Source organism: Oncorhynchus nerka, linkage group LG4 (assembly GCF_034236695.1).
Source record: "Oncorhynchus nerka isolate Pitt River linkage group LG4, Oner_Uvic_2.0, whole genome shotgun sequence".
NCBI lineage: Eukaryota > Metazoa > Chordata > Actinopteri > Salmoniformes > Salmonidae > Oncorhynchus > Oncorhynchus nerka.
The window spans coordinates 25,356,705-25,428,793 of NC_088399.1; the positions used below are offsets into that span (position 1 = coordinate 25,356,705).

Sequence of the window (72,089 nt, forward strand, 5' to 3'; positions counted from 1 at the left end):
CGACAGATTAAAAAATAATAATAATAATAAACAAAATGGAGTACCGTGATAGCTGATGCCTGCTGGACTGTTAATTTATGTAGCCATGTGATCATATGGTCTAGTGAACAGCAATAGATGGAACAGGGAAGCCGCGGGGTAGTCGTTACTACGCTAGCACACGGGAGACACTGCGTTTAAAGTTAGCAGGCCGGGGTAAGTAGAAGCGGAGGTAGTGGGGGGGGGGGTCAATGTAAACAGTCCAGTGGTCATTTGATTAATTGTTCAGAAGTCTTATGGCTTGGGGGTAGAAGCTGTTAAGGAGCCTTTTGGTTCTAGACTTGGCGCTCCAGTACCGCTTGCCGTGCGGTAGCAGAGAAAACAGTCTATGACTTGGGTGACTGGAGGGTGGGTGATCCTTTACTCAGTTGCCGGAGAGGAAGGAAACTCCTCAGAGATTTCACCATGAGGCCAATGGTGATTTTAAAACACTTACAGAGTTTAATAGCTGTGATAGGATAACTGAAAATGGATCAACAACATTGTAGTTACTCCTCAATAGCAGAGTGAAAAGAAGGAAGCCTGTACAGGATCCAAATATTCTAAAACATGCATCCTGTTTGCAATAAGTTATACTGCAAAGAAATAAAACATTTTTCCAGAATACAAAGTGTTATATTTGGGGCAAATCCAACACATCACTGAGTACCACTCATCATATTTTCAAGCATGATGGTGGCTATATCATATGCTTGAGTATGCTTGTCATTGGCAAGGTCTAGGCTGTTTTCCAACACACTGGGAGTCAAATTCTCTATTCAGCAGGACATTAACCTAAAACATAAGGCCAAATATACACTGGAGTTGCTTACCAAGACAACATTGAATGTTCTTGAGTGGCCTAGTTACAGTTTTGACTTAAATCGTCTTGAAGATCTATGGCAAGACTTGAAAATGGCTGTCTAGCAATGATCATCAATCAACTTGACAGAGCTTGAAGAATTTTCTAAAATAATGTGCAAATATTGTACAATCCAGGTGTGCAAAGCTCTTTGAAACTCACAACTGTAGTCGCAGAGGGTTGAATATTTGGCTAATCCTGATAAATTAGTGTTATATTTTCCATTAATAAGAAATACATTAAATGTTCTTCCACTTTAAACAGAGTATTTTGTGTAGAAAAATTGCAATTAAATCCATTCTAATCTTAAGTAAAAAAATGTTTTGTATAAGGGGGTGTGAATACTTTCTGAAGGAACTGTAAACCCAGTCCTGGAATCTCCACGGAAAGTGTATTTTATTGGCCCGTATACCCTCAGCCCCAGCTTGTAGCCATGTCAGTGTGTATCCACCTGTTGTGTCATTGATGGCTGTTCCAGTCTGTTGTTATGACTGACCCATCCTGACCCAGGATTGAGCGAACACTTCAAAGGTTTCCTGCTCATTGTTGAGATGCCCTCCTGCACTTAGAAGTGTGTGTGTCCACTTGAGTGCATGAATTGAGTATGTATGGGTTTTTCAAGCTTTTTTCTTAACACCATTGACTGGATGAGATGCGAGCAGCTGGTGAAATACCCAGAAGTAGCATGGACTGTGATCTATGCCAGGCAGCTTGGTAAAGGCAGATTAGTTTCCACATGCTCATGGCTTTCACAGTAACTCTATCCTCTGAGGAGTGGAGCCACAGCCCTACCCCACATAATCTCATCTCTGGACCAACACACCAGCCCAACCCAAACATGCAGCACAGGGCTCTCTGCTGGTTCCAGTCCAACCCTACAGGGCCCCACAGCCTAACCCAACACACTAGCTCAACCATAACCCATAACCCCTACCCCAGATCAGACGCATTCTCCAGTGAATTAAAATATATGTACTGTAGTTACTTGCCATTGTCCCGGTAACTGGCATTTTAAACTTTTACAGCTTGTATAATGCTGGGGGGATAATGTCATGTACAGACAGGGATTCTCTTCATTGAATAATCCACTACAAGCACTACTGCTCTCTGTGGCCCCCCACAGAAGAGGGTAGAGAGGAGGGGGGGTTGGGAAACAGCAAGACGAGAGGAGGTCAAAAGGAAAGGAGGGCAGAGCAAAAAGAGAGGGGAAAAGAGGGGAGAGGAAAGGAGAGCCGAGGGAAAAGAGGGAAGAGGAAAGGAGGGCCGAGGGAAAAGAGGGAAGAGGAAAGGAGGGCCGAAGGAAAAGAGGGAAGAGGAAAGGAGGGCCGAGGGAAAAGAGGGAAGAGGAAAGGAGGGCCGAAGGAAAAGAGGGAAGAGGAAAGGAGGGCAGAGGGAAAAGAGAGGAGAGGAAAGGAAGGCAGATGGAAAGGAGGGCAGAGGGAAAAGAGAGGAGAGGAAAGGAAGGCATATGGAAAGGAGGGCAGAGGGAAAAGAGAGGAGAGTGATTGTTTACTCTACACTCTGCCAGTAAACCTTACTACACCACAGGTTTGTTACAACTATAGTTTGTTTGACTGGTAGATTCATAACTAAAACATGACATGGTCCAATGAAAAGCCATGCTGCTAGAGGAAGGGTTTTATATAGGAAAAGAACATGAAGTGCCATCCGGTCTGTGATGCAGGCGTAGCGATTTAAGGAGAACAACCGGAATGGGGCTTGAACCAGCAACTCTATGGGAAACAGGTCTCCAGCCAAAAGCTACTGAGAGGGTACAGGGGATAGTTCTCTACCACCGCTGTCTGACCTCTACCACCGCTGTCTGTTCTCTACCACCGCTGTCTGTTCTCTACCACCGCTGTCTGACCTCTACCACCACTGTCTGTTCTCTACCACCGCTGTCTGACCTCTACCACCGCTGTCTGTTCTCTACCACCACTGTCTGTTCTCTACCACCGCTGTCTGTTCTCTACCACCGCTGTCTGACCTCTACCACCGCTGTCTGTTCTCTACCACCGCTGTCTGTTCTCTACCACCGCTTTATGTTGTCTACCACCGCTGTCTGTTCTCTACCACCGCTGTCTGTTCTCTACCACCGCTGTCTGTTCTCTACCACCGCTGTCTGTTCTCTACCACCGCTGTCTGTTCTCTACCACCTCTGTCTGTTCTCTACCACCGCTGTCTGTTCTCTACCACCGCTGTCTGTTCTCTACCACCGCTGTCTGACCTCTACCACCGCTGTCTGTTCTCTACCACCGCTGTCTGTTCTCTACCACCGCTGTCTGTTCTCTACCACCGCTGTCTGACCTCTACCACCGCTGTCTGTTCTCTACCACCGCTGTCTGTTCTCTACCACCGCTGTCTGTTCTCTACCACCGCTGTCTGACCTCTACCACCGCTGTCTGTTCTCTACCACCGCTGTCTGTTCTCTACCACCGCTGTCTGTTCTCTACCACCGCTGTCTGACCTCTACCACCGCTGTCTGTTCTCTACCACCGCTGCCTGTTCTCTACCACCGCTGTCTGTTCTCTACCACCGCTGTCTGACCTCTACCACCGCTGTCTGACCTATACCACCGCTGTCTGTTCTCTACCACCGCTGTCTGTTCTCTACCACCGCTGTCTGTCCTCTACCACCGCTGTCTGACCTCTACCACCGCTGTCTGTTCTCTAACACCGCTGTCTGTTCTCTACCACCGCTGTCTGTTCTCTACCACCGCTGTCTGACCTCTACCACCGCTGTCTGTTCTCTAACACCGCTGTCTGTTCTCTACCACCGCTGTCTGTTCTCTACCACCGCTGTCTGACCTCTACCACCGCTGTCTGTTCTCTACCACCGCTGTCTGTTCTCTACCACCGCTGTCTGTTCTCTACCACCGTTGTCTGTCCTCTACCACCGCTGTCTGACCTCTACCACCGCTGTCTGTTCTCTAACACCGCTGTCTGTTCTCTACCACCGCTGTCTGTTCTCTACCACCGCTGTCTGTTCTCTACCACCGCTGTCTGACCTCTACCACCGCTGTCTGTTCTCTACCACCGCTGTCTGACCTCTACCACCGCTGTCTGACCTCTACCACCGCTGTCTGTTCTCTACCACCGCTGTCTGTTCTCTACCACCGCTGTCTGTTCTCTACCACCGCTGTCTGACCTCTACCACCGCTGTCTGTTCTCTACCACCGCTGTCTGTTCTCTACCACCGCTGTCTGACCTCTACCACCGCTGTCTGACCTCTACCACCGCTGTCTGTTCTCTACCACCGCTTTATGTTCTCTACCACCGCTGTCTGTTCTCTACCACCGCTGTCTGTTCTCTACCACCGCTGTCTGTTCTCTTTCTTTCTCTCTCACGTCTCTTCCTTGAGGGTGGGGGAATCAGGGGTGCCAATGGTCAGGACCATCTAGTAAGTGCGAGCGCACACACACACACACACACCTGCAAACAGCCACCGACACAAACCTGTCAACTCGTTAATGGCGTGGATGTGTTGATGTTTTCCAACAAACTGAACCTGAGCTGAACTCTTAGACAGACATACTTTAGGACTGCTTAGCTTAGGCTCAAACTAAATATTTGCAATGGCAGGACTGTACTGTATATGAGCTGTACGATATATAGTAAATTCCAGACTGTGTGTGGTGAATCTGTGGAGTCAGCAGGTCGTAGCCAAGTACAGTAAAGTAATCGGCGTGGAGAAGCCATTAAAGTTGTGAAAGTATAACTTCCCATCAGCTATAGAGTAGGTTTATACCTGAGCTGTCATGCATAAAGAGATGTCCACAGCTGTGACCAATGTGCTGCCCACTATTTGTTATCGTTGTGTGTATGTGTGTTATCCTTGGTCCTCAAGAATCAGTGTATCCTCACACTAACCCTATAGGAACTTTGTAGGTTTGTCTAGTAGCTTCCTCTCCTCAGTCGTCACCTCATCTCCTTTCCTTCATCTGCACGGATCTGAGAGAAATGGACAGGTGTAAACTAATCCTCAGCCTATTGCAGATGCGCAGTGTGTTGAAATCTAGGCAGTTCATAGGTTTGACCTCTTTCTCTCTCCGTCTCTCTCTCTGGTATGTGAAGAGTCATAGGCCTTTAGACCAATAATCCTGGGCTCTTATGCCAAAGCTTACATGTCATTTTTTTGTTTAAGTTAAGTCAGTTAAGAACCAATTCTTATTTACAATGACGGCCTACACTGATCACCCCGCACGACGCTGGGCCCATTCTGCGCTGCCCTATGGGACTCCCAATCACGGCCGGTTGTGATTCAGCCTGGATTCGAACCAGGGTGTCTGTAGTGACGCATTTAGCACTGAGATGTAGTGCCTTAGACCATTGTGCCACTTGGGAACAAAGGCCAGCGGCACACACCGCACACACCACCTACAGTATGTCGTGGTGTAGTTGGAGAAAAATAGCTAAATATACCCAGAGTGACAGAGGCTGCTGACTAGACCTCTGCCACAGACACGCACCCAACCAGCACACACTGGGGAGGTCACAGGGTGTGTGTGTGTGTGTTCCAGGGTGCTGCTGGGGCCTGGTTATGTCTCTCTTCTGTCAGTGTACAGTTAGCTCTGAGCCAAACAGTCACCCAGCTCTCTGGGTTCTCTCCTCTAAGCCAGCTGGTCTGGCTTTATAACTTCTTCTACTCCTCTTCTAATCCTTCTTTCAGTTTCATCCCTTCATTTCTGAGGTAAAAGATAGAGTGATCTGACCCTCAGCTGGAGCTGAAGGGAACCTTCCTGGAGAAGATAATACAAGCAGCACTGGTGAGTGTGTTTGTGTGTGTATATCACACAGCGAACTCTTATCGACTCATAGCTCCTCTGGAGTTTCATGTTAGTTGGAGAATTTTGGGCTCTAAGGAGTGTGCCACATAGTCATAAAGAGTTTGTGAGTGTGCGAGAGCATTTAAGAGTGTGTGGGCTAGTCTGTCAATGGGATAGTGTGTGATTGTGCTGCAAATGTCCAGTGTTAGAAAGATTGCATGACAGATTAGAGAACATGAAAACAGAGACGTCTTCTATGGTGTTTTCTCATGATATAGTCAGCTAGTAGTATAGAAACCATAGAAAGGAACATCTAAAGGACCTGTAATGCCTCCCATAGTCAAGCCTCTCTCACCTCTGTGTGTGTGGTTGGCTAAGGTCCCCTAGTCTGCTGTCCGTCTGTGTCTGCCTGTCCGACCGTAGCGAGATGCACAGCCACTGCTGCAGGTGTCAATCAGGAGTGGCACGAGACAGAGACACAAAGTGACATTCTGACCATGAAAATCAAAATAAAACAATGTCAAATTCACTGTTATAATCTTATACTGTACTTGTAGCAAGTTATATACCTACATCCCACTGGGCACACCTCGACATTTCAATGTGGATAATTGAGTAACATTTTGTTGAGACATTGATTGATGAGATCAAAACCTATATTCACACCAACGAAAAAGACAGCCAAAAGGTAGTTGAATTTCCAATGTGTTATCACTATGCTTTCAACCATCTAAAAGCACAACCAAATTCCAATGGAAAAACAATGTCTGATTTTTGGTTTAGTTGTCACTCAAATGTCGATCACTGTGCTTTCAACCATTTTAAAAGCACAGCAAAGTTCAAATGTGAATACAGTGTCAGATATTTTGTTTATTTATATAACATAATGTCTTACTGTGCTTCATCTAATTGCAGAATCAAATGACCTGTTTTGCATTATTATAATAGTATATAAACCATTTAGCAGACTCTTTTATCCGAAGTGATTTACAGTCATGCGTGCATTCATTTGACATGTGGGTGGTCTCAGGAATGGAGTCCACTACCCTGGCGTTACAAGCTCCAGGTCCTACCAACTGAGCTACAAAGGACATTGAAATACATTAAAAGTACATGGTGCAAGAGATCAATGCTGTTTGAAATTTTGCACAGATTATTACAGCAGTTGTGAAGATCGCCACAGACCTATGCATGCTATCTTAACATGCTACAAAAAACACTCGAACTGGACAGTTTTATCTCCATCTTTACATTCAAAGACTCTATCATGGACACTCTTACTGACAGTTGTGGCTGCTTAGCGTGATGTATTGCTGTCTCTACCTTCTTGCCCTTTGTGTTATTGTCTGTGCCCAATAATGTTTGTACCATGTTTTGTGCTGCTGCCATTTTGTGTTGGTACCATGTTGTCATGTTATGTTGCTACCATGCTGTGTTGTCATGTTTTGCTGCCTTGCTATGTTGTTGTCTTATAGGTCTCTCTTTATGTAGTGTTGTGGTGTCTCTCTTGTCGTGATGTGTGGTTTTGTGTTTGTTTTATTTTTATCCCAGCCCCCGTCCCCGCAGGATGCCGTTTGCCTTTTGGTAGGGCATCATTGTAAATAAAAATTTGTTCTTAACTGACTTGACTAGTTAAATAAAAAATAAAAATATATGATTACATAAAGCCATTTATAGTTACAGTAACCTCATTGTGGCCATGGTAAGATGGCGCCGGAGAAGAAGGCAGACATTTTACATGCCCCCAACCAATTGTGTTTATTTGCGTTGTTTGTAACTTAAAAAAAAAAAACGTATTTCGTACATAATGTTGCTGCTACCGTCTCTTATGACCGAAAATAACTTCTGGACATCATGACTACCATTACTCATCACGGACTGGCAGAACCCTTTTTTTCCTTTAACGAGTCTGACTAGGCCAACTCAAACGATATACTGCTTTCTCAGTAATAGGCCCAGATCCCAGTGATTTGTGTGAAGAGGAGGCCGAGAAAAAGGGTCCAGAAGGCAGGCTGCCTTCTGAGAATTCGTAGGCGATCGAATAAACCCCCACATTCTTCCATTCTGGTAGCAAACGTGCAATCTTTGGACAATAAAATAGATGACCTACGTGGAAGATTAAACTACCAACGGGACATTCAAAACTGCAATATCTTATGCTTCACGAAGACGTGGCTGAACGACGACACTATCAACATACAGCTGGCTGGTTATACGCTGCGCTGGCAGGATAGAACAGCGGCGTCTGATAAGGCGGACTATATATTTTTGTAAATAACAGCTGGTGAACGATATCTAAGGAAGTCTTGAGCTATTACTCACCTGAGGTAGAGTATCTCATGACAAACTGTAGACCACACTACCTATCTAGAGAGTTTTCATCTGTATTTTTCGTAGCTGTTTACATACCACCACAGTCAGAGGCTAGCACTGAGACCGCATTGAATGAGCTGTATTCCGCATAAGCAAACAAGAAAACGCTACCCAGAGGTGGCGCTCCTAGTAGCCGGGGTCTTTAATGTAGGGAAACTTAAATCCAGTTTACCAAATTTCTATCAGCATGTTAAATGTGCATCCAGAGGAAAAAAACTCTGGACCATCTTTACTCCACACATAGAGACGCAAACAAAGCTCTCCCTCGCCTCCATTTGGTAAATCTGACCATAATTCTATCCTCCTGATTCCATCTTACGATCAGAAATTAAAGCAGGAAGCAGCCGTAACCAGATCGATAAAAAAGTGGTCAGATGAAGAAGATGCTAAGCTACAGGACTGTTTTTCTAGCACAGACTGGAATATGTTCCGGATTCCTCCGATGGCATTGAGGAGTACACCACATCAGTCATTGGCTTCATCAATAAGTGCATCGATGATGTCGTCCCCAGAGTGACCGTACATACATACCCCAACCAGAAGCCATGGATTACAGGCAACATCCTCACTGAGCTAAAGGCTAGAGCTGCCGCTTTCAAGGAGCGGGACCCGGAAGCTTATAAGAAATCCCGCTATGCCCTCCGACGAAACATCAAACAGGCGAAGCGTCAATACAGGACTAAGATCGAATCATACGACACCAGCTCTGACGCTCGTCGGATGTAGCAGGGCTTGTAAACCATTACAGACTACAAAGGGAAGAACAGCTGAGAGCTGCCCAGTGACATGAACCTACCAGACGAGCTAAACTTATTCTATGCTCGCTTCGAGGCAAATAACACTGAAACATGCATGAGAGCACCAGCTGTTCTGGAAGGATGTGATCATGCTCTCCGCAGTCGATGTGAGTAAGACCTTTAAACAGGTCAACATTCAGACCGATTACCAGGACGTGCACTACGAGCATGCACTGACCAATAGGCAAGTGTCTTCAATGACATTTTCAACCTCTACCTGTCCGAGTCTGTAATACCAACATGTTATAAGCAGACCATAGTGCCTGTGCCCAAGAACACTAAGGTAACATGCCTAAATGACGACCGACCCATAGCACTCACATCTGTAGCCATGAAGTGCTTCGAAAGGCTGGTCAAGGCTGGTCATGGCTCACATCAACACCATTATCCCAGAAACCCTAGACCCACTCCAATTTGCATACCGCCCCAACAGATCCACAGATGATGCAATCTCTATTGCACTCCACACTGCCCTTTCCTACCTGGACAAAAGGAACACCTATGTGAGAATGCTTTTCATTGACTACAGCTCAGCGTTTAACACCATAGTGCCCTCAAAGCTCATCAATAAGCTAAGGACCCTGGGACTAAACACCTCCCTCTGCAACTGGATCCTGGACTTCCTGACGGTCTGCCCCCAGGTGGTAAGGGTAGGTAACAACACATCCGCCACATTGATCCTCAACACAGGGACCCCTGAGGGGTGCGTGCTCAGTCCCCTCCTGTACTCCCTGTTCACTCATGGCTGCATGGCCAGGCACGACTCCAACACCATCATTAAGTTTGCCAATGACACAACAGTGGTAGGCCTGATCACCGACAATGACAAGACAGCCTATATCGAGGAGGTCAGAGACCTGGCCGTGTGGTGCCAGGACAATCAATCAATCAAATGTATTTATAAAGCCCTTCTTACATCAGCTGATGTCACAAAGTCCTGTACAGAAACCCAGCCTAAAACCCCAAACAGCAAGCAATGCAGGTGTAGAAGCACGGTGGCTAGGAAAAACTCCCTAGAACGGCCAGAACCTAGGATGAAACCTAGAGAGGAACCAGGCTATGTGGGGTGGCCAGTCCTCTTCTGACTGTGCCGGGTGGAGATTATAACAGAACATGGCCAAGATGTTCAAATGTTCATAGATGACCAGCAGGGTCAAATAATAATAGAGTGGTTGTCGAGGATGCAACAACAGGTCAGCACCTCAGGAGTAAATGTCAGTTGGCTTTTCACAGCCGATCATTCAGAGTATCTCTACCACTCCTACTGTCACTAGAGAGTTGAAAACAGCAGGTCTGGGATAGGTAGCATGTCCGGTGAACAGGTCAGGGTTCCATAGCCGCAGGCAGAACAGTTGAAACTGGAGCAGCAGCACGGCCAGGTGGACTGGGGACAGCAAGCAGTCATCAGGCCAGGTAGTCCTGAGTCATGGTCCTAGGGCTCAGGTCCTCCGAGAGAGAGAGAAAGAAAGAAAGAAAGAGAGAGAATTAGAGAGAGTGTACTTAAATTCACACAGGACACTGGATAAGACAGGATAAATACACTAGATATAACAGACTGACCCTAGCCCCCCGACACATAAACTACTGCAGCATAAATACTGGAGGCTGAGACAGGAGGGTCCGACGATACCCCCGGACAGAGCCAAACAGGCAGGATATAACCACACCCACTTTGCCAAAGCACATCCCCCACACCACTAGAGGGATATCTTCAACCACCAACTTACCATTCTGAGACAAGGCAGAGAGTAGACTACAAACAACCTCTCTCAACGTGATCAAGACAAAGGAGATAATTGTGGTCTACAGGAAAAAGAGGACTGAGTACGCCCCCATTCTCATCGACGGGGCTGTAGTGGAGCAGGTTGAGAGCTTCAAGCTCCTTGGCGTCCACATCACCAACAAAATAGAATTGTCCAAGCACACCAAGACAGTCGTGAAGAGGGCACGACAAAGCCTATTCCCCCTCAGGAGACTGAAAATATTTGGCATGGGTCCTCAGATCCTCAAAAGGTTCTACAGCTGCACCATCGAGAGCATCCTGACTGGTTGCATCACTGCCTGGTATGGCAACTGCTCGGCCTCTGACCGCAAGGCACTACAGAGTGTAGTGCAAACGGCCCAGTACATCACTGGGGCCAAGCTTCCCGCCAACCAGGCGGTGTCAGAGGAAGGCCCTAAAAATGGTCAGACTCCAGCCACCCTAGTCATAGACTGTTCTCTCTACCACCGCGCGGCAAGCAGTACTGGAGTGCCAAGTCTAGGTCCAAGAAGCATCTAAACAGCTTCTACCCCCAAGCCGTAAGACTCCTGAACATATAATTAAATGGCTACCCAGACTATTTGCATTGCCCCCTCTTTTACACCGCTGCTACTCTCTGTGGTTGTCATCTATGCATATTCACTTTAATAACTCTACCTACATGTACATATTACCTCGACTAACCAGTGCCCCTGCACATTGACTCTGTACAGGTACCTCCCTGTATATTGTCTCGTGATTGTTATTTCACTGCTGCTCTTTAATTACTTGTTACTTTTATTTCTTATTCTTATCTGTATTTTTGAAACTGCATTGTTGGTTAGGGGATTGTAAGTAAACATTTCACTGTAAGGTCTACTACACCTGTTGTATTCGGGGCATGTGACTAATAAAATTTGATTTGATCTGTTACTCATTTTAAGGTTGAATGTTACATTCGTTTAGTTTAGGCTATTAACTGTATTACAAAATGTATACTGAAATGTGTTTGGTTGTCAACGCAACCAAATATCAACATTTGAAGAAGATGTCTGCTTGGATAGTTCCATCTGTGTCACTGACTTTTTTTCTACAAATAAATCATTTCTATGTTGGATTTAAGTCTCCATCTCAACCAAAAATCGAATTACAAAATAGGAATAAATCAAATCAAACTTTAAATGCACTTTAAATAAAGTTAGATTTCATGTAATTTAGTACTAGTCTTTACCTTTTGGAGGGTTGAGATGGCGACTTGAATCCAACATAGAAATGATTGTTAATGATCAATTATCATATAAATATAATTAATAATCAATAATCATATAAATGACCAATTATTCCAGACAAACTGTAAATAAAGCCAGACTAAGTCAGTGGCAGATGGAACTATCCAAGCAAGAGATACATCTCCTTCAAATGTGGATATTTAGTTATGTTGACAACACAATTCAATATCATAAAATGTTAAATCAACCAGAGCTTGAAACCCTTGGTATTGACTATTTTTTGTGAAACTATGTGTTGAATTGAAACAATAGCTGTTAATGACTTTGCAATTGCTATACTAGCCCTGAATGTTATCATTGATGATAGGCCTATATAAGTGATAAAGTATGGTCACATTCCATTTGCTCTGTTAAACCTACCCTTTGGAATGACCTTAATAACAGCAGTGCATCTATTTGTTTTTAAGAGGATATCTCTTAATAATCATTCTCACGATAGCACATTGGTAATATTCAGTGACAAATATCATAGCTAAGCAGGGCTGGGCTTGGTTAAAACCCTGGATGGGCCACTAAAGGGTAGCTGTAGACAGATCAATTCTACAGTAGAAGGTGCTGCCCAGTCTAGTTTTTTTTCTATTAGTGAATATACATTGAAGATCTGATGTTGTTTTAAAGGTACAAATGCAATATATTTTATACAAGGTTTGTTTATGTTGAAATTTGGTTACCATGATGATAATAACCACCTCTCTGACCTATGATCTTTGACCTCTGGTCAACTGTGACCTTTGATACTTTAACATTTTGTTTCTAGGTTACCTCTGGGTCGTTCCACCTCAAAAAACACAAGAAAGAGGGTTTAGACACCCACCATCTCAGATTGTACTGAAATGGTTTATGTTGTTGGAAACAGATAAGATTAGCATTCCTGCAACATAATTAAAAAAATATATAAGCAGGTTGACATTTATTGTCATGAGTCTTGTCCTGGAGGCAGAACTGGCGATATAGTAACAATTTTATGAAAACAAAAACCTTAATTTAAGGTTAGGCATTAGGGTTAGCAGTGTGGTTAAGTTTAGGGTAAGGTATAAAATCAGATTTCATGACTTTGTGGCTATGCCAGCTAGTGACCACTCTGCAGAGATCCCTCCAGAACAAGATTCATGATGATTACAAAATGACATATTGTTTACTTAAAAAGGCTCTGCATGGTTATTCCGACATCTGAAGTGGCCGTATAGCATTTACTGCGATGCAGACTTCAGGGCATTCATACTTCTTGTGCTTAGTAGAGCTATTGTGAAGTTAGCTGTCAAGGAGGTGAGTTTGTGTTTATACACAATGTACCACCCCCAGCTACCATTAACCAATTATGTCAATGCAGAGTTTTATGGAGCCCTCCGCAATTGTTACAACATTTGAGAGGCGCACGGTGATGCGGTACGGAGCCTGATTTGGTCTCTGCATGCCGCCGGAGGCTCCGCTATAGCGTCACACCCTCCATACGAAGCCTCCGACCACATGTTCAGGTCAAGCTTAAATAGTTTTTTTTTACCCTGTAAGCAGTGTATGGACAAGATATGACAGCAACCCATGCTTTTGCTGTCATACCTTGTCCATAAACTGCTAACAGGGTAAGGAAACCAATATGTCATTTTGTAATTTGTGTGAACTATCCCTTTAACATTGAGGGGTAGAGATATATATTTGTTGATCACATAGTAGCAGGATTAGCGTGCGGAGTCTGTGGGGGGCTTTTTACCATTTCCTTGGATTCCTCATGTCTTACTCATTGTTAGAAAAAGTTTGGTCCAAATCGGATGTTAGGTTCTATATTTATTGAATATTACATGAATCCTATCAATTTAAATGGCCAATTTGGGTGCAATCAATTAGCTTAATTTCTCAGAGACCAAATTATATTTAAACAAAATAATGTTGCAGGAATGCTAATCTTATCGGTTTCTAACTACAGAAATTACTTCAGAACAATCTGAGATGGTGGGTGTCATGGGTAGCTGAAATGACATGGAACAACCCCTCTTGCTTAATTCCTAATGACCATGGCTGACAGTCTACTGTGTGATACAGTACAATAGGTTGACTGTATTTATCATAAGTAGCCTTACGCCTTTAGTGTAGGCTTTACCTTGTGGTCTCTTGCGTCATTACAGTCTAGTTGGTCATGTCACATCCCTGACAGGCAGGGTTTGTGGTGTAGATTCTGGAAGACTAACTACTGTATACAATTACACTGCAACAATTCCATAGCTACTGTTAGCCACTGTCTGACTGGCTATCACTACAGTACTGTGTGATTGCGGTGTGTCCATGCTGAAATTCTCTAGTGTATCTGAGCTTAAAATATATCTGGTGGTACTGCCCTAACGCTGCCATACACTCTGGCCTCAGAACCAGGGCGCTACTTGCCACGTGTGTTTGTGTGCGTGTGTGTGTGTGTGTGAGAGAGAGTATGTGTGCCTATGAGTAAATAGATGGAGGAGAGAATAAACTTATAAACTTCCTATGGAACATGAGTTAAAAGCTTTGAAATACCCCCTCATAATATACTCAGCTTGTTGAGACATGCTTTCATTGTTGTTAAAATGCTACTGGAATTACTGTGCATTTGTTGTTAACAGGCCTGGCTCACATAAATAAGAGGTATTGTGTGTGTGTGTGTGTGTGTGAGAGAGAGAGAGAACAGTATATGTGTGTGTCAGCAAGAGTGATGGAAGTGACAGGGAACAATGACAGCAGGCTTGTCAGGTGAGATGCATACTTACGCAGCAGCATCTTTCCTCAGGGTGTATAATCCTAGCAGTTTGATGATTGTACAGCAGTTTTTCCATGCTGCCAGTCCCTCAGTGAAACAGGATCCTGTAACACAACAAAAGGAACCATATTTCTGTCTGTTTCAGGCTCATCCATTATTCATAGCAGGTGTAACGCTCTGGGTGGTCCACTAGACCACTAATGACCAAACTAGACCCCCATGGGACATACATAACAGGAACACACTTGACCCCCATGGGACATACACAACAGGAACACACTAGACCCCCATGGGACATACATAACAGGAACACACTTGACCCCCATGGGACATACACAACAGGAACACACTAGACCCCCATGGGACATACACAACAGGAACACACTAGACCCCCATGGGACATACACAACAGGAACACACTAGACCCCCATGGGACATACATAACAGGAACACACTTGACCCCCATGGGACATACATAACAGGAACACACTTGACACCCATGGGACATACACAACAGGAACACACTTGACCCCCATGGGACATACACAACAGGAACACACTAGACCCTCATGGGACATACACAACAGGAACACACTAGACCCCCATGGGACATACATAACAGGAACACACTTGACCCCCATGGGACATACACAACAGGAACACACTAGACCCCCATGGGACATACACAACAGGAACACACTAGACCCCCATGGGACATACACAACAGGAACACACTAGACCCCCATGGGACATACATAACAGGAACACACTTGACCCCCATGGGACATACACAACAGGAACACACTTGACCCCCATGGGACATACACAACAGGAACACACTAGACCCCCATGGGACATACACAACAGGAACACACTAGACCCCCATGGGACATACACAACAGGAACACACTTGACCCCCATGGGACATGCACAACAGGAACACACTCGACCCCTATGGGACATACACAACAGGAACACACTTGACTCCCATGGGACATACACAACAGGAACACACTAGACCCCCATGGGACATACACAACAGGAACACACTAGACCTCCATGGGACATACACAACAGGAACACACTAGACCCCCATGGGACATACACAACAGGAACACACTAGACCTCCATGGGACATACACAAAAGGAACATATTTGCAGTAAAAACACTCCCCAGAGATTGTCTATTTGCTTGTGTGTGTGTGGTGTGTGTGTGAGCTGCAAAGTGGGTTTGAGCAGATAGAAGTAGCCTACTGCTGTAAAGTAGTAGGACATTTTGTAAGTCCATCCACCCATCCAACACTACAGTTATAGTAAACAGGTGCAGTTCCAATAGCTTCCACTGTCAAGCTCCAGTTGGCTAAAGAACCAATACTTCATACTTTCTGTTTGCCCTGTGTATTTCAGGTCAGGGAGAGTACATTACTCACTGAAAATGTACCTTCATTTGGGTTTAATCATTCGTGTTATGATTAAAAGCAGGTGTCTCACTGTCTGAATTGGATGTGTGTGTATATAAACTACATATGAATCTATGATATTAGCATCAGACCCAGTCTCATACTGTATCTCTCCTGTATGTCTCTCCCAGGTGCGCTATAAACCTATGGACCTGGTGCCCTTAGAGACCACCCTGATAGAACACTCAGACACAGACTGACAGAAAGACTAAGACAGCGGACTGATCGGACTGAAACACACATGAGAGATTGAGATAAAGCCAAACCTAGAGACAGAAACGAATACTGAAACGCATGTAGAACGACTGAGGCTTTGATGGAACAGAGGGACATGTGCAAGTGATTGACTGGTAAGAGATCAAAGTTTTCTCAGCATGCTAAACCAGAATGGAAATGTAGCTCTACTCCGACTCGGGTGGTTTATTTATTTGGCACATGTGTTGACTGAACATACGTCAGACAGACTGGCAGCAGTGGTGAGTAGTGTGTGTGTGTGCCGCCCGCTAGAGCATTCATCATAGAAACGTGTTCAGTGATCGCGTGTGTGAGAGGGAGTAAAGAAGGAGGGAGAGACAGACAGAGAGCGGTGGAAGTGTCGCACATTACCGATGGGAAACAAACATTAACGGGATAATCCCAGTTTCCTTCTCGTCCTCCTTTCCCTAACTCACGCACTCACTCACACTGAGAACCTGCGTAGCACGGGTCGGTGGATTCTTCCTCTTCATTTCAAACCTTGAGCGGAGAATTTTACTTTTGCCAGTTGTCTGCCTGTTCCAGCGCTGTGTTTTTATTCATGATAAATAGTAAACTATTGCCGTTCCGGATTTAAAGTGAATTCCCTTTTCTGAACGGGCTCGAGGATTTTCCCCTGTACAGTTCAACTGGACAAGCCTTGTGAAAACGCCCGGCGTAACGCACGCGGATATCAGACAGAGCAGCTCGTGAGGAGAAAAGTAAGTGTGTCCACGCCTCTACGGTGTTTCATTTATTATATTCGTTTAGAAAGTTTACGCAGTTGGTACAGTTTGCGCTATTGACAGATAGCGTGCAGTGTTTGCTCCCCAAACTCGACGGTAAACGCATAACACGAGTCTGTCATTACGAGGCTGTAATAGATGCGTAATAATGGAAAACCATGTTTTTCATAGAGTATAAACCAGCCTAGTGAGATAAATGTGAATTATGTAGGCTTGTTTATTCATATCAAGTATTGTCTTCATGTAAATTTTGTCAAAGTTGATTGAGCTCACTACATGTATACATGTTAGAGAAAGTGAAACCACAGGCAGAGGCCATGCACTTACATTTTCAGTATATTCAAAGTAATTTTGAGAAAATAAACAATCTATTATATTTTTCAGTGTAGGCTACCAATGCAAGTAAGGGGCTTGTGCATCCAGGGCATTGTGATCATGATAACAGGCTAGAGCAGTGGCACAGAGGGATGTCTGCCCCTTAGGTCCACCCGGAGAGAGACAGTGTGTGTAGGCTTATGTTCCAGCCAGCACTAACACACCTGACCTGATCCTTGGCTCCTCTCCTCTGGATAAGCCTCTAGTGTCTGTGTCTTGCCCATTGAGCCAGAGAGATCAGCTCAGGTCTCTGGGGTTACAGGTGGATTAAAGACTAAAAACTAGCCTCGCCTGCCAGCCACGTCTCAGCTTTATGGACCAACACATGGCTGGGAGTGGGAACACATGTCTGGGCAGGGGTGCACAACACAGACCCTGGAGTTCCACAGTTTATCGCTAGCATTCTACTTGATCAATTGATTGTCACTCGATCAATTGTGCTGATTGGCTGGAGGTTAACGAGGTAGTAAACCAGAAAAATCTGTAGGCCTCATTCACTTCTCTCTTCACCACAGGCAGACCTGATTAAATGCCACACATGGTGTTTATTTAAAAGTACATGGCAGAGGATGTGCTGCATTGTCCCCATTATGGGCCTTAAAGGGTCAGCATTTAAGCTACATACATTTTTGGACTTATAAGTTAATAATTAGTTCAACTGTCGCATCCCATCAGAACCCAAAATATAAGCTGTTTTTACTCCAGTGGGGGGGACTGCTTTGTTATTGTTTCTACTGCTGATTGCCACTTTAACTCTGAACCCCCTGTCTCATAAAACAGTCTCTGACATGGCTGGATTTTGCCCCAACGCTTGTGTTCTAGTGAGTGCAATGTCATCTGCCACTGCCGTAAAACAATCTAGTTACTTAGTGTTGCATCCTCCATCCTCCAGTTATAGAGTCTAATACAGAGGAGTCTTTGTCTGCTTGTTGCCTGTAGCTACAGTAGTGTTAATCAGTAGTCTTGTTCAGAAACTTCCCCCCACTCTAGTCTCCTCTAGTCTGAAGTATTTATAGTGGATCATGTGGCCATAGCGGAGAATAGGGTGAAAACGGTGACCTAGAAACTTGGTAGGACTGTAGGACACCAAGTCATGTCCTTTACTTCTTATTCTCTTCCTGACAAAGTGATAGAACAACTAGATGTTTTGACATGTTTTATTTGCAGTGCTCATTGCGCAGTGTTGAAGTTGACACAGACTCTATGTCTGGGGGCTGGGAATGACTGCCAGCCTGCCACCACACAGACCCGCCGCCCCCAGCCCACTACCCCTCCCATCCTCTATCTGCCCCCTTCCCGGTACCCATCCATCTAACCCACCTACCCCCCTACCCTTGCCCCTCTGACACTGGCATGTAGATCGTCCTGCCAAGATATACAAGGGCATTGCCACTCTGTCTCTCTCTCTCTCTTTCTCTTTCTCTTTTCTCTCTCTCTCTCTCTCTCTCTCTCTCTCTCTCTCTCTCTCTCTCTCTCTCTCTTTCTCTTTCTCTTTCTCTTTCTTTCTCTTTCTCTCTCTTTCCCCCCCATCCAGCCTCAAAATACACACTTACACATTCTGTCTAGCCTGGCCGACTCCATGTCTATATGTCTGGCTGTCTGTGTTTGGTCCAGGGAGAGACTGGGATCAAAAATCCACCCAGTCATTTCTAATACCTCAGCCCATTTCTTTACTTCAGGCCCCCATTATTAGCCATAATGATCATTCTGCACAAAACCCATTATTTACACCGGCCCACTGGGATACAGATGGACCAGCCCATCTGGCATTTGCCTGAAATTCCCTACGGCCAGTCCGTTTCTGCTCTGGTCCTTCTGTCTGTCCTTCTCTTGCCCCAGAATACACACACACACACACACACACACACATGTATAGTATGGGGGTAAATGAGGACTCTGAATCATCTTCACGGCTATAGTGTGTTTATGTTTGTGACAGAGAAGGGGTACTGTGATTATTGTGAATGTGGGTGTTAAGGGGGTTAGTTAGGGTAAATGAGGACTGTGCTGTATGGCATTGGTCCATCTCTGTTCTGTACTTCTATTGTCTGTTTGTCTCTGTCTCAGTGTGAACTAAATACAGGCAGCTCCACTTTGTTTGGGGTACGAAGTTAATTATTTTATTTTTGGAGCACCGCTGGTTTACATTTAGGCTATTCATAGAGGAGGAAGTGTGTGTGTGTCTGTGTGTGTGTGTGTGTGTGTGTGTGTGCACGCACGTCGAGGGGAAGTCGGGTGGAAACCTGCTGTCATCCTGGTTTGGTTTACAGGCTCTACGTTACGTCCTCTTAGAGGGAACACACATGCTGGGAAAAGATCTAACTAACACACACATATAAACTTCCAGGTTTGATAGAATGCTGAGTTGGCTTGACAAGGAATGTTCTATATTTACTCCAAAGCAGAGAAATATGGTGTTTCCTGAAACAGCCTCACTGTCTGCATGACTGAATGACTGAATGAGAGCACAGAATTTTAAATGTATCCTGGTTGGCATGTCGGTGCTTGTTTTTATTCAATATCACGTCCTAGCTAGCTTGATTATCTGGTGCTGGCAGATATTGTGTAAAAGAGCTGTGTGTAAAATGTGCCTTTGTTGGTCAGTGGGGAGTCTGTAAAGATCTGCTCTATTCTCCTCTAGTCAGGGATGTTACGTTGTGGCACGCTGGAGCTGTCGTTACCTATCAAATTCTCTCAGATCACCGGATAGGGGTTAGGGGTTAGGGATGGTATGTTGTGATCAAATCAAATTTTATTAGTCACTTACACATGGCTAGCAGATGTTATTGCAAGTGTAGCGAAATTCTTGATGACAGCCTGGTTACAAGTCTGTTTCTGCTTTAGCTATTCAAAAACATACCTTCAAATATGTAGCTAATTACATTTGCTCTGACTCAGTACATTTATTAGCTAGCTAGCAGCAATTAGCATAAGCAATTAGCATTAGCGGCTAACAAGATTTGGGCCCAACTTGCTAACATCATTGTCATCAACTTTGTTGCATATGCTGCATTGACAATGCAGACTGAACGCAAGTGTCTCGTAGTTGAGGAACATCAACTGCGCTCCTTGAGTGTCAGGGGGCAGGGCTAGGTCTGTGTGGAACGCAGCATGGAGAGAGAGCAGAGAAAGATGACTCAAGTAGCGAAGTAAACTGTACAAATGGTCATTACACAGAACGTATCACATTTAACAAGCCAAACATTCAAATACCGTTATAGAAGATAAAGTAAAAACCCAACACCTTACTCATTGTCATGTCATTGACAAACCTGTGATCTCTCTCGCTCTCTCGCTCTCTCGCTCTCTCGCTCTCTCTTTTCTTTTCTCTCTCTCTCTCTCTCTCTCTCTCTCTCTCTCTCTCTCTCTCTCTCTTCTCTCTTTCTCCCCCCCCTTTCTCCTCACATTCCTTCAGCCATGCTTCTGCCTCTGACTGTAAGCTGGTAACTGTGTGTGTGTGTGTGTGTGTGTGTGTGTGTGTGTGTGTGTGTGTGTGTAGGTCGGACACTATAAGCCATGTTGGCTCTACTTGTGTCTAGCTACTTAAGAGGATCTTAAAGAGCCTATAGGCCAGGAAGACCGCACACACACACACTCACACGCGTACACACAAAAGTTTAACATATGAGTTATCACTTTCCCTTTGAAGTACACTGTATCTCCCTCCATTTCTTCTCTCTGTTTCCTCATGAGAGAGGCCTGATTAACACACGGAGGGATGAGGAGAGAATATAGCACACTCACTCCCTTCAGAGGATATTGGACTCGCCCCCCCCCATAGTTATTATAATGTATATGTCAATAGGTTATGATAGAGATAAGGTTAGAGGTTAGGGGTCATGGATAAGGGAAGGGGGAGGGGGTCCTGGGGGTTGCTGGTCCTGTAAAAAAAGATCAGGTGTGCTCGATTAGGTGTGTGTGTAACCCGCAGTGGCTTAGTGTTACACAATAAGCTGTGGACTGAATCCTTCAGATCCTTTGTGCCAAGTCACACAAGACACAGGTGACAACAAACAGGACTCCTCACCTGGACTTGTACTGTGGTGGATGTGTTTTGGACCGGGAAATTATGTAAATGTCAACATTCTAATAGAATATGATGTGATGTCAACATTCTAATAGAATATGATGTGAGGTCAACATTCTAATAGAATATGATGTGATGTCAACATTCTAATAGAATATAATGTGATGTCAACATTCTAATATGATGTGAGGTCAACATTCTAATAGAATATGATGTGATGTCAACATTCTAATATGATGTGAGGTCAACATTCTAATAGAATATGATGTGATGTCAACATTCTAATAGAATATGATGTGATGTCAACATTCTAATATAATATGATGTGAGGTCGACATTCTAATAGAATATGATGTGATGTCAACATTCTAATAGAATATGATGTGAGGTCAATATTCTAATAGAATATGATGTGAGGTCGACATTCTAATAGAAAATGATGTGATGTCGACATTTTAATATAATATGATGTGATGTCAACATTCTAATAGAATATGATGTGATGTCAACATTCTAATAGAATATGATGTGATGTCAACATTCTAATAGAATATGATGTGATGTCAACATTCTAATAGAATATGATGTGATGTCAACATTCTAATAGAATATGATGTGATGTCGACATTCTAATAGAATATGATGTGATGTCAACATTCTCATAGAATGTGATGTCAACATTCTTATAGAATATGATGTGATGTCAACATTCTAATAGAATATGATGTGATGTCAATATTCTTATAGAATATGATGTGATGTCAACATTCTAATATAATATGATGTGATGTCAACATTCTAATATAATATGATGTGAGGTCGACATTCTAATAGAATATGATGTGATGTCAACATTCTAATAGAATATGATGTGAGGTCAACATTCTAATAGAATATGATGTGATGTCAACATTCTAATATGATGTGAGGTCAACATTCTAATAGAATATGATGTGATGTCAACATTCTAATAGAATATGATGTGATGTCAACATTCTAATATAATATGATGTGAGGTCGACATTCTAATAGAATATGATGTGATGTCAACATTCTAATAGAATATGATGTGAGGTCAATATTCTAATAGAATATGATGTGAGGTCGACATTCTAATAGAAAATGATGTGATGTCGACATTTTAATATAATATGATGTGATGTCAACATTCTAATAGAATATGATGTGATGTCAACATTCTAATAGAATATGATGTGATGTCAACATTCTAATAGAATATGATGTGAGGTCAACATTCTAATAGAATATGATGTGATGTCAACATTCTAATAGAATATGATGTGATGTCAACATTCTAATAGAATATGATGTGATGTCGACATTCTAATAGAATATGATGTGATGTCAACATTCTCATAGAATGTGATGTCAACATTCTTATAGAATATGATGTGATGTCAACATTCTAATAGAATATGATGTGATGTCAATATTCTTATAGAATATGATGTGATGTCAACATTCTAATATAATATGATGTGATGTCAACATTCTAATAGAATGTGATGTCAACATTCTTATAGAATATGATGTGATGTCAACATTCTAATAGAATATGATATGATGTCAACATTCTAATAGAATATGATGTGAGGTCGACATTCTAATAGAATATGATGTGATGTCAACATTCTAATAGAATATGATGTGTGGTCAACATTCTAATAGAATATGATGTGATGTCAACATTCTAATAGAATATGATGTGTGGTCAACATTCTAATAGAATATGATGTGTGGTCAACATTCTAATAGAATATGATGTGATGTCAACATTCTAATAGAATATGATGTGATGTAAAATGCAAACAGGGTTTGTGGACATCATAAAGCAGACAGTAAAGTCAAGCCAACAACACTAACACATAATTTATCATAACATTCTGTAGTATGATGCAAATGTATAATTTTTTTCATGTGCCATGTTTTTCTATCTTGCATTTCTTCAGTGGGAAGCAAATGCCATCTCTCTGGTTATGAGTGAGATGTGGTGTTTTGAACTGAGTTGTGTGGTAGAGATGAGCTGTAAGTCTCAATCAGTGAGTTATTCTCCTCTCTCAGGTCAACCTGTTGAATGATCAACTATTTACTTACACACAAACATAGTTGAACCATTCTCTATGACAGCTCCACAAGGACTACTGTGTGTGTTTGATGGCATTTTAACTGATTTCTCTCTCTCTGTCTCTTTAAGGAGTGAATGCCAGAGGAATTGAGAGAAGAAGAATCGAGAGAATACTGCTGTGAGGATTTGGAAGACAAGAGAAGAAGAGCAGGACTTTTGGGATAGGAGAGAAAGAGAAGAAGAACAGGACTTTTGGGATAGGAGAGAAAGAGAAGAAGAACAGGACTTTTGGGATAGAGAAGAAGAACAGGACTTTTGGCATAGAGAAGAAGAACAGGACTTTTGGGATAGAGAAGAATAACAAGACTTTTGGGATAGGAGAGAAAGAGAAGAAGAACAGGACTTTTGGGATAGGAGAGAAAGAGAAGAAGAACAGGACTTTTGGGATAGGAGAGAAAGAGAAGGAGAGAAGATGGGGAGGAAAAAGATCCAGATAGCACGGATTATGGATGAACGTAACAGACAGGTAAATGAACACTGAGCTTTCTCCGAATAATGGTCACACACACATACAAGCCCCAACACTCCCACACCTGCACACAACTAGGTGGGAAGGAAGTAGAGACAGAGGCATTTTGAGGAGTGTGTGTGTGGGTAGTGGGGCAGTGGTTCCCCTCTTCCTGTTATGACAGGAAATGCACTAACATGTGCTTCCTGACCCCTAGAGCTGGGATGACCTCCCTGTTCTCTCTGTCCTCTGTGTGTGTTGTTGTGTGTGTTATTGTGTGTGTGTGTGTGTGTGTGTGTGTGTTAAGGGTCCTTGCTTGCGTGCACACGTGTGTGGGTGGGGGGTTGGTTATCCATACAGTGACCAGCCTCACATTTCTTCCTCAGTGTTCTGATTATGACATTGTAATAGAGACAGTGATTCTGTGCCCATATCTATGTATCCTAATGTGATAGTGACTTACAGTCAGTCTCAAGTTAAGCAGTAATGGTCAAGGGCACCAGCCTCCATAATTAGATTCTATTTAAATGTTAACATGACTGTCAGTCTGTCTGTTTGTCTCTCAGTTTAAGTATTCCCCTCAGGGGTGGTTTAGAAGGCAACATCAGAGTGCAAGAGCACACTTAACCTACATACATACACACATACATACCATACACACTTACATACATACATACATACCTTACATATGTAGATACATACATACATACATACATACATATGTACCGACCTTACAAACGTAATGTACACACATACATACGTACATACCTTACATATGTACTTACATACTTTACATACATACGCACATACCTTACATACATACGTACATACATACCTTACATACATACATACCTTACATATGTGCATACATACCTTACATACATAGATACATACATAGATACATACATACCTTACCTTACATACTTACTGGATTTTCAATATAGTCTATTGTCAACACGCAGGCCAACATACGTACATTCAACAGTTCACTTACAGTATACACTGTAAACTCTCTCTCTCTCTTTCTCTCTCTCTTCCGCTCTCTCTCTCCCCATCTCTCTCCCCATCTCTCTCTCTCTCTCTCCCTCTCTTCCCCTCTCTCTCTCTTGCTCGCTCTCGCTCCTTCTCTCTCTCTCTCTCGCTCTCTCTCTCTTACCCTCTCTCTCTCCCCCTCTCTCTCTCCCCCTCTCTCTCTCCCTCTCTTTTCCTCTCTCTCTCTCTCTCCCTCTCTTTTCCTCTCTCTCTCTTCCTCCCTCTCTTTTCCTCTCTCTCTCTCTCTCCCTCTCTTTTCCTCTCTCTCTCTTCCTCCCTCTTTTCCTCTCTCTCTCTTCTCTTTTCCTCTCTTCTTTCTCTCTCTCTCTCTCTTCCTCCATCTCTTTTCCTCTCTCTCTCCCTCACCCTCTCTCTCTCTCTCTCTCTCTCTTTCTCTCTCTCTCTTTCTCTCTCTCTCTTCCGCTCTCTCTCCCCCATCTCTCGCTCTCTCTTTCTCTCTTCCGCTCTCTCTCTCTCTCTCTCCCCATCTCTCTCCCCTCTCTCTCTCTCTCTCTCTCTCTCTCTCTCTCTCTCTCTCTCTCTTCTTCCCTCTCTCTCTCTCTCTCTCTCTCCCCCTCTCTCTCCCCTCTCTCCCCCTCTCTCCTCTCCCTCTCTTTTCCTCTCTCTCTCCCTTCTCTCTCCTCTCCCTCTCTTTTCATCTCTCTCTCTTCCTCTCCCTCTCTCCATTACCCTCTCTCTCTCCCTCTCCAGGTGACATTCACCAAGCGGAAGTTTGGCCTGATGAAGAAGGCGTATGAGCTGAGTGTTCTGTGTGACTGTGAGATCGCCCTCATCATCTTCAACAGCACCAATAAATTGTTCCAGTATGCCAGCACTGACATGGACAAGGTCCTGCTCAAATACACAGAGTACAACGAACCTCACGAGAGCAGGACTAACTCCGACATCGTGGAAGTGAGTCCCACACACTGTATTGCAGACTAGTTCACCAACATGGTTTCACTGTTGGAAATCTGATTAAAAAGCAGTAGACACTCAGTTGGTTGAATGAACAGCTAGTGTAATACAGCTAGTGTAATACAGCTAGTGTAATACATGTGTGTGTGTTTGGCTAAGGACTCAGAGATCAGGGAGGCCAACCTGGAGTTATGCAATGGTGTTAGGAGAACAAGTCTGGTGTCTCCTCACACACACATGTCCAACGTCCTCATTCAACCCTCTTCAGGGCCACCCAACGGACCGTGGTCCATGTGACCGAGGTTAGGGGTCAGGGGTTAGGGATCAGAGTTCAAAGGACAGGTGTGTTTAGTCTTTGGATCGCTGACGGGAATCTGTAGCGGCATGGAGTACAGTGGTTATGGTCTTCCAGTGAAAGGTGTGTGTTCCAACACAGGCCATGAGCCTCCCATTGGGAGTAGTGGGAAAACAGGCTGAGTTTGATAGAGTGCAGAGGCTGATGCGGATGTTTCTGTGTGGGAATGGGGAAAGTAAGATATGCAGCCCAGTATTGGGAATATTTCATTGGTTCCATTGTAAACCAGGCAAACTAAATCAATCAAGCACAGCTCAAATATTCCACATTTAAAATGAGTCTGGTGGTCAATACTGTATGTCAGAGGTCCATAAGGGGGTGGTTTTGGCCTGATAGCTGATGTCCCTCTCCACCTGTCCCACTTTTTGGTCAGTTAGCCAGCAGCAGCATATAATCTATGTTAATCTACTGTAATCCTATCACTCATTACTATAATCTCAATATGCTCTTCTTAATCCCTCTCAACAAATGTCCTCTCTTCTCCTCTCTCCTTGCTGACCCCTAGTGTGTAGGTGTCTTCTGGAAGACAGATCAATGATGATGGGTCTTTTCCTCCTCTGTCAATTTCCTTCTCCTCTCTCACATACAAGCCTTTCTATCTCTCACTCTATTTTTAATTTTTTTGAACCTTTATTTAACTAGGCAATGACAGCCTACCGGGGAACAGTGGGTTAACTGCCTTGTTCAGGGGCAGAACGACAGATTTGTACCTGTATATCTTTCAGCATCGCACACAGTTCCTGTCTCTGTATTGATAAACATGGTCAAAGATGACCTAGCTGTGAAACCCTGTGAACCGTTGAATTATCTTCTTTACAGGAATGGAGTAGAAGAGACTCCTTTGTCTGGGTTGTTTTCTTTCCATAACGAGGTGTGTGTGTGTGTGTGCGCGCACGCGTGTGTGTGTTCTGTATTTGGTGCAGGAGGCCCAGGATAATGGCTATTTATAACTCTAAGAACTCCTGCATTCCTCACCCCTCTTTTACTAACCCTATTTCACTCCATTCTGTGGTGTGTGTCTGTGTTGTAGATTGAAAACAGCTGAAGCTCTCAGTAAGGCTCATCAATTAGAACACACACACAGGCCCAGTGGAACTCCAGCTCTCTTTGTGGAACCAATCTCTCCCTGATCAAAGTTTGGAAACCGGCAGCAGGCTAAAAATAGAATGCTGCTGCTAAGAATAGCCTTTGGGGGATGTGTGTGTGTGTGTGTGTGTGTGTGTGTGTGTGTGTGTGTGTGTGTGTGTGTGTGTGTGTGGACTGACTGGGAGGCGAAATACTTTTGTAATAAAGTATTTGCAGGCGAACAATAACATTCAATTCCTAATGTGTTGAGTTGCCTCAACATAGGACATGACGTAACAGTAGTCACTGCAGCCTAAAGTAAATTGAATAAAATTTGCCAAAATGATATAGGCCTAATTACTCCAGTCTATACAGAAATAATTCAAATAATTTGACCTACTTCACCACAGAGCATCATTAACTTTTTTTAAAGCTGTGGTTTGTTTTAAATCACAAACGTGTAGGCCTATATGCCTAGTTGGGAAGCCTGCAATTTGGGCACCGCGCATGTTCAGAGACCTAGCTGATTATTGAGTTGTTGCTGTCAGTGAAAAGCATCTATAATATGTCTGAAGACAACGTGTTTTGAATATAATTTTAAATGTTCAGACAAGAAAAATGGGAGGGGTGTGTAGCGAAGATATTGGCATGTACAGTGCATTCGAAAAGCATTCAGACCCCTAGACATTTTCCACATTTTGTTACGTTACAGCCTTATTCTAAAATGGATTAAATTGTTTTTTTCCCTCCTCAATCAACACATAATACTCCATAATGACAAAGCAAAAACAGGTTTTTAGAAATGTAGGCAAATGTATTAAAAACGTATAAATAATGTAACATATTTACATATATCTTAGCCAAATCCATTTAAACTCAGTTTTTCACAATTACTCGCATTTATTCCAAGTAATAATTTCCTGTCTTAGGTCAGTTAGGATCACAACTTCATTTTAAAAATGTGAAATGTCAGAATAATAGTAGAGAGAATGATTTATTTCAGCTTTTATTTCTTTCATCACATTCCCAGTGGGTCAGAAGTTTACATACACACAATTAGTATTTGGTAGCATTGCCTTTAAATTGTTTAACTTGGGTCAAACATTTCAGGTAGCCTTCCACAAGCTTGCCACAATAAGTTGGGTGAATTTTGTCCCATTCCTCCTGACAGAGCTTGTGTGACTGAGTCAGATTTGTAGGCCTCCTTGCTCGCACATGCTTTTTCAGTTCTGCCCACAATTTTCTATAAGATTGATGTCAGGGCTTTGTGATGGCCACTCCAATACCTTGACTTTGTTGTCCTTAAGCCATTTTGCCACAACTTTGGAAGTATGCTTGGGGTCATTGTCCATTTGGAAGACCCATTTGCGACCAAGCTTTAACTTCCTGACTGATGTCTTGAGATGTTGCTTCAATATATCCACATCATTTTCCTTCCTCATGATGCCATTTAGTTTGTGAAGTGCACCAGTCCCTCCTGCAGGAAAGCACCCCCACAACATGATGCTGCCACCCCCGTGCTTCATGGTTGGGATGGTGTTTGTCAGCTTGCAAGCCTCCCCCTTTTTCCTCCAAACAGAACTGTTTGGCCATAATGACCATCGTTATGATGGTCATTATGGCCAAACAGTTCTATTTTGTTTCATCAGACCAGTGGACATTACTCCAAAAAGTCTGATATTTGTCCCCATGTGTAGTTGCAAACCGTTGTCTGGCATTTTTTAATGGCGGTTTTGGAGCAGTGGCTTCTTCCTTGCTGAGCGGCCTTTCAGGTTATGTTGATATAGGACTCGTTTTACTGTGGATATAGATACTTTTGTACCTGTTTCCTCCAGCATCTTCACAAGGTCCTTTGCTGTTGTTCTGCGATTGAATTGCACTTTTCGCACCAAAGTACGTTCAACTCTAGGAGACAGAACACGTCTCCTTCCTGAGCGGTATGACGGCTGCGTGGTCCCATGGTGTTTATACTTGCGTACTATTGTTTGTACAGATGAACGTGGTACCTTCAGGAGTTTGGAAGTTGCTCCCAAGGATGAACCAGACTTGTGGAGGTCTACAATTTTTTTTCTGAGGTCTTGGCTGATTTCTTTTGATTTTCCCATGATGTCAAGCAAAGAGGCGCTGAGTTTGAAGGTAGGCCTTGAAATACATCCACAGGTTGTTGGCTGGGCTCCCTGCCTGTGCCATTAAACCCCTACAACTCATCCAGAACGCCGCAGCCCGTCTGGTGTTCAACCTTCCCAAGTTCTCTCACGTCACCCCGCTCCTCCGCTCTCTCCACTGGCTTCCAGTTGAAGCTCGCATCCGCTACAAGACCATGGTGCTTGCCTACGGAGCTGTGAGGGGGAACGGCAACTCAGTACCTCCAGGCTCTGATCAGGCCCTACACCCAAACAAGGGCACTGCGTTCATCCACCTCTGGCCTGCTCGCCTCCCTACCACTGAGGAAGTACAGTTCCCGCTCAGCCCAGTCAAAACTGTTCGCTGCTCTGGCCCCCCAATGGTGGAACAAACTCCCTCACGACGCCAGGACAGCGGAGTCAATCACCACCTTCCGGAGACACCTGAAACCCCACCTCTTTAAGGAATACCTAGGATAGGATAAAGTAATCCCTCCCACCCCCCCCCCCCCCCCATTAAAAGATTTAGATGCACTACTGTTCCACTGGATGTCATAAGGTGAATGCACTAATTTGTAAGTCGCTCTGGATAAGAGCGTCTGCTAAATGACTTAAATGTAAATGTAAATGTAAGGTACACCTCCAATTGACTCAAATGAGCCTATCAGAAGCTTCTAAAGACATGACATAATTTTCTGGAATTTTCCAAGCTGTTTAAAGGCACAGTCATCTTAGTGTATGTAAACTTCTGACCCACTGGAATTGTGATACAGTGAATTATAAGTGAAATAATCTGTCTGTGAACAATTGTTGGAAAAATGACTTGTGTCATGCACAAAGTAGATGTCCTAACGGACTTGCCAGAACTATAGTTTGTTAACAAGAAATTTGTGGAGTGGTTGAAAAAACGAGTTTTAATGACGCCAACCTAAGTGTATGTAAACTTCCGACTTCAACTGTAAGTATTCAAACCCTTTACTTAGTACTTTTTTGAAGCACCTTTAACAGCGATTACAACCTCAAGTCTTCTTGGGTTTGACGCTACAAGCTTGGCACACCTGGATTTGGGAAGTTTCTCCCATTCTTCTCTGCAGATCCTCTCCAGCTCCATCTTGTTGGATGGGGAGCGTCGCTGCACAACTATTTTCAGGTCTCCAGAGATGTTGATCGGGTTCAAGTCCGGGCTCTGGCTGGGCCACTCACGGACATTCAGAGGTTTGTCCCAAAGCCACTCCTGCATTGTCATAGCTGTGTGCATAGGGTGGTTGTCCTGTTGGAAGGTGGACCTTTGTCCCAGTCTGAGGTCCTGAGCGCTTTGGAGCAGGTTTTCATCAAGGATCGTTCTGTACATCGCACCGATCTCGACAAACCATTTCTGTATGGACCTCGCTTTGTGCATAGTGGCATTGTCATGCTGAAACAGGAAAGGGCCTTCCCCAAACTGTTGCCACAAAGTTGGAAGCACAGTTGTGTTGTAAGTACGTGATAGTGGAGTAGTGGGTTGAGGGAACACACTAAATGTATTGGGTAAAGTGTTTTGAAATGTAATGTTGTGTTATATTTTTAAATGTATATACCTGGCTTAATGTTGCTGGACCCCGGGAGCTAATGGAGATCCTTAATAAATACAAATACAAACAGAATTGTCTAGAATGTCATTGTACGCTGTAGCGTTAAGATTTCCCTTCACTGGAACTAAGGGGCCCGAACCATGAAAAACAGCCCCAGACCATTATTCCTCTTCCACCAACCTTTACAGTTGGCATTATGCATTGGGGCAGGTAGCGTTCTCCTGGCATCCGCCAAACCCAAATTTGTCCGTCGGCCTGTCAGATTGTGAAGCGTGATTCATCACTCCAGAGAACGCATTTCCACTGCTCCAGATTCCAATGGCGGCAAGCTTTACACCACTCCAGCCAACGCTTGGCATTGTTGTTAGGTGTTAGGCTTGTGTGTGGCTGCTCTGCCATGGAAACTAATTTCATGAAGCTCCCCACGAACAGTTATTGTAATGACTTTGCTTATAAAGGCAGTTTTGAACTCGGTAGTGAGTGTTGCAACCAAGGACAGACAAATTTTACGCGCTACGTTTCAGCACGTGGTACCGTTCTGTGAGCTTCTGTGGCCTACCACTTCGTGGCTAAGCCATTTTCACTTCACAATAACAGCCCTTAGAGTTGACCAGGGCAGCTCTAGCAGGGCAGAAATTTGATGAACTGACTTGTTAGAAAGGTGGCATCCTATGACGGTGCCAGGTTGAAAGTCACTGAGCTCCTCAGTATGGGCCATCCTACTGCCAGTGTTTGTCTATGAAGATTGCATGGCTGTGTGCTCAATTTTATACACTTGTCAGCAACAGGTGAGGCTGAAATAGCTGAATCCACTCATTTGAAAGGGTGTTCACATACTTTTGTCCATGTAGTTTATGACCATGCATCACCACTGGAATTGATTTCATTATTTTTCGCCACATGACTACATACTGTGTGCGTGTGTGTGTGTGTGTGTGTAGTCGAAATGTACGCCTGTTAGGACAGGAGAGGTGAGATGTAAGAGGTGCACGTCATGTTCCTTGGCATATGGAGAGGTTCCTCGCACTCTGTGCCCTTGTAAAGTCAACACACACATACACACTCTCTAATTGATGTGGAAGTGGTTAGGAGACCAGACCACCCATAGGGGAGGAAGAACAACAAGGAGTAGAAGAGAAAAATGAGAGAGCGATTGTAGACAGTTGAGGGTGGCTTGGAATGGAGATATGGGGATTCAGTGCTTTCTCTCTTATTTTGTGTTCCTTTCTCTCTGACATATCCTCTCTTATTTTGTGCCTTCCTTTGTCTCTATCTAATTCTTTCTCTCCATCTTTCTCTCTCTTTCTCATTCCTCCCCACTCCCCTCTCTCTTTCTTTCCTTTTCTCTTTCTTTCTCTCTCCCTCTTTCTATCAGTTGTGTTCTCATCTGAGCACCTTCAGTTAGGCCTCCTTGCTCGCACATGCTTTTTCAGTTCTGCCCACAATTTTCTATAAGATTGATGTCAGGGCTTTGTGATGGCCACTCCAATACCTTGACTTTGTTGTCCTTAAGCCATTTTGCCACAACTTTGGAAGTATGCTTACTCAACCAGTTGCTCTCTTCACCTCTCACCACACACACACACCAACACACCTCTCACAACACACACACCTCTGTGTAGGGCTGTGTAGGCCAGGGCTCTGTGACATGCTGTGTAGGCCAGGGCTCTGTTTAGGGCTGTGTAGGCCAGGGCTATGTGAAGAGCTGTGTAGGCCAGGGCTATGTGAAGAGCTGTGTAGGCCAGGGCTCTGTTTAGGACTGTGTCGGCCAGGGCTCTGTGTAGGGCTGTGTAGGCCAGGGCTCTGTGTAGGGCTGTGTAGGCCAGGGCTCTTTTTAGGGCTGTGTAGGCCAGGGCTCTGTGTAGAGCTGTGTAGGCCAGGGCTCTACGGCTGTGTAGGCCAGGGCTCTGTGTAGAGCTGTGTAGGCCAGGGCTCTAGGGCTGTGTAGGCCAGGGCTCTGTGTAGAGCTGTGTAGAGCCAGGGCTCTAGGGCTGTGTAGGCCAGGGCTCTGTGTAGACCTGTGTAGGCCAGGGCTCTGTGTAGGGCTGTGTAGGCCAGGGCTCTGTCTAGAGCTGTGTAGGCCGGGACTCTGTGTAGGGCTGTGTAGGCCAGGGCTCTGGCTCTGTGTATGGCAGTGTAGACCAAGGCTCTGTGTAGGCCAGGGCTCTGTTTAGGGCTGTGTAGACCAGTGCTCTAGGGCTGTGTATGTCAGGGCTCTGTGTAGAGCTGTGTATGCCAGGGCTCTAGGGCTGTGTAGGCCAGGGCTCTGTGTAGAGCTGTGTAGAGCCAGGGCTCTAGGGCTGTGTAGGCCAGGGCTCTGTGTAGAGCTGTGTAGGCCAGGGCTCTAGGGCTGTGTAGGCCAGGGCTCTGTGTAGAGCTATGTAGGCCAGGGCTCTAGGGCTGTGTAGGCCAGGGCTCTTTGTAGAGCTGTGTAGAACCAGGGTATGGAGAGTCATGTGTTCTGAAATAAAGTGTAAGTGTTCTTCACAGTCTTCCTTTCATGTCTACTGTCATTTTGTTGTTGTGTTGCTGACATGTGTTTTGTCAGCAATGGACATGGAGGGTGTGGTTGTGGGTTGGAGATAGAGGTGTGGAGGGGAGGGGAGGGAGTGGGCATGAGAGAGCGAGAGAGAGAAGGGGTAGTGGGGGTGAGAGGGATGGTGGGTGAGGACTGGAATCTAGGGGTGCTCTGGGTGCCACAGAGGTTAAAAAAAAATAAGCCTTCTATGGACATCCTTCAGACACAGGGCTGCTAAACCTGGGCTCGGCCACTCCCCCCCTCGCTGTGTCGGCCAGTGACAGGTGGGCATGGCTGGGATGAGTGGCATAGCTGGGCCCGCGTGTGTGTGTGTGTGTGTGTGTGTGTTTGTGTGTGTGTGTGTGTGTGTGTGTGTGTGTGTGTGTGTGTGTGTGTGTGTGTGTGTGTGTGTGTGTGTGTGTGAGAGAGAGAGCTGTAGTGGTCTAGTGATAGGCTGTAAAGTGCTGAGACCGGACAGAGTTGAGCTGGGATGAGTGGCATAGCTGGGCCCGCGTGTGTGTGTGTGTGTGTTTGTGTGTTTGTGTGTTTGTGTGTGTGTGTTTGTTGTGTGTGTGTGTGTGTGTGTGTGTGTGTGTGTGTGTGTGTGTGTGTGTGTGTGTGTGTGTGAGAGAGAGAGAGCTGTAGTGGTCTAGTGATAGGCTGTAAAGTGCTGAGACAGGACAGAGTTGAGCCAAACTGCATACATTACATATACATCGTCTGAAGATGCATGCACACACACACTAGGGGAAAGCATCACAGCTCTATGGACAATATCAGCAGTGATTAGAGGCCTACTCTCCACTCCATTCTACACTCTCTCTCCCCCCTCTGTTCTGCTCTCATCTCTCTAAATCTATGTCTACCACCCTCTCTCCCTCTATTTACAATACATTCTTTCACTGTCACTTTGTCTACCCTCTCCCCTCTCATACTGGTGTTCAATTAGAGTATCTATCTGCCACGTGGTCTTTTGATGATGTTATTTCTGCTCCAAATAGCACCTCTTGGTGGTCGAAAAGAAGACTGCAGCTTTTCAGTGGTCTGCCATGCCCATGTGGCCTTTAGAATAACTGTTGTGCTTTATTCACTGACTATGCTCTCTGTGTGTCTGTCTCTCTCTCTCTCTCTGTGTGTCTCTCTCTCTCTGTGTCTCTCTCTCTCTCTCTCTCTCTCTCTCTCTCTCTCTCTCTCTCTCTCTCTCTGTGTCTGTCTCTCTCTCTCTGTCTGTGTGTCTGTCTCTCTCTCTATGTGTCTGTCTCTCTCTCTCTGTGTGTCTGTCTCTCTGTGTCTGTCTCTCTCTCTCTCTCTGTGTCTGTCTCTCTCTCTCTCTGTGTCTGTCTCTCTCAGACTCTGCGTAAGAAGGGTCTAAATGGTTGTGACAGTCCCGACATCGAGGCAGACGACTCTGCTGGTCAGAGCCCCGAGTCAGAGGACAAATACCGCAAAATCAATGAAGACATTGACCTCCTGATCAGCAGACAAAGACTCTGTGTAAGTACAACTGGACCTGTGTGTGTATCCACTCATGCCTGTTCCACTTCTCCATTTGCCTTGCTAACCCTGGTGTCTGTCTCTGTCCAGCAGGCTCTCCCCCCGCCTAACTTCGACATGGTTGGCTCCATCCAGGGCCAAAACAACAGTGGACTACTATACTCTCACCCCGGGGTGGGGGGATCCTTGTATAACCACAGTCTTCTGCCTCTTTGCCAAACACACTCTGGCCTGCAGAGGAACAGCATGTCGCCTGGACCCCAACACACACACCAACCCCCCAGTGCTGGAAACTCAGGAGGGATGATGGGTTCAGAGCTGTCTAACACCGTCTCCAACGCTGGTGAGTTAACTACGCTATTTACTTTACATGCTGTCTTTTCTAATGTCTGATGCATTGATAATGTACAGTAGCAGTCAAAGGTTTTAGAACACCTACTCATTCCAGGGGTTTTCTTTGTTTTTACTGTGTTCTACATTCTAGAATAATAGTGAAGACATCAAAACTATGAAATAACACATATGGCAAAGGGTGGCTACTTTAAATAGTATAACAAATAGTATAAAATATATTTTGATTTGGTTACTACATGATTCCATATGTGTTATTTCATAGTTGTGATGTCGTCACTATTATTCTAGAATGTAGAAAATAGTAAAAAATTAAGAAAAACCCTTGAATGAGTAGGTGTCCTAAAACTTTTGACTGGTACTGTATATTATATTAGGCCTATTATGATTACAGTTTCAATTTGTCCTCCCAGGTTAAACAAGAAAAACATCCAGTATTCTCCTGTCTATCCGTCTCCTAGGTAGTGGTAACTATGGTAACCACCGTACTTCACCGGGGCTGTTATCTCCAGGAGGCATGGCCAACACTTCACCCCCGATGATTCAGGCCAAGACTTCGCCCCCGATGAACTCCATGACCCTGATTGGCAACCGCAAGCCGGACCTCCGCACACTGCTACCCCCTGGCAACAAGAACAACATGCCCTCCATCGTGAGTGATCTCCTCCCTCAATTTCTGTCTATCTCCTCTTTCTCCATCTCTGTCTATCTCCTCCCTCCATCTCTGTCTAGCTCCTCCCCCCATCTCTGTCTAGCTCCTCTTTCTCCATCTCCCCTGAGACAGTTAGAACCTTCCTGACTCTTACACAGTCCCTCTGACTCCTACACAGTTCCTCTGACTCCTACACAGTTCCTCTGACTCCTACACAGTCCCTCTGACTCCTACACAGTTCCTCTAACTCTTACACAGTTCCTCTGACTCCTACACAGTTCCCCTGACTCCTACACAGTTCCTCTGACTCCTACACAGTCCCTCTGACTCCTACACAGTTCCTCTGACTCTTACACAGTCACTCTGACTCCTACACAGTTCTTCTGACTCTTACACAGTTCCTCTGACTCCTACACAGTTCCTCTGACTCCTACACAGTTCCTCTGACTCCTACACAGTTCCCTGACTCCTACACAGTTCCTCTGACTCCTACACAGTTCCTCTGACTCTTACACAGTTCCTCTGACTCCTACACAGTTCCCCTGACTCCTACACAGTTCCCTCTGACTCCTACACAGTCCCTCTGACTCCTACACAGTTCCCCTGACTCCTACACAGTTCCTCTGACTCCTACACAGTCCCTTTGACTCCTACACAGTTCCTCTGACTCTTACACAGTCACTCTGACTCCTACACAGTTCCTCTGACTCATACACAGTTATTCTGACTCTTACACAGTTCCTCTGACTCCTACACAGTTCCTCTGACTCCTACACAGTTCCTCTGACTCCTACACAGTTCTCTGACTCCTACACAGTTCTCTGACTCCTACACAGTTCCTCTGACTCATACACAGTTCCTCTGACTCCTACACAGTTCCCCTGACTCCTACACAGTTCCTCTGACTCTTACACAGTCACTCTGACTCCTACACAGTTCTTCTGACTCTTACACAGTTCCTCTGACTCCTACACAGTTCTCTGACTCCTACACAGTTCCTCTGACTCCTACACAGTTCCTCTGACTCTTACACAGTTCCTCTGACTCCTACACAGTCCCCCTGACTCCTACACAGTTCCTCTGACTCCTACACAGTCCCTCTGACTCCTACACAGTTCCCCTGACTCCTACACAGTTCCTCTGACTCCTACACAGTCCCTCTGACTCCTACACAGTTCCTCTGACTCTTACACAGTTCTTCTGACTCTTACACAGTCCCTCTGACTCCTACACAGTTCCTCTGACTCCTACACAGTTCCTCTGACTCCTACACAGTTCTCTGACTCCTACACAGTTCTCTTGACTCCTACACAGTTCCTCTGACTCCTACACAGTTCCTCTGACTCCTACACAGTTCCCCTGACTCCTACACAGTTCCTCTGACTCTTACACAGTCCCTCTGACTCCTACACAGTTCTTCTGACTCTTACACAGTTCCTCTGACTCTTACACAGTTCCTCTGACTCTTACACAGTTCCTCTGACTCCTACACAGTTCCTCTGACTCCTACACAGTCCCTCTGACTCTTACACAGTCCCTCTGACTCCTACACAGTTCCTCTGACTGCTACACAGTTCCTCTGACTCCTACACAGTTCCTCTGACTCTTACACAGTCACTCTGACTCCTACACAGTTCCTCTGACTCATACACAGTTATTCTGACTCTTACACAGTTCCTCTGACTCCTACACAGTTCCTCTGACTCCTACACAGTTCCTCTGACTCCTACACAGTTCTCTGACTCCTACACAGTTCTCTTGACTCCTACACAGTTCCTCTGACTCCTACACAGTTCCTCTGACTCCTACACAGTTCCCCTGACTCCTACACAGTTCCTCTGACTCTTACACAGTCCCTCTGACTCCTACACAGTTCTTCTGACTCTTACACAGTTCCTCTGACTCTTACACAGTTCCTCTGACTCCTACACAGTTCCTCTGACTCCTACACAGTCCCTCTGACTCTTACACAGTCCCTCTGACTGCTACACAGTCCCTCTGACTCCTACACAGTCCCTCTGACTCCTACACAGTTCCTCTGACTCCTACACAGTTCCTCTGACTCCTACACAGTTCCTCTGACTCCTACACAGTTCCCCTGACTCCTACACAGTTCCTCTGACTCTTACACAGTCACTCTGACTCCTACACAGTTCTTCTGACTCTTACACAGTTCCTCTGACTCCTACACAGTCCCTCTGACTCTTACACAGTCCCTCTGACTCCTACACAGTTCCTCTGACTCCTACACAGTTCCTCTGACTCTTACACAGTCCCTCTGACTCTTACACAGTCCCCCTGACTCCTACACAGTCCCTCTGACTCCTACACAATTCCTCTGACTGCTACACAGTCCCTCTGACTCCTACACAGTTCCTCTGACTCCTACACAGTTCCTCTGACTCCTACACAGTCCCTCTGACTCCTACACAGTTCCTCTAACTCTTACACAGTTCTTCTGACTCTTAAACAGTTCCTCTGACTCCTACACAGTTCCTCTGACTCCTACACAGTTCCTCTGACTCCTACACAGTTCTCTGACTCCTACACAGTTCCTCTGACTCCTACACAGTTCCTCTGACTCTTACACAGTTCCTCTGACTCCTACACAGTTCCCCTGACTCCTACACAGTTCCTCTGACTCCTACACAGTCCCTCTGACTCCTACACAGTTCCCCTGACTCCTACACAGTTCCTCTGACTCCTACACAGTCCCTCTGACTCCTACACAGTTCCTCTGACTCTTACACAGTCACTCTGACTCCTACACAGTTCCTCTGACTCATACACAGTTCTTCTGACTCTTACACAGTCCCTCTGACTCCTACACAGTTCCTCTGACTCCTACACAGTTCCTCTGACTCCTACACAGTTCTCTGACTCCTACACAGTTCTCTTGACTCCTACACAGTTCCTCTGACTCCTACACAGTTCCTCTGACTCCTACACAGTTCCCCTGACTCCTACACAGTTCCTCTGACTCTTACACAGTCCCTCTGACTCCTACACAGTTCTTCTGACTCTTACACAGTTCCTCTGACTCTTACACAGTTCCTCTGACTCTTACACAGTTCCTCTGACTCCTACACAGTTACTCTGACTCCTACACAGTCCCTCTGACTCTTACACAGTCCCTCTGACTCCTACACAGTTCCTCTGACTGCTACACAGTTCCTCTGACTCCTACACAGTTCCTCTGACTCTTACACAGTCACTCTGACTCTTACACAGTCACTCTGACTCATACACAGTTCTTCTGACTCTTACACAGTTCCTCTGACTCCTACACAGTTCCTCTGACTCCTACACAGTTCCTCTGACTCCTACACAGTTCTCTGACTCCTACACAGTTCTCTTGACTCCTACACAGTTCCTCTGACTCCTACACAGTTCCTCTGACTCCTACACAGTTCCCCTGACTCCTACACAGTTCCTCTGACTCTTACACAGTCCCTCTGACTCCTACACAGTTCTTCTGACTCTTACACAGTTCCTCTGACTCTTACACAGTTCCTCTGACTCTTACACAGTTCCTCTGACTCCTACACAGTTCCTCTGACTCCTACACAGTCCCTCTGACTCTTACACAGTCCCTCTGACTCCTACACAGTTCCTCTGACTGCTACACAGTCCCTCTGACTCCTACACAGTTCCTCTGACTCCTACACAGTTCCTCTGACTCCTACACAGTCCCTCTGACTCCTACACAGTTCCTCTATCTCTTACACAGTTCCTCTGACTCCTACACAGTTCCCCTGACTCCTACACAGTTCCTCTGACTCCTACACAGTTCCTCTGACTCCTACACAGTTCCTCTGACTCTTACACAGTCACTCTGACTCCTACACAGTTCTTCTGACTCTTACACAGTTCCTCTGACTCCTACACAGTTCCTCTGACTCCTACACAGTTCCTCTGACTCCTACACAGTTCTCTGACTCCTACACAGTTCCTCTGACTCCTACACAGTTCCTCTGACTCCTACACAGTTCCCCTGACTCCTACACAGTTCCTCTGACTCTTACACAGTCACTCTGACTCCTACACAGTTCTTCTGACTCTTACACAGTTCCTCTGACTCTTACACAGTTCCTCTGACTCTTACACAGTTCCTCTGACTCCTACACAGTTCCTCTGACTCCTACACAGTCCCTCTGACTCTTACACAGTCCCTCTGACTCCTACACAGTTCCTCTGACTCCTACACAGTTCCTCTGACTCTTACACAGTCCCTCTGACTCTTACACAGTCCCTCTGACTCCTACACAGTCCCTCTGACTCCTACACAGTTCCTCTGACTGCTACACAGTCCCTCTGACTCCTACACAGTCCCTCTGACTCCTACACAGTCCCTCTGACTCTTACACAGTTCCTCTGACTTCTATACAGTTCCTCTGACTCTTACACAGTCCCTCTGACTCTTACACAGTCCCTCTGACTCTTACACAGTTCCTCTGACTTCTACACAGTTCCTCTGACTCTTACACAGTCCCTCTGACTCTTACACAGTCCCTCTGACCCCTACACAGCCCCTCTGACTCCTACACAGTTCCTCTGACTCCAACCCCCTCCGTACTCTAATATGAGTTGTATTGTTTTTCATGCTGCCAGTGTGAGGATTTTGACATGATGCTGGTAAGTAGTGTGACATCACACAGATGGACAACGTGGAGTTGCTATGCTGAATATCTGTTTATGTCTAGAATGACCATAGACCCAAATCCTTCTAGCCACAAGTGTACTAATGTTAGTTTATTATTTTGTTGTTTCAGAACCAGAGAATAAACCACTCCCAGTCTGCCCAGACATTGGCTACCCCCGCGGTCTCCATAGCAACACCTACTCTGCCCGGGCAGGGTATGGTAGGGTACCCCTCTGCCCTCTCCACCTCATATGACACAGGTAGGCACTCCGTCTTCTACCACTCCGTCTTCTACCACTCCGTCTTCTACCACTCTGTCTTCTACCACTCCGTCTTCTACCACTCCGTCTTCTACCACTCCGTCTTCTACCACTCTGTCTTCTACCACTCCGTCTTCTACCACTCCATCTTCTACCACTCCGTCTTCTACCACTCCGTCTTCTACCACTCTGTCTTCTACCACTCCGTCTTCTACCACTCCGTCTTCTACCACTCCGTCTTCTACCACTCTGTCTTCTACCACTCCGTCTTCTACCACTCCGTCTTCTACCACTCCGTCTTCTACCACTCTGTCTTCTACCACTCCGTCTTCTACCACTCCGTCTTCTACCACTCCGTCTTCTACCACTCCGTCTTCTACCACTCTGTCTTCTACCACTCCGTCTTCTACCACTCCGTCTTCTACCACTCTGTCTTCTACCACTCCGTCTTCTACCACTCCGTCTTCTACCACTCTGTCTTCTACCACTCTGTCTTCTACCACTCCGTCTTCTACCACTCCGTCTTCTACCACTCTGTCTTCTACCACTCCGTCTTCTACCACTCCGTCTTCTACCACTCTGTCTTCTACCATTCCGTCTTCTACCACTCCGTCTTCTGTAAATATGTGTTATTATAAGTATTATTGATTCATTCACTTCTCACTTCCTCCCTTGCTGCTCCTCCTATGGACATTCCCTCAGGGACATTAGAGTTTCACTGTACCCTGAAATTACCTCTGCAACCCTTTGCATGTGACTAATGAACTCATCTAATCTAATCTCTTCTGGACAGTGACCTCAGCTCCATCTCTGACCAAAAGTAACACTCTTATAGCGAATAGGAAGAATTCATTTCAGATTTGCCCAAGATGTGTAACTTTTGTTGTCTCCCCCTCTCTATTCCTTCCTCTGTAGAGTACTCTCTGGGTGACCTGTCAGGGTTTGGTAACAGATCAGGATCTCTCCACCTGGGATCAGTAACAGGATGGCAGCAACAACCGCTACAGAATATACAGCACTCAGCACTGGGACACATGGGGTAATTGTGTGTGTGTGTGTGTGTGTGTGTGTGTGCGTGCGTGTCTGTCTGTCTGTTTCCTTCTCCTCTTTTGTAATCACTATCTATCCTCTCCTCTCCTCTGTCAGAAACATTTGTCAGAACTCCAACCTTAACCTCCAGAATGTCCATCAGAACCTCTACATCAAGTCAGAGCCCACCTCCCCGCCCAGAGATCGAGGCATCGGATTTGTCAACGGAGGGATGGGGGGTGTGTCCCATGGCTACCCAACAAATCAGGGCCCGGCGGAGGCAGGGCAGTCTCCTGGCGACAGCCTATCCAGCTGTGGCAGCTCATACGATGGCAGTGATCGCGAGGATCACCGCGGAAATGACAACTTCCTGCTACACCCGATGTCCAATCAGGAGCGCCACAGCCCGTCCCTCAAACGAATGCGCCTATCAAAATGCTGGGCTACATGATAAGGCATGCCTCTTATTCACAGAGGGGGAGGGGCTTGTGTAGAGTTACGTTTAGTGTTATTATGACTATTATTAAGCTTGTGTCCAAAATGGCACCCTTTTCCCTACATAGTGCTCTTGCCAAAAGTAGTGCACTTTATAGGGAATAGGGTGCGATTTCAGATTTGCCCTATATTCTTCTTGTGCAGAGTGAGAGTGTTCCACTATAACAGGGACATTATATACAGGAGTGTGGAGGGAATATAACAGTGACAGACTGGGTCTGAAATGGAACCCTATTGCCCACGTAGTGCACTATGGGGAAATAGGGAGTGATTTGAGACAACCAGTGATATTATGCAGGAGTGAGGGTGGATATGGTGTGGGAGGTCTGTTGCCTGTGTTGTGTATTTGTGGGAGAGAGAGGGAATCAGTAAATTAATATGTACACTATGTAAACTAACTAACAAAGGTTGAAGAAGTCTGGTACTCTGTATGGGTAAGATACTGGTGAGTCACTAATATACTAGGAGACACAAGGACAGGCACTGTGAGTGGACACATCAGGGGGTGTGTGTGCGTGCGTGTGCATGCTCGCTCGCTCGCTCGCTACCTAGGCTCTGATGTCCCAATCTGCAGCTGGCTGACTAGCAGACAGAGTGAGTGTTCACTACAACCCATTCATGTTGCCGGTTCAACATATTTATGTGTATATATAGATGAAGAACAAGGGAGGATTTGGCAGACAGAGAGAGAAAATGAAAGAGAGATAGACAGAGAAGGGAGGGAAAGACTGATGGAGAAAGGAAGAGAGCGATAGAAGGAGACAGAGAAAAAGGACAACGATAGGGGGAGAGGGAAGAAGGAGAGGGTGAAAGCCATTATGCAACAGGTTGCACAAAGCTGGAACTATAGAATAATAGTGATTGATCGATCAAGAAGTCATTCTAATATTCTAATTATACAGCTGGAACCCTGGACAACTAGAATGTCTCACTTGAAATGAAGGCGCCTAGGAATTGTAGTTCAACTCAGTCAGAATACTTTTTAAGAGCCATATGCTAACAAATACTATCTGAGTCATATACACTACAGTGCTACTCATTCAGATGGAGAGAAAGAGAGACTGTTTTACCAGCCAGATAGACAAAGCCACAGGGAGGAGGTGGTGTGAGTTAAAACAGAACTCCCAAAGCCATATTATTATAAAATGGGAAGTCAAAGCTTTGCTGCACAAACAAGTGGTTTCTCTTTATAGTATTTTGAAAATATTTAGAAAAATCGAAACTATGAAATAACACATATGGAATCATGTAGTAACCAAAAAAGTGTTAAACAAATCAAAATCGATTTTATATTTGAGATTCTTCAAAGTAGCCACCCTTTGCCTTGATGACAGCTTTGCACACTCTTGGCATTCTCTCAACCAGCTTCATGAGGTAGTCACCTGGAATGCATTTCAATTAACAGATGTGCCTTGGTAAAAGTTAATTTGTGGAATTTCCTTCTTAATGTGTTTGAGCCAATCATTTGTGTTGTGACAAGGTAGGGGGGTATACACAAGACAGCCCTATTTGGTAAACAACCAAGTCCATATTATGGCAAGAACAGCTCAAATAAGCAAAGAGAAATGGCAGTCCATCATTACTTTAAGACATGAAGGTCAGTCAATAAGGAACATTTCAATAACTTTGAATGTTTCTTCAAGTGCAGTCGCAAAAACCATCAAGCGCTATGATGAAACAGACTCTCATAAGGACTGCCACAGGAAAGACCCAGAGTTACCTTTGCTGCAGAGGATAAGTTCATTAGAGTTACCAGACTCTGCAGCCCATATAAATGCTTCACAGAGGTCAAGTAACAGACACATCTCAACACCAACTGTTCAGAGGAGACTGTGTGAATCAGACCTTCATGGTCGAATTGCTGCATAGAAAACGCTACTAAAGGACACCAAAAATAAGAAGAGACTTGCTTGGGCCAAAAAACACAAGAAATTTGTCCTTTGGTTTGGAGTTCAAATTGAAGATGTTTGGTTCCAACTGCTGTGTCTTTGTGAGACGCAATGTGGGTGAACAGACGATCTCCGCATGTGTATTTCCCACCGTAAAGCATGGAGGAGGTGTTATGCTGTGGGGGTGCTTTGCTGGTGACACTGTCTGTGATTTATTTAGAATTCAAGGCACACTTAACCAGCATGGCTACCACAGCATTCTGCAGCGATACGCCATCCCATCTGATTTGCTTAGTGGGACTATTATTTGTTTTTCAACAGGACAATGACCCAACACACCTCCAGGCTGTGTAAGGGCTATTTTACCAAGAAGGAGAGTGATGGAGTGCTGTATCAGATGATCTGGCCTCCACAATCCCCCAACCTCAACCAAATTGAGATGGTTTGGGATTAGTCGGACCTCAGAGTGAAGGAAAAGCAGGTAACAAGTGCTCAGCATATGTGGGAACTCCTTCAAGACTGTTGGAAAAGCATTCCAGGTGAAACTGGTTGAGAGAATGCCAAGAGTGTGAAAAGCTGTCATCAAGGCAAAGGGTGGCTACTTTGAAGAATATAAAATCTAAAATATATTTTAATTTGTTTAGCACTTTTTTGGTTACTATATGATTCCATATATGCTATTTCATAGTTTTGATGTCTTCACTATTATTCTACATTGTAGAAAATAGTAAAAATTCAGAAAAACCCTTGAATGAGTAGGTGTTCCAAAGCTTTGGACCGGTAGTGTATATTTCTACCTAGTTCTATCAAATAATTAACCCAATAATTAACCCACGTCTGTGAAATTAAGGATGGCTATAGTTCTTGAAAATGTACTTAAAATAATGTGAACATTGTTAAAATATAGATAAAACCTTGTTTTTGTCTTCATATTGTGGGTTATTATGTAGCTATGTGCAGGTGCACATATTTTCTATCAATCTCAAACGTTTAGGAAAATGTTTAGTTAAATCTTCTCAACCTGCCACTGATGTTAGCCTAATAGCACATTCTTAAGGAAGGGTTGCTTCAAAACCCAGATGAAGTCACTCCTTGATTAAAAAGCATTCTCAATGTAGAATCTCCATTGGAAGTGTGTGTTAGTTCAGGAATAGGCCTAATCTGGGTCTGGGAGATCTAAGACTGTAGAGTCAGCGTGTATAGACAGAGCAGAAGCTGGACGGCTGCCTCTCCTCCCTACAGACAGTTTTATATGATGTCAGATATTATTACTGAGAAGACATAAGAAACCCACCTAGAAGCACAACTTCTGACTTTGAAAGTCACCTTTGTTCTATGTTGCCAGGTTGCAATACAATACAATACTGATTGATGATATCAGTAGACTACAAGAGGGCAGAGCCCCACAATAGGTTATAGACTAACCAACAGCCTGAGGCTATCCTACTCACCTAGCTCATCAGAGCTACAGTATTGTTTTCATTCTATTTTATTTTTCTTCATCATCAAAATTGTCTGTAATGTAAAAATCTGCAATTGACCTGTACCTCAGATTTACCACACCCATTATCATAGTTTGAATGGGATTCTGAGAATGTTGTATAATTTGATTACATCAATATAGGTCTGCTCCATGCAATATCCACTTCAATCATATCATGTTTTGTATCAGTTTTATCAACAGAATAAATACTTTTTGTCTCAATAATGTAATATGGTATCTGAGTGAAGGTCCCTGGATGATTTATTTATGTGGGTGCCATGTTGAATTGTGTTCTTTATGTGAACTTTATAACACTACTAACCACATGACAGTGGGTAGTGCACTCAGAGATCAGGGGTCAGACACCAGGACGTCTTTCTGAGGTGAATGTTTGGACGCTACAAGGCTCCAGGCAGCAGAAGCAGGCCTTTGTCACCACTTGAAGACAATGTTTCTTACCAGAAGGAAGGGAGCTAACATAAATGTACATGTATTTTCCCGCGCAGGCAATGAAATTAAAAGGTATTTGTATTTTGCAGAACAATATACAGGCTCTTTACTTTTAAACCAGCCTCTGTGTGGTTTGTTTGACTCCCATGACTCCTGTTTCTGTTCCTCCAGCATCTCACAAACTCCACAGCACCACATTCAGACTGCATCTGATGTACCTGGGCCGTATCCACAAAGCATCTCAGAGTATGAGTGCTGATCATACTTTGTGTTATTACATATAGCCGGGAAGAAGAAGGGCGGGGGTGTATGTTTCATGATTAACTACACATGGTGTGATTGTGATAACATAAAGGAACTCAAGTCCTTTTGTTCACCCGACCTAAAATACCTCACAACCAAATGCCGACCGTATTACCTCCCAAGAGAATTATCTTCGGTTATAGTCACAGCCGTGTATATTCCCCCTGTTACACCTGTTCAGTGTGCATTTACAGGTGATTACAGGCCCTTTTAACACTCGTTCATTACACCTGTCCAGTGTGCATTTACAGGTGATTACAGGCCCTTTTAACACTCGTTCATTACACCTGTCCAGTGTGCATTTACAGGTGATTACAGGCCATTTTAACACTCGTTCATTATACCTGTCCAGTGTGCATTTACAGGTGATTACAGGCCATTTTAACACTCGTTCATTACACCTGTTCAGTGTGCATTTACAGGTGATTACAGGCCATTTTAACACTTGTTCATTACACCTGTCCAGTGTGCATTTACAGGCCATTTTAACACTCGTTCATTACACCTGTTCAGTGTGCATTTACAGGTGATTACAGGCCATTTTAACACTTGTTCATTACACCTGTCCAGTGTGCATTTACAGGTGATTACAGGCCATTTTAACACTTGTTCATTACACCTGTCCAGTGTGCATTTACAGGGGATTTACAGGCCATTTTAACACTTGTTCATTACACCTGTCCAGTGTGCATTTACAGGGGATTTACAGGCCATTTTAACACTCATTCATTACACCTGTCCAGTGTGCATTTACAGGGGATGTTAATGGGGCGGTAGGTAGCCTAGTGGGTAGAGTGTTGGACTAGTAACCGAAAGGTTGCAAGATCAAGTCCCCGAGCTGACAATGTAAAAATATGTTCTGCCTCTGAGCAAGGCAGTTAACCCACTGTTCCTAGCCTGTCATGGACAGGTATGTCATGGACATACACAAAATAGTTTTGGTGTAAAAAACATATTGGTGAAGTGAAATGAAAAAAATAACTTGTTTCAAAAAATAAATAATTTTAAAACGCAGGGAGAGGGGGGGCGAACCCTGCCAACAACCTACCCTCGACCCCCTAGGCGGCGTCACTACATCCACCCTGCTCTTTTCACCAGGAAGAAAGGGGGAAGACGGCCAGAGAGGGATGGACAAACCCAGGGAGGGGTGTCCGACCACCGGAGAGAGGTCCTGGCCCCTGCCCGTGGTGCTATTAAATTCACCCAGGGAGCCGGAGCCGACCCCCGGACAGGGGCTCCGATCCACTGTAGCCACTTCATCCAGCCAGCTCCCTGACCCAAGAAGAAGGCAGAGTGCCCAATGTGGGCCAGCAGGGGGCGCCACTTCATCCATCCAGCTCCCTGTTCTAGCTAGGTCATGTTATAAGCCCGTCTTAACTTCAGACCATATTTTTGGCGTTTTGTCATATTTCTACCATTATTACATTTACATTTTAGTAATTTAGCAGACACTCTGGTAATATTTTACTAAATATATATACTGGGACATCTTTTAGCACTTTCCTCACACTAACATACATTTTCAGTCCATTTCAGTCTTATTACACCAACTATTTATTAATTTATGTCCTGAAAAATCTATTCAGTTCCTCCACATTGAAATGAATGGCACCAATTTGAAAATAGGCTGTTGTGATTGATTTGACATTAAATCTATGATGACTCTATGAAACTTTTCCAATGGGTCTCCTTGTTCTGTGGGAGGTTTGGTGTAGTTATCCTCTATGGTACGATGTGATAATAAAGCACATTCCAATACTGCTCATTCTGTCTCATCAATATACCCCAAAATGCATACAGGTATGACCCTTAACCCCCCAAGGTGGACCCATGGAGATGTCATTAACATTCCAATTATTTTGTACGTTATTTCATACCTCAAGTTAATAACATCAATTGCCTTATTTTGCAAAGATTGTTCCCTGATAATACAAAATTACATTGCAAATCCTCAATCCTGTTGGTCCAATTAACCAATGCCAGTGATCCACATTTAGCTACCTCCTATGAGTGGTTATCTTACCAAAACATAACCCACAGACATGGACCTTAATGACAATTGTCATTAGACTTTGCCACGCCAAAGTGGGACAATTTGTGAAATTTGGCCATCTGGGCCATGGTTTAATTTGGGATGCATACTGTGTCTTCAATCATTGTGTAATCAATATTTGGCTCTTATTGTGTTTTTTTTTATGCTATTTTTATTATGTTAATTCAGAATGTATTATTTTATTTTCTACTGTGAGCAATAAAACCAAATTCTGTTGTCATTGATATCAGAAAAGGGTCAAACTGACTGACTGATTGACTGACTGCGCTACACAGACTCTGTGTGATGACAAACAAATGTCATTCTAGAGCTCAATGCCATGAATACAGTTGATCTTATTTATTTTCTATACATCAACTATTTTTCCTCTGAAGTAACAAGCTATAAGACCATGTGAAAACAAATCCCTTCCATCGTTTATTCATTATTTTATAGAAACAATATGTTCCTCCAGCCTTTGTCTTTAATAGAGATTTCCTACTAATTCTAATGACACTATACATCCACTAGATTTTTTTTTTTACTAAAGTACCTACTTTTCCAAAACCCCTTCTGTATGATTGTTAGATTAATATATTAATAGTCACTACCCTTTCCAAGACACAAAGCCTGGATGAAAATATTGTTTCTACCAAGGAATGAATTGGGGAAGCTGCCAGTGGAGGAAGGACCTGCATCATTCTAAAGCCCATTTATTCTGGAACAGAATAATAAATCATATCAGACTATATTTATGTAGCACATTTCAGACATGAATGCAACACAATGCACTTCACAGAAAAAAAACTATGAATAAAACCCTGAAATATTTACTACACAAGAAACATAAAAGGATAAGCAACAACAAAAGAATAACAATTTAAAACAAAAGACTAAAAAAGCACCCTAAGGTAAATGCACACCTGTTTGGTGTGCATTTACAGGTGATTAGAGCACTTGTTATTGTCATTTTTACGCATGTTTGTTACACTTGTTCAGCCTATTGCGTAAGGAATGGCGTTTTTGTAGTTGTTTTTGGAAAATTGATGAAAACAACTTATTTGGTAGCTAACGTCACATTTTGTGATTTTTTAAAAGCATTTATGTATTGAAAAAACGCGCATAAACTCTTCATAATTCATAAAGGTATAGGGACATCTGATGGATGGAAAGTGAAATATTTAAAAAATGATTTGTGTAGTTGAAGGATCATTTCTCTGTTGCCTTGGCGAAACAGAAAAGGACTCACAACTCGCACAGCTGAGATGTCTTTGCCTGGCCGGTGAGTGATAAATGACTTGTCCTCCATATACGTACTGATGGAAACATTTACATCCGAACAGAGTGGCTGCTCCTCTGGATCGGTGAAAAAGGGAGAGATGCTGTACACAGTGTACACTTGCATGTCCATGCCTTCACTGAGGCTGCTGTCCTTATAGGTAAGAAACTTCCTGGAGTGTGTGTCTGCGACAGGGATGTCTTTGTCATGAGGAAACGACTAGGTGCAGTGCTACTGCAAGAAGGAAAGCCCATCGGCTACGCTTCCAAGCAATGTCATTCTCTGTAGCCTTGGCGGGGCTGCGGCTAGTGGTTTCCTAATGTTTGACTCAAGGGGCTTGTGGTCGGATTCCACAATGACTTGTCGTCCATATACATACTGATGGAAAATATTCAGCAAGTAAAGCATCGTAACGTGCAATTGCCACTGCAAACTGTCGTAGCTGAATCAGAATTAGTTAGGTAACATAGATAAATAAGATGTTTTATTTACTTTATACTTGTCATTAGAATGTCTTCTTTTGGACTATACTGTTGGCAGTTGCATTTTCCTTTCTTCTCTAAGGAAAAGTCACTTGGGGCCCAGAGAGGGGAGAGGTCAGGATTGTCTTCATATGTGAATGTATCTGTTAAACCATGTGAAGGGCTCCACAATGTCTTTACTCCAGTCACTCCCTCCTTTTCCCATTGGGGGGAGGAGTATGGCAGTGTCTGGAACCATTGTATTACCCCTCTGATGTAGCATGAATCTTGACCTAGTATATGACCTAGAGGCTCACTCCCCTCCGTGAGCTTGTCCAGGGGGTGTATTTGAGATGGGAGTATCTAGAATTGACAATTGATATATGCCACTGGATGAGGTAATGTTTTGGTACTATGAAGTACCAAGAACGAGAAGTAGAACCTCGTCTTAGAGACCAAACTGAACGATAATTTATAGCTAATGCTATCTGGCTATGGGATACTCCTCTCTCAAGTAAAAGGCCCTTTGTGAAGAGTTCCTGAGATCTGTGGTTTGTCATGTAAGTTGAGAGGGGTGGATCTCTGCTATAGAAGATCTCAGTTGCCATTATGTTGTGACTCATAATTAATTTATAGACACTGAATTGATCTGAGAGTCACAGGGCTATGGTGAAGCTCATATTATTAGAAGATGAAGTTTAAGTATAACTCTGACTGGTGTGTGGTTTGTAACTCTCATCATTTAGTAATACAGGAAATGACCATGACAAAGCTCCTTGTATCCTCTAAAAACTTCCTGGAGAGTATGGTGAGTGAACGTGAACAGAGCGAACAGAATGGCGTAGAGCTCCTTTTCGATTTGAGCATAGTTGATTTCACAGTCAGTGAGAGATTTGGAAGCGTAGCTGATGGGCTTTCCTTCTTGCAGTAGCACTGCTCCTACCAGTTAGGGATGTCTTTGCCTGGACGGTGAGCGTAGTTGATTTCACATCCTTCAGTTTTGTGTCACTAACTGAGGTGAAGGAACTCCAGAAAATCAATTTTTGAAGTTATTTTACTCTGACACCATGTCTTGTAATAGAGGTCCTTTTCCATTTGAGCGTAGTTGAATCCTTGCCTACTACAACCCCAAACAAGCCCCTTGAGTCAATCATGAGGAAACCACTAGCTGCAGCCTCGCCAAGGCTACAGAGAATGATCCTTCAACTACACAAATACAAGACATGGTGCCAAAGTCACAATCACTCACCGTCCAGACATCTCAGCTGTGCGAGTTGTGAGCCCTTTTCTGTTTCGCCAAGGCTACAGAGAATGATCCTTCAACTACACAAATATATATTTTAATATTGCACTTTCCATCCACCAGATGTCCCTATACTTTCCAGACCACAAAGGCTGAATTGAAATGTTTTCTAAAAGGAATTTATAAACTGTTACGGAGGCAGGACCAGGGTGCACAACATTTGAGATAAATAAGGTTCTTGTGCGTAATATCTGGAATTTCGGCTCATGAAACATGAGACCAACACTTTACATGTTGTATTTATATTTTTGTTCAGTATTGTATATATGTCCATGTATATGTCAGACTGCGCCGTATATGCCAGTCCACAGAGGATTATCTAGAGAAAGCAGCGGAGATGCGCATTAGGTTTCTAAGAAGAGGCTATTCGCCACAATGTGTGGATGAAGCTCTTAATTTGGCTTTGGGAAAAGCAACAAAGACCTACTAAAGCTAAAGAACACTCCGTAATGTTCACAACTACATATACTTTGAACTCGCGAAAAGTGGGAGGTGTGGTCAAGAAACACTGGCATATTTTATCATCGGACCCAGTTTTGCCAGCTGAATTTAAAAGTCCACCACTTATTGTGTTTCGGAGAGGTCGCAATTTCCGCGATAAATTGGTTCATCCCACACTGCCAGCCACAAAAGAAAATCAGCCAGACTCTTTTACGCCCTCTACCAAATGGTAGCTATAAATGCAGAGGATGTGCACAGTGCAACAATATGATGAAGTGTGAATATTTCTGCCACCCACACACAGGAAAACGGTTCTAAATAAATGACATTATTACTTGTTCCACCACCCATGTTATTTACATTATTAAATGTCCATGTGGGCTCTGCTATTTTGGTAAAACCTCCCGCTCTCTCAAGCAGAGAATTAGTGAACATAAAAATTCAATCAGGAGAAACGACAGGGATTATCCAGTCACAGTACACTTTAATGACTTAAAGCATAATATTTCTACCTTTAGATTTTGTGGCATAGAGAAAGTTAAGATATCAGACAGGGGAGGTGATATTAATAATACTCTGAGTAAAAGAGAATGTTTTTGGATTTTCACCCTCCAGACAATATTTCCTAAAGGACTTAATAATGAAATGCCTATGTATGTTATGTTGTGAATTTGAACATGAATTATGTGCCTATTTAAGATTACTCTAATGTTTTTCATACAATTTTTTTTTTTACCTTTATTACGATGTACCCAATGACTAATGACAACTTGCCTTGTCCTAATTGTGGTTTTACAGAGTTTAATATGTCTTATTTATACACTTTTGTAATATTTATGAAATGCATATTGTTATATTTGGTAGCACTTATTTGGTTTTCCTTCGCCTCCAACCCCCTTCGATGTGTGGAACGGATGTGGGAGGGGCCAGGTCTACATAAGGGTGCTAATGTTTAAAAAATCACAAAAGCTCTGACGGGGGCCGTGAGGCCGATAAGTAAGCTTATTAAATATCAGTGATACTACCAAGAACAGTGTGCGGTTTCCTGTTTCCTTCAGGTACGTCCATGTGAAAATGTGATGCAAACCGAGACGTCACCGCTCAAGTTGGTGATCCAATGTTTTGAAAATAGATGGCTATCCATCTATCCAGTACATAAATGGTGCTGGGGAAGAAGGCCAATGTTTTGAAAATAGATGGCTATCCATCTATCCAGTACATAAATGGTGCTGGGGAAGAAGGCCAATGTTTTGAAAATAGATGGCTATCCATCTATCCAGTACATAAATGGTGCTGGGGAAGAAGGCCAATGTTTTACGTATTACTAACCAATTGTGTTTTTTTGTTAGTTTCTTTGCATTGTTTGTAACCATTTATTTGTACTTATTTTGTACAAATGTTGCCGCTACCATCTCTTATGGCCGAAAATAACTTCTGGACATCAGAACAGTGATTACTCACCACAAACTGGCAGAATCCTTTTTTTCCTTTAACGAGTCAGACGAGCTCGACGTGAATGATGTACTGCTTTCTCAAGAACATGCCCAGATCACCATCATTTGCCTGAAGAGAAGAAGGAGAAAAAGGGGCCGGAGGGCGGGCTGCCTTCTGAGAATTCATAGGCGATCGAATAAACCTCCACTTCCTTCCATTCCGCTAGCAAACGTGCAATCTTTGGAAAATAAAATTGATGACCTACGCGGAACAAACTCTAATATCTTATGCTTCACAGATTCGTGGCTGAACGACGACATTATCAACATAGAACAATGGCGTCTGGTAAGACAATGGGCAGCGGACTATGTATTTTTGTAAATAACAGCTGGTGCATGACATCTAAGGAAATCTCAAGGTTTTGCTTGCCTGAGGTAGGGTATCTCATGATAAGCTGTTGACCACACTATCCACTTAGAGAGTTTTCATCTGTATTTTTCGTAGCTGTCTACATACCACCACAGACTGATGTTGGCACTAAGACAGCACTAAATGAGCTGTAGTCCGCCATAAGCAAACAGGAAAACTCTCACCCAGAGGCGTCGCTCCTAGTTGCCGGGGACTTTAATGCAGGGAAGCTTAAATCATTCTTACCAAATTTCTATCAGCATGTTAAATGTCCAACCAGAGGGAAACAAACTCTGGACCACCTTTACTCCAGACACAGAGCTCTCCCTCATCCTCCATTTGGCAAATTTGACCATAATTCTATCCTCCTGGTTCCTGCTTACAAGCAAAAATTAAAGCAGGAAGCACCAGTGACTCAATCAATAAAAAAGTGGTCAGATGAAGCAGATGCTAAGCTACAGGACTGTTTTGCTAGCACAGACTGGAATATGTTCCATTTATGTACCATTCCTCTGATGGTATTGAGGAGTACACCACATCAGTCATTGGCTTCATCAATAAGTGCATCGATGACGTCATCCCCACAGTGGCCGTACGTACTGTACCTTCCCACTGACAGACAGTCATCTCTCCCTCAAAGTGCCAGAGTGTCTCTCCTTATCTCTGACTGTGTGTCCTGTCCCCCATGTGTGTTTAGAGATAAACAAATCACTCAAATCCCTAAAATAACATCTGTCAGTACAAGCTATATCTCTCTTTTTGTTTGAGAGCCCATGGTGTAAGCTGGTGAAATGTAAGAGAGTGAGTTGAGAGCTGAAGTTTACCTTAAACTCTGCCCATGATTTTAGGCTATTAGCATGGTAAGAGCATCATAACAACGTTATGGTTACCGGCACCACACTCTGCTTTGCACAAACTCTGCTTGACAGATCAGAACGTTACAGAGCTCTGAAAACAATACTCTCTGTACCATACCTGTGAGCCAGAAGGTTGTTGTTGAAGAACTAAACCTATATAGCATTGTTGAAAGCAGAAAGTCAGGTACCCAAGCTAACATTCAACTACGGCACATAGAAACCTCATTCTGGCACTATGGGAATACTATTTCAGTCCGATGCCGACAGTAAATCAAGAATACGTTTAATTGATGTTCTGAAGATGACTGGCTTTAAATAAACATTTGTGAACATTTATAGCTTTCATCAGAAGTAACTACACTAACAATAATTTATTATTATTTACGCTTTCAGTAAATTCCAGTGGCTTGACCCAATCCTAGTCAATTAATCCAATAGACAAATATCTCACTCTCTCCAAATGCATAACAGAACACCAGAAGTAGTGATACTGTTGACTTTTCTCTTTATCTCAATGACCTCAGTTATATTCCTCATGTCTGTCATATCAAATCAAATTGTATTGGTTCATACACATGGTTAGCAGATGTTATTGCGAGTGTAGCGAAATGCTTATGCTTCTAGATCTGACAGTGCAGCTGTATCTAACAGGTAATATCTAACAAATTCCACAACAAAACCTAATACACACAGTCTAGTAAAAGAATGGGATGAGAATATATAAGTATAAAATGTATGGATGAGCAGTGACAGAGCGGCTAAGATGCAATAGATAGTAAAGAATAGATAGTGAAGGATACATTATATACATATGAGATGAGTAATGCGAGATATGTAAACATTCTTAAAGTGGCATTATTAAAGTGACTAGTGCTCCATTTATTAAAGTGGCCAATGATATCAAGTCTGTAGGTAGGCAGCCGCCTCTCTGTGCTAGTGGTGCCTGTTTAACAATCTGATAGCCTTGCAATATAATCTGTTTTTCAATCTCTCGGTCCCAGCTTTGATGCACCTGTACTGACCTCGCCTTCTGGATGGAAGCGGGGTGAACAGGCAGTGGCTCGGGTGGTTGTTGTCCTTGATGATCTTTTTTGCCTTCCTGTGACATCGGGTGTTGTAGGTGTCCTGGAGAGCAGGTAGTTTGCCCCCGGTGATGCGTTGTGCAGACGGTACCATCCTCTGGAGAGTCTTGCGGTTGTGGGTGGTGCAGTTGCCGTACCAGGCGGTTATACAGTCCGACAGGGATACTCTCAATTTTGCTCCTGTAAGAGTTAGTGAGGGTTTTTGGTGACAAGTCACATTTTTCCAGCCTCCTGTGGCTGAAAGTCCTGAATAGTAGTAGTAAAGTAGCCTTCCTGAAGTCCACAATCATCTCTTTTGTTTTGCTGACATTGAGTAAGAGGTTATTTTCCTGACACCACACTCCGAGTGCCCTCACCTCCTCCCTGTAGGCTGTCTCGTCGTTGTTGGTAATCAAGCCCATTACTGTTGTGTCGTCTACAAACTTGATGATTGAGTTGGAGGTGTGCATGGCCACGCAGTCATGGGTGAACAGGAAGTACAGGAAGGGGCTGAGAACTTACCCTTGTGGGGCCCCAGTGTTGAGGATCAGCAGGGTGGAGATGTTGTTTCCTACCCTCACCTCCTGGGAGCGGCCCGTCAGAAAGTCCAGGACCCAGTTGCACAGGGTGTGGTCGACACCCAGTGTTAAATGCTGAGCTGTAATTGATGAAAAGCATTCTTACATAGGTATTCCTCTTGTCCAGATGGGTTAGGGCAGTGTGCAGTGTGATTGTGATTGCATTGTCTGTGGACCTATTGGGGCTGTAAGCAAATTGGAGTGGGGCTAGGGTGTCAGGTAGGGTGGAGGTGATATGATCCTTGACTAGTCTCTCAAAGCACTTCATGATAACGGAAGTGAGTGCTACGGTGCGTTTAGCTCAGTTACCTCAGATTTCTTGGGAACAGGAACAATGGTGGCCCACTTGAAGCATATGGGAACAGCAGACTGGGATAGGGATTGATTGAATATGTCCATAAACACACCAGCCAGCTGGTCTGAGCATGCTCTGAGGACGCAGCTAGGGATGCTGTCTGGGCCGGCAGCCTTGCGAGGGTTAACAAGTTTAAATGTTTTTTCTCGTGTTGGCTGCGGTGAAGGAGAGCCCGCATGTTTTGGTAGTGGGCCATATCAGTGGCACTGTATTGTCCTCAAAGCGAGCAAAGAATTTGTTTAGTTTCTCTGGGAGCAAGACATCGGTGTCCTCGACGGGGCTGGTTTTCTTTTTGTAATCCGTTGAATTGCGACTCTACTTTGTCTCTATACTGATGCTTAGCTTGTTTGATTGCCTTACGGAGGGAATAGCTACACTGCTTGTATTCGGCCATGTTTCCGGTCACCTTGACATGATTAAAAGCAGTGGTTCGTGCTTTCAGTTTTGCACAAATGCTGCCATCAATCCACAGTTTCTGGTTGGGGAAGGTTTTAATTGTCACCGTGATTACAAAATGATCTATGCACTTGCTAATTAACTCGCTCACCGAATCAGCGTAAACATCAATGTTGTTGTCTGAGGCTATCCGGAACATATCCCAGTCCACGTGATCGAAGCAATCTTGAAGCTGGAATCAGATTGGTCAGACCACAGAGACGTGTCACTGCCCACCAACCTCAAACTGAGGATAAAATGGACTAAGTTGACCTCAGAATACCTCAAAGAGGTGTGTTTCTACAATAACCTATGTCATAAAATAGACCAGGGTAAAACTTGAATCAAACCTCCTTTTCCATCCATATAATGCAAGAATTTTGGTCAGAGTCAGATACTCTACAGGTCTGTTCAAAAGTATTGCAATATGGGGGATAGTCTGTCATAAAAGAGACCAGGAAGTATCCATTGGTGCCAACTGATGACATCAATTACAAATCATTCTTCATCTTGTTCTAGGGGGATGTGTTCGTTGCCATGGGTTTCCACAAGCGGAGTTACGGACGTTTCCATGGACGCATCTACTTACAGGACTCGGCTCCTACCGATGCGTCGCTGGTCATCACAGAGCTCACACTGGAGGATTATGGGAGATATAAGTGTGAGGTCATCGACGGGATGGAAAACTGCTCGGGTGTGGTGTCTCTGGACCTGCAAGGTAACACACGCATGGATGCTCGTAGACACACACACACACACACAGACACTGAAAGTATGCCCTCACACAGCATTTAAAATGCACTCCGATCACTTTTGAGGTATGGAAATGTATGACTAACTTTGGGAGAACCATCATTTTAAGTGACTGGGCTGTGGTAAAGTGACTGTGTCAACTCTGCAGCAGCCTGTCCTTGTCTAGCTGGCTCAGGGTTCTGGCTATATATAGCACCACGAGCTGAGACTACCCAGGAGAACTGTCAGGGGCACACACACGTGCACAAACACGCACGTGCACACACACAGGCATGCGCATGCAGGTGCACACACAAGCACACTCATGCAGTAGCACACACACACACACACACACACACACACACACACACACACACACACACACACACACACACACACACACACACACACACACACACACACACACACACACACACACACACACACACACACACACACACACACACAGAGTCAGGCCAGAGTAATGGAGTTCATCAATTATATTTCCATTCCTGGCTCCCCTCCATGGGACAGGGTATAACTCCATACATCACCCAGCCAGACCAGTTTTATTATATATGAGAATGATCAACCATTGCCAATCTAAAGCCTGGAGTTACAGGCCTACAGCCACCACACACAAACACAACACTGGAATAGAAATAGTGGGATTTGACAAAAGGCTAAAAGTTCATGGGGTTTTAGCTATTACAGTTAGTTTTTTTTACAACTACTGTTTTGTTTAAAGAGAGATTAAGTGAAGACATAAAACCCGAAGCAAATTGATGTGTTATTTATTGCTGTTATGGTATTGATTTTCTCCTGTCTCTCCTCTATTTCCCTCTCTCTCCCTCTCTCTCTTCTCCTCTCTCCTCTCCCTGTTATCGTCTACCCCTACTTCCCTCAGCTGGTTCGTTACAACCTGAACTTCTTTGACGCTGAGTGGGAGTGTTCCGATCAGGACTCCATCATGGCGTCGTTTGACGCATGGGGGTTTGAACTGGTGCAACGCAACGCAGGGTGGGGGAGTGATAGGTAGGTTCTCACACACATTGAGAACCTATTACATTTACAGAGAAAAGAAGGGGGAGGGGGATGTGGGAGAGGAGATAGGAGAGAGGGAGGTCATGTGGAGGAAGTTAGTGGTATCACTAAAACTGTGATGTTTTATTTTTAGATACTGTAAAACACGAGGTGTGAGACAAAATCCATGTTTTTTGTAATCTGGGACCTGAAATTGTACAGGCATAGTTTACGCCTGTACAATTTAAGGTTAATTTGATTTAATCTGTTATTTCTATGCAGGAACAGAAAGGGAAGATGGATTTGAGGGAGGGAGGGGGGGAGATAAAGATGATGTCACATATACCCAAAGTGACATTGTTAGTGGATTATTCATGCCATAGCCCGAAGGATGTGCATGGACTGAGAACAACCTGGTACAACTTCTGATAATTGGACTGATACCTTTGGACACTTACCTGTTCTGTGCAATTAAACATAGGACAACAAAAGAACAACACTATTTACACAAAAACGAAACGCAAAGATGGTGTAGACGCAAAGATGGTGTAAACGCAAAAATGTATAGAGGATGAAGTAGAGGCATAGCGGTAGAGGATATAGTAGGACGATAGGGATAGGGGATATAGTAGGTTAGTAGAAGGGGACATATTAGGAGCCCTTGGGGTAGAGGATAAATCAGAGGATGGGTGCAGAGGATATAGTAGGAGGATATGGGTAGGGGATATGGTAGGAGGAAAAAGGGTTAGAGGATATAACAAGAGGATAGTGGTAGAGGATATAGTAGGAGGATAGGGGTTGGTGATATAGTAGGAGGATAGTGGTAGAGGATATAGTAGGAGGATAGGGGTTGGTAATATAGTAGGAGGATAGGGGTAGAGGATATAGAATGAGCCCTTGGGTTAAAATATATAGTAGGAGGAAAGGGGTAGGGGATATAGCACGAGGATAGGGGAAGGGGAAAATGTAGGAGGACAAGGGTAGAGGATATAATAGATGGATACGGGTAGACAATATGGTAGGATGATAGGGGGAGAGGTTATTGTAGGTGGAAAGGGGTAGAGGATATAGTAGGATGAATGGGGTAGAGAAAATAGTAGGAAGATAGGGGCAGAGGATATAGTAGTTAGGTAGGATTTAAGGATATAGTAGGAGTATGGGGTAGAGGATATAGTAGGAGGATAGTGGTAGAGGATATAGTAGGAGGATAGGGGTGGAGGATATAGTATGAGCCCTAGAGAAGAGGACATAGCAGGATGATATAGTAGGAGGATATGGTATGAGGATGGGGTGGGATATACAGTAGGAGGATAGGGGTAGAGGATATAGTAGGAGGATAGGGGTAGAGGATATAGTAGGAGGATGGGATAGAGGATATAGTAGGAAGATAGGCGTTGAGGATATAGTAGGAGGATAGGGGTAGAGGATATAGAAGGAGGATAAGGGTGAAGGATATAGTAGGGGGATGGGGCAGAGGACATAGTAGGATGATAGGGGTATAGGACATAGTAGGAAGATAGAGGTAGAGGATATAGTAGGAGGATACAGGTGGAAGATATAGTAGGAGGATAGGGGTAGAGGATGTAGTAGGAGGATAGGGGTAGAGGATGTAGTAGGAGGATAGGGGTAGAGGATGTAGTAGGAGGATAGGGGTAGATGATACAGTAGGAGGATAGGGGTAGATGATACAGTAGGAGGATAGGGGTAGAGGAAATAGTAGGAGGATAGGGGTAGAGGATGTAGTAGGAGGATAGGGGTAGATGATACAGTAGGAGGATAGGGGTAGATGATACAGTAGGAGGATAGGGGTAGATGATACAGTAGGAGGATAGGGGTAGACGACATAGTAGGAGGATATGGGTAGATGATACAGTAGGAGGATAGGGGTAGAGGACATAGTAGGAGGATATGGGTAGATGATACAGTAGGAGGATAGGGGTAGAGGACATAGTAGGAGGATATGGGTAGATGATACAGTAGGAGGATAGGGGTAGAGGACATAGTAGGAGGATATGGGTAGATGATACAGTAGGAGGATAGGGGTAGAGGATATAGTAGGAGGATGGGATAGAGGATATAGTAGGATGATAGGGGTAGAGGATGTAGTAGGAGGATAGGGGTAGATGATACAGTAGGAGGATAGGGGTAGATGATACAGTAGGAGGATAGGGGTAGACGACATAGTAGGAGGATATGGGTAGATGATACAGTAGGAGGATAGGGGTAGAGGAAATAGTAGGAGGATAGGGGTAGAGGATGTAGTAGGATGATAGGGGTAGAGGATGTAGTAGGAGGATAGGGGTAGATGATACAGTAGGAGGATAAGGGTGAAGGATATAGTAGGGGGATGGGGCAGAGGACATAGTAGGAGGATAGGGGTATAGGACATAGTAGGAAGATAGAGGTAGAGGATATAGTAGGAGGATACAGGTGGAAGATATAGTAGGAGGATAGGGGTAGAGGATGTAGTAGGAGGATAGGGGTAGAGGATGTAGTAGGAGGATAGGGGTAGAGGATGTAGTAGGAGGATAGGGGTAGAGGATGTAGTAGGAGGATAGGGGTAGATGATACAGTAGGAGGATAGGGGTAGATGATACAGTAGGAGGATAGGGGTAGAGGAAATAGTAGGAGGATAGGGGTAGAGGATGTAGTAGGATGATAGGGGTAGAGGATGTAGTAGGAGGATAGGGGTAGATGATACAGTAGGAGGATAGGGGTAGATGATACAGTAGGAGGATAGGGGTAGACGACATAGTAGGAGGATATGGGTAGATGATACAGTAGGAGGATAGGGGTAGACAACATAGTAGGAGGATATGGGTAGATGATACAGTAGGAGGATAGGGGTAGACGACATAGTAGGAGGATATGGGTAGATGATACAGTAGGAGGATAGGGGTAGACGACATAGTAGGAGGATATGGGTAGATGATACAGTAGGAGGATAGGGGTAGAGGACATAGTAGGAGGATATGGGTAGATGATACAGTAGGAGGATAGGGGTAGAGGACATAGTAGGAGGATATAGTAGGAGGATAGGGGTAGAGGACATAGTAGGAGGATATGGGTAGATGATACAGTAGGAGGATATGGGTAGAGGATATAATAGGTGGAAAGGGGTAGAGGATATAGTAGGAGGATAGGGGAAGGGGAAAATGTAAGAGGACAAGGGTAGAGGATATAGTAGATGGATACGGGTAGACAATATGGTAGGATGATAGGGGTAGAGGTTATTGTAGGTGGAAAGGGGTAGAGGATATAGTAGGATGAATGGGGTAGAGAATATAGTAGGAAGATAGGGGCAGAGGATATAGTAGGAGGTGTCATGACGTTGACCTGTGGGTGAAGTTTATGACCCCTCCCATAAATTATTTTCTCCCTTTCCTCTCTCTTGACTCTACAAAAGGACTCTTGAAATGCCTTTGTTTAACATAGTCTGGGAACATCAAATGGTGGGGGGAAAGGAACCATATTTCGGTAATCCAACCAGCTGAAAATATGCGTTTGTACTAAATGAATATGATGCCAGATCAGATCAGTGGCTTCTAAGACATTATTAAAAGGTCATTTACTACCTTCACAAGTGCAGTCTCAGTGCTATGATGGGGTCTAAAACCAGACTGAAGCGTTTTGTATACATTGTTTGTTTTCAGGAAGGCAGTGAGTTGCTACTCAACAGCTTTTTCAAGCATTTTTGAGAGGAATCGGAGTTTCAATATAGGCCGATAGTTCTTTATATTTTATGGGTCAAGGTTTGGCTTTTTCAAGAGAGGCTTTATTACTGCCACTTTTAGTGAGTTTGGTACACATCCGGTGGATAGAGAGTCGTTTATTATGTTCTACATAGGAGGGCCAAGCACAGGAAGCAACTCTTTCAGTAGTTTAGTTGGAATAGGGTCCAGTATGCAGCTTGAAGGTTTAGAGGCCATGATTATTTTCATCATTGTGTCAAGAGATATAGTACTAAAACACTTGAGTGTCTCTCTTGATCCTAGGTCCTGGCAGAGTTGTGCAGACTCAGGACAACTGAGCTTTGAAGGAATACGCAGATTTAAAGAGGAGTCTGTAATTTGCTTTCTAATGATCATGATATTTTCCTCAATGAATGCCTCAATTTCCTCAAGTTCATGAATTTATCACTGCTGAAGTGAAAGCCATCCTCTCTTGGGGGATGCTGCTTTGTAGTTAGCTTTGCGACAGTATCAAAAATACATTTAGGATTGTTCTTATTGTTCTTCTTAAATTGAAAACATAGGATGATCGAGAGGCAGTAAGGGCTCTTCAATACTGCACGGTACTGTCTTTCCAAGCTAGACGGAAGACTAGCACAACAGTTTGTTGTGGCGCCATTTCTGTTCCAATGTTCTGGAAGCTTGCTTCAGAGCTCGGGTATTTTCTGTATACCAGGGAGCTAGTTTCTTATGACAAGCATTTTTAGTTTTTAGGGGTGTGACTGCATCTAGGTTATTGTGCAAGGTTAAATTGAGTTCCTCAGTTAGGTGGTTAACTGATGTTTGTACTTTGACGTCCTTGGGTAGGCGGAGGGAGTTTGGAAGGGCATCTAGGAATCTTTGGGTTGTCCGAGAATTTATAGCACGACTTTTGATGATCCTTGGATGGGGTCTGAGCAGATTATTTGTTGCGATTGCAAACATAATAAAATGGTGGTCCGATAATGCAGGATTATGAGGAAAAACATTAAGATCCACAACATTTATTTCATGGGACAAAACTAGGTCCAGAGTATGACTGTGACAGTGAGTAGGTCCAGAGACATGTTGGACAAAACCCAATGAGTCGATGATGGCTCCGAAAGGATTTTGGAGTGGGTCTTTATTCCAGTGAGATTGCTAAGGCGAACACTGCCATGTTTAGTTTTGCCCAACCTAAGTCGAGGCACAGACACCGTCTCAATGGGGATAGCTGAACTGAATACACTGACTGTGCTAATGGCAGACTCCACTAAGCTGGCAGGCTGGCTAACAGCCTGCTGCCTGGCCTGCACCTTATTTCATTGTGGAGCTAGGGGAGTTAAAGCCCTGTCTATGTTCGTAGATAAGATGAGAGCATTCCTCCAGCTAGGATGGAGTCTGTCACTCCTCAACAGGCCAGGCTTGGTCCTGTTTGTGGGTGAGTCCCAGAAAGAGGGCCAATTATCTACAAATTCTATCTTTTGGGAGGGGCAGAAAACAGTTTTCAATCAGGAATTGAGTTGTGAGACTGCTGTAGAGCTCATCACTCCCCCTAATTGGGAGGGGGCCAGAGACAATTACTCGATGCCGACACATCTTTCTAGCTGATTTACACGCTGTAGCTATGTTGCGCTTGGTGACCTCTGACTGTTTCATCCTAACATCGCTGGTGCCGACGTGGATAACAATATCCCTATACTCTCTACACTCGCCAGTTTTAGCTTTAGCCAGCACCATCTTCAGATTAGCCTTAACGTCGGCAGCCCTGCCTCCTGGTAAACAGTGTAAGTCTAATACTACGGGTAATGGAGTCGCCAATGACTATGGTTTTCAATTTGTCAGAGCTAATGGTGGGAGGCTTCGGCGTCTCAAACCCCGTAAAGGGAGGAGTAGAGCCCAGAGAAGGCTCGGCCTCTGACCCCGTAACGGGAGGAGTAGAGACCAGAGAAGGCTCGGCCTCTGACCCCATAACGGGAGGAGGAGAGACCAGAGAAGGCTCGGCCTCTGACCCCATAACGGGAGGAGGAGAGACCAGAGAAGGCTCGGCCTCTGACTACGACTTGCTGCTTAATGGGGAGAACCAGTTGAAAGTTTCTGTCGGCTGAATGAGCGACACCGGTTGAGCATTCCTACAGCATTTCGCTCCAGAAGCCATGAGAAAGTTGTCCGGCTGCACTGACTGTGCGAGGGGATTTATACTACTATCTGTACTTACTGGTGACACAGACGCTGTTTCATCCTTTCCTACACTTAAATTACCCTTGCCTAACGATTGCGTCTGAATCTGGGCTTGTAGCACAGCTATCCTCGCCATAGGGTGATCGTTCTCCTGTATATTATGAGTACGGGAAGGCCACCAAAAATTCTGAGATTTCCATACCCAACTATAACATTTTCCGTCAAGATAGAACTGCCAAAGGGGGAGGAGTTGCAGTCTACTGCAGAGATAGCCTGCAAAGTAATGTCATACTTTCCAGGTCCATACCCAAACAGTTCGAACTACTAATTTTAAATATTACTCTCTCCAGAAATAAGTCTCTCACTGTTGCCGCCTGCTACCGACCCCCCTCAGCTCCCAGCTGTGCCCTGGACACCATTTGTGAATTGATCGCCCCCCATCTAGCTTCAGAGTTTGTTCTGTTAGGTGACCTAAACTGGGATATGCTTAACACCCTGGCAGTCCTACAATCTAAGCTAGATGCCCTCAATCTCACACAAATCATCAAGGAACCCACCAGGTACAACCCTAAATCTGTAAACAAGGGCACCCTCATAGACGTCATGCTGACCAACTGGCCCTCCAAATACACCTCCGCTGTCTTCAACCAGGATCTCAGCGATCACTGCCTCATTGCCTGTATCCGCTACGGATCCGCAGTCAAACGACCACCCCTCATCACTGTCAAATGCTCCCTAAAACACTTCTGTGAGCAGGCCTTTCTAATCGACCTAACCCGGGTATCCTGGAAGGATATTGACCTCATCCCGTCAGTTGAGGATGCCTGGTCATTCTTTAAAAGTAACTTCCTCACCATTTTAGATAAGCATGCTCCGTTCAAAAAATGCAGAACTAAGAACAGATATAGCCCTTGGTTCACTCCAGACCTGACTGCCCTTGACCAGCACAAAAACATCCTGTGGTGGACTGCAATAGCATCGAATAGTCCCCGCGATATGCAACTGTTCAGGGAAGTCAGGAACCAATACACGCAGTCAGTCAGGAAAGCAAAGGCCAGCTTCTTCAGGCAGAAATTTGCATCCTGTAGCTCTAACTCCAAAAAGTTCTGGGACACTGTGAAGTCCATGGAGAACAAGAGCACCTCCTCCCAGCTGCCCACTGCACTGAGGCTAGGTAACACGGTCACCACCGATAAATCCATGATTATGGAAAACTTCAACAAGCATTTCTCAACGGCTGGCCATGCCTTCCTCCTGGCTACTCCAACCTCGGCCAACAGCTCCGCCCCCCCGCAGCTACTCGCCCAAGCCTCTCCAGGTTCTCCTTTACCCAAATCCAGATAGCAGATGTTCTGAAAGAGCTGCAAAACCTGGACCCATACAAATCAGCTGGGCTTGACAATCTGGACCCTCTATTCCTGAAACTATCCGGCGCCATTGTCGCAACCCCTATTACCAGCCTGTTCAACCTCTCTTTCATATCGTCTGAGATCCCCAAGGATTGGAAAGCTGCCGCAGTCATCCCCCTCTTCAAAGGGGCAGACACCCTGGACCCAAACTGTTACAGACCTATATCCATCCTGCCCTGCCTATCTAAGGTCTTTGAAAGCCAAGTCAACAAACAGGTCACTGACCATCTCGAATCCCACCGTACCTTCTCCGCTGTGCAATCTGGTTTCCAAGCCGGTCACGGGTGCAACTCAGCCACGCTCAAGGTACTAAACGATATCATAACCGCCATCGATAAAAGACAGTACTGTGCAGCCGTCTTCATCGACCTTGCCAAAGCTTTCGACTCTGTCAATCACCATTTTCTTATCGGCAAACTCAGTAGCCTCGGTTTTTCTGATGACTGCTTTGCCTGGTTCACCAACTACTTTGCAGACAGAGTTCAGTGTGTCAAATGGGAGGGCATGCTGTCCGGTCCTCTGGCAGTCTCTATGGGGGTGCCACAGGGTTCAATTCTCGGGCCGACTCCTTTCTCTGTATATATCAATGATGTTTCTCTTGCTGCGGGCGATTCCCTGATCCACCTCTACGCAGACGACACCATTCTGTATACTTCTGGCCCGTCCTTGGACACTGTGCTATCTAACCTCCAAACGAGCTTCAATGCCATACAACACTCCTTCCATGGCCTCCAACTGCTCTTAAACGCTAGTAAAACCAAATGCATGCTTTTCAACCGTTCGATGCCTGCACCCGCACGCCCGATTAGCATCACCACCCTGGATGGTTCCGACCTAGAATATGTGGACAACTATAAGTACCTAGGTGTCTGGCTAGACTGTATACTCTCCTTCCAGACTCCTATCAAACATCTCCAATCTAAAATCAAATCTAGTCGGCTTTCTATTCTGCAACAAAGCCTCCTTCACTCACGCCGCCAAACTTACCCTAGTAAAACTGACTATCCTACCGATCTTCGACTTCGGCGATGTCATCTACAAAATAGCTTCCAACACTCTACTCAGCAAACTGGATGCAGTTTATCACAGTGCCATCCATTTTGTTACTAAAGCACCATATACCACCCACCACTGCGACCTGTATGCTCTAGTCGGCTGGCCCTCGCTACATATTCGTCGCCAGACCCACTGGCTCCAGGTCATCTACAAGTCCATGCTAGGTAAAGCTCCGCCTTATCTCAGTTCACTGGTCACGATGGCAACACCCACCCGTAGCATGCACTCCAGCAGGTGTATCTCACTGATCATCCCTAAAGCCAACACCTCATTTGGCCGCCTTTCGTTCCAGTTCTCTGCTGCCTGTGACTGGAACGAATTGCAAAAATCGCTGAAGTTGGAGACTTTTATCTCCCTCACCAATTTCAAACATCTGCTATCTGAGCAGCTAACTGATCGCTGCAGCTGTAAATAGTCTATCGGTAAATAGCCCACCCAATTTTACCTACCTCATCCCCATACTGTTTTTATTTATTTACTTTTCTGCTCTTTTGCACACCAGTATCTCTACCTGTACATGACCATCTGATAATTTATCACTCCAGTGTTAATCTGCAAAATTGTAATTATTCGCCTACCTCCTCATTGTCACGCCCTGGTCGAAGTATTTTGTGTTTATCTTCATTTATTTGGTCAGGCCAGGGTGTGGCATGGGTTTTTGTATGTGGTGTGTATGTATTGGGATTGTAGCTTAGTGGGGTGTTCTAGTTAAGTCTATGGCTGTCTGAAGTGGTTCTCAATCAGAGGCAGGTGTTTATCGTTGTCTCTGATTGGGAACCATATTTAGGCAGCCATATTATTTGAGCGTTTCGTGGGTGATTGTCCTTAGTGTCCTTGTTTCTGTCTCTGTGTTAGTTTACACAAGTATAGGCTGTTTCGGTTTTCGTTACGTTCATTACGTTCTTTGTTTTGTAGTGTTTATAATTGATTCATGTTTTACGTTTGTTTATTAAACATGGATCGCAATCTACACGCTGCATTTTGGTCCGACTCTCCTTCACCACAAGAGAACCGTTACAGAATCACCCACCACAACAGGACCAAGCGGCGTGGTAACAGGCAGGAGCAACAAAGAGAGGAATGGACATGGGAGGACGAATTGTTCGGAGAGGGACCCTGGGATCAGCCTGGAGAATATCGCCGCCCCAAAGATGAACTGGAGGCGGCGAGAGCTGAGAGGCGCTGGTATGAGGAGAAGCAACAGCGGCAACAGGAGCAACAATATCTGGACTACACAATTGGGAGGAGATAGATAGGTGGGCGGTCGACCCAGGGAGAGTGCCGGAGCCCGCCTGGGATTCGATGGAGCAGTGTGCAGAAGGTTACGAGAGAATGAGGTTGGCGAAGCAAGCACGGCGGCGCGGAAAGAAGCCTGAGAGTCAGCCCCAAAAATGTATTGGGGGGGGTCTCAGGGAGAGTGTGGCAGAGTCAGGAGTCAGACCTGAGCCAACTCTCCCTGTTTATCGTGAGGAACCAAGGAGGAGACCAGAACCAGAGCCGGTGTTGGAGGTGAGCGAAGCAGAGACTGTGAAGGAGTTAATGGGGAAATTGGAGGAGAGAGTAATGAGGGAGTTGCTGTGTTGGTGTTTTAAACATGGAATTCGCCCGACGGAGCGTGTCAGGGATTTGATGGCACCTGGGTCAGCGCTCCATACTCGTCCTGTGGTGCGTGTTAGTCGGCTGGTGAAGTTGGTGCCAGCCTCACGCACCAGGCCTCCTGTGCACATCCATAGCCTTGCACGTCCTGTGCCAGCACTGCTCTCAAGATCTCCAGTACGCCTTCACGGTCTAGCCCATCCTATGCCACCTCCACACACCAGCCCTCCGGTGGCAGCTCCCCGCACCAGGCTTCCTGTGCGTGTCCTCGGCCCAATACCACCAGTGCCAGCACCACGCATCAGGTCTACAGTGCGCCCCGCCTGTTCAGCGCTGCCCGAGCCTTCCTCCTCTCCTGCGCTGCCGGAGCCTCCCGCCTGTTCAGCGCTGCCGGAGACTTTCTCCTCTCCTGCGCTGCCGGAGTCTCCCGCTTGTTCAGCGCTGCCGGAGCCTTTCTCCTCTCCTGCGCTGCCGGAGTCTCCCGCTTGTTCAGCGCTGCCGGAGCCTTTCTCCTCTCCTGCACTGCCGGAGTCTCCCGCCTGTTCAGCGCTGCAGGAGCCTTTCTCCTCTCCTGCGCTGCCGGAGTCTCCCGCCTGTTCAGGGCAGCCAGAGCCTTCCTCCTCTACAGCGCTGCTGGAGTCTCCCGCCTGTTCAGCGCTGCCAGAGCCTTCCTCCTATACAGCGCTGCTGGAGTCTCCTGCCTGTTCAGTGCAGCCAGAGCTGCCAGCCTGCATGGAGCAGCCAGAGCTGCCAGTCTGCATGGAGCAGCCAGAGCTGCCAGCCTGCATGGAGCAGCCAGAGCTGCCAGTCTGCATGAAACAGCCAGAGCTGCCAGTCTGCATGGAGCAGCCAGAGCTGTCAGTCTGCAAGGAGCTGCCAGTCTGCAAGGAGCTGCCAGTCTGCAAGGAGCTGCCAGTCTGCACGGAGCTGCCAGTCTGCACGGGGCCGCCAGAGCTACCAGTCTGTAAGAAGCCGCCAGAGCTGTCAGCCTACATGGAGCAGCCAGAGCCACCAGTCAGCGTGGAGCAGCCAGAGCCGCCAGTCAGCGTGGAGCAGCCAGATCCATCAGTCTGCCAGGATCCGCCAGTCAGCCAGACTCTTCCAGATCTGCCAGTCAGCCAGACTCTTCCAGATCCGCCAGTCAGCCAGACTCTTCCAGATCCGCCAGTCAGCCAGACTCTTCCAGATCTGTCAGTCAGCCAGACTCTTCCAGATCTGCCAGTCGGCCAGAATCTGCCAGTCGGCCAGGATCTGCCAGTCAGCCAGGATCCGCCAGTCAGCCAGGATCTGCCAGATCTGCCAGTCAGCCAGACTCTGCCAGTCGGCCAGGATCTGCCAGTCAGCCAGGATCCGCCAGTCAGCCAGGATCTGCCAGATCTGCCAGTCAGCCAGACTCTTCCAGATCTGCCAGTCAGCCAGACTCTTCCAGATCTGCCAGTCAACCAGACTCTTCCAGATCTGCCAGTCAACCAGACTCTTCCAGATCCGCCAGTCAACCAGACTCTTCCAGATCCGCCTGTCAACCAGACTCTTCCAGATCCGCAGTCAACCAGACTCTTCCAGATCCGCCAGTCCACCAGGCTCTTCCAGATCCGCCAGTCAGCCGGGATCTGCCAGAACTGCCAGTCGGCCAGGATCTGCCAGTCGGCCAGGATCTGCCAGTCGGCCAGGATCCGCCAGTCAGCCAGGATCCGCCAGCCAGCCAGGATCCGCCAGCCAGCCAGGATCTGCCAGTCAGCCAGAATCTGCCGAAACCACCAGCCAGCCAGGATCTGGTAGATCCATCAACCTGCCTGAGCTTCCTCTCACTCCTGAGCTTCCTCTCACTCCTGAGCTTCCTCTCACTCCTGAGCTTCCCCTCAGTCCCGAGCTTCCCCTCAGTCCCGAGCTGCCCCTCAGTCCCGATCTGCTCCTCAGTCCAGTGGGGTTCTGGGAGAGGACTACTAGGCCATGGTCGGCGGCGAGGGTGGACTATCCAGGGACGCGAGGAGGAGGGACTAAGACATTGATTGAGTGGTGTCCACGTCCCGCGCCGGAGCCGCCACCATGGACAGACGCCCACCCGGACCCTCCCTATTGTTTTGAGGTGCGTCCGGGAGTCTGCACCTTAGGGGGGGGGGGTTCTGTCACGCCCTCGTCGAAGTATTTTGTGTTTATCTTCATTTATTTGGTCAGGCCCTGCTATGCTTTATCTTGGCAAGCTCGCAGTTGCAAACTAGCCTACCTGGTCAAATAAAGGTGAAATAAAATAAAAAATGAAATACAGCGACTGCAATTAGAAGGCATCATGTTAATGTTACTACTTAGCTTCGGCTGTTGGAGGTCCTGATGAACCATGTCCAGATGAAACGTCCGGAGAGGAAAAGTTGAATGGAAAACAAAAAGTTGAGAGAGGGAAAAAACTAAAAATATAAACGGTAATTAAAAAGTAAAAACAGTCAAGTTGTCAGGTAGCAAAGTAAGGTTGGCAACAAAATGCACAGCAACACGTAAACAAGTCTGCAAGTTTCGACAGTGACACCTGGAGGGGGTGTAAGTAAGAGGATAAATTAGGAGGACGGGTAGGGTATACAGAAGGAGGATAGAGGTAGGGGATATCGTAGTAGGATAGGGACAAGGATATAGTAGGAGGATAGGGGTAGAGAATATAGTAGGAGGATATGGGTAGAGGATGAAGTAGGAACATAGTGGCAGAGGATATAGTAGGAGGATAGGGGTAGAGGATGTAGGAGGATAGGGGTAGGTGATATGGTGTGAGAATAGGGGTAGAGGAAATAGTTGGAAGATGTGGTAGAGGATATAGTAGGATGATAGGGGTAGAGGACATAGTAGGATGATAGGGGTAGAGGATATAGTAGGAGGATAGGGGTAGAGGATGTAGTAGGAGGATAGGGGTAGAGGATGTAGGAGGATAGGGGTAGAGGATATAGTAGGAGGATAGGGGTAGAGGATATAGTAGGAGGATAGGGGTAGGTGATATGGTGTGAGAATAGGGGTAGAGGAAATAGTAGGAGGATAGGGGTAGAGGATATAGTAGGAGGATAGGGGTAGAGGAAATAGTAGGAGGATAGGGGTAGAGGATGTAGTAGGAGGATAGGGGTAGAGGATGTAGGAGGATAGGGGTAG

At 45.0% G+C, this 72,089-nt stretch overlaps 1 protein-coding gene across 6 annotated transcripts; it reads left to right on the forward strand.

Annotated features, from left to right (window-relative positions):
- Nucleotides 1-4,182: 4,182 nt before the first annotated feature.
- LOC115119070 (myocyte-specific enhancer factor 2C-like) lies at nt 4,183-46,447 on the forward strand. Of its 6 annotated transcripts, none has more exons than XM_065017387.1 (10): nt 16,413-16,983; nt 23,625-24,021; nt 25,747-25,950; nt 34,936-35,079; nt 35,170-35,422; nt 35,892-36,082; nt 40,694-40,717; nt 40,855-40,984; nt 41,900-42,023; nt 42,131-46,447. In XM_065017387.1, the coding sequence occupies exons 2-10, from the start codon at nt 23,968-23,970 to the stop codon at nt 42,462-42,464; spliced, it is 1,458 nt and encodes a 485-aa protein (XP_064873459.1). In that variant the 5' UTR covers nt 16,413-16,983; nt 23,625-23,967; the 3' UTR covers nt 42,465-46,447. The 6 variants fall into 6 exon arrangements, with proteins under 6 accessions (XP_064873458.1, XP_064873459.1, XP_064873457.1 ...); XM_065017388.1 differs by having other exon boundaries at nt 16,415-16,983; nt 35,173-35,422; XM_065017389.1 differs by lacking the exon at nt 40,694-40,717 and having other exon boundaries at nt 16,477-16,983.
- The last annotated feature ends 25,642 nt before the right edge of the window (nt 46,448-72,089 follow it).

What these genes read in the sequence shown, in the direction of transcription:
- LOC115119070 (XM_065017386.1), top strand. Translation starts at nt 23,968, where the DNA reads ATGGGGAGGAAAAAGATCCAGATAGCACGGATTATGGATGAACGTAAC. An exon ending in TGGATGAACGTAACAGACAG is followed by an intron (nt 24,022 to 25,746) that starts GTAAATGAACAC and finishes CTCCCTCTCCAG; the next exon opens with GTGACATTCACCAAGCGGAA. An exon ending in AGAACAACATGCCCTCCATC is followed by an intron (nt 36,083 to 40,854) that starts GTGAGTGATCTC and finishes TTGTTGTTTCAG; the next exon opens with AACCAGAGAATAAACCACTC.